Source organism: Saccoglossus kowalevskii, chromosome 18 (genome assembly GCF_978046115.1).
Source record: "Saccoglossus kowalevskii chromosome 18, keSacKowa6.1, whole genome shotgun sequence".
Taxonomy (NCBI): Eukaryota; Metazoa; Hemichordata; class Enteropneusta; family Harrimaniidae; genus Saccoglossus; species Saccoglossus kowalevskii.
Genome location: NC_140658.1, coordinates 5567933 through 5640021, shown reverse-complemented (window position 1 = coordinate 5640021; position 72089 = coordinate 5567933). Strand labels below are relative to the sequence as shown.

Here is a 72089-nt window from a genome sequence, read left to right as displayed (position 1 = left end):
GCCATCTTGGATTTTGTGAAAATAGAAATTATGCAACTACATGTTTTGTATTAGTCTGATTTCTTTCAAATTTTGTATGTGCATTTGTGTCATCAGATGCATCATTTTGCCCCAATAGCACACTGTTAGGCCTCGTGGCTGGGCACCCATGGGGTGGGGGCTTCTAACCTCATTAATATGCATAACTGTTATAACTCAAGCACTGTTGTAGTTAGGATGATGAATCCTGTGTTATTATGACAACCTTGAACAAGAGATTCGATTAAAATAACAAATGGCCATATATGGTCATGTGAGCTCATTAATATGCATAACTGTCATATCTCAAACACTGTTGCAGTTAGGAAGTGGAATCCTGTGTTATTATGACAACATTGAACAAAAGATTTGATTAAAATAACAGATGACCATATATAGTCACGTGAGCTCATTAATATGCGTAATCGTTATATCTCAAACACTGTTGCAGTTAGGAAGATGAATCCTGTGTCATTATGACAACAGTGAACAAGAAATTTGATTAAAATAACAGATCACCATATATGGTCATGTGAACTCATTAATATGCATAACCATTATATCTTAAACACTGTCGCAGTTAGGAAGATAAATCCTGTGTCATTATGACAACAGTGAACAAGAGATTTGATTAAATAACAGATAACCATATATGGTCATGTGAACACATTAATATGCATAGCAGTCATATCTAAAACACTGTCGCAGTTAGGAAGATGAATCCTGTGTTATTATGACAAGAGTGAACAAGAGATTTGATTAAAATAACAAATGACCATATATGGTCATGTGAACTCATTAATATGCATAACCATTATATCTTAAACACTGTTGCAGTTAGGAAGATGAATCCTGTGTTCTTATGACAACAGTGAACAAGAGATTTGATTAAAATAACAGATGACCATATATGGTCATGTGAACTCATTAATATGCATAGCAGTCATATCTGAAACACTGTCGCAGAGCAGGACATGTAATTAGTGTCATTATGAAGACATTGAATGAAAGATGTAACTGACATTAGAAATGGCTATATATGATTATGTAATCTCATTATTGTGCATAAGAACATGGCTCATTATATATCCTGAAAACCATATTTTGATAACCAAACCAAGTAAATACATGGTACCAACTTCATTTTGACCTCATGTTACTGATAATTCAAGCTACCTGATTGTCTAACATGTGAACTCATTAATTATGAAACAGAATCTTGTCAGCTTGGGCCCCGGTGATGCCGCTTGCGGCTTTAATTAGGGGCCCAAGCCCGAAGGGCGAGGCCCCTATTCTTATTGTCCGGTTTTTTCTTTCTTTCTTCTTTCCGCCGTAACTTTTTTCGTCAAGCCGTTTGAGAAAACCGCTGAACGGAATGGTCTGATAATGCTCTATACTGATAGTCCCTAATGTGAACTGGTGCAACATGCTGTCAGAATTTTGATTGGTCAATTAGTTTGGCAGCCATATTGGATTGAAATAAAACCGGAAGTGGCTGTTTGACCACTTTCTGAGGGTCTAGGCGTCTAGATTTTTTTATGGTATATAGTACAACTCATGTGTAATAGATATCAGCAATAAAAACTTTAGCGGTCATGTGACTTTTCCCGCCATTTTGTTTTTCCTAAAAACGGCAAAAAACACCAAAAAATCTTCTTCTTCAGAACCACCTAGCAGAATGCTCACATGTGTTGTATTTAGCTTCTATATATGAATCCGATTTATGTTTGAAAAAATGTTTACGATTGGTCATGTGGTTTGGCCACCATTTTGGATTTCTTCTAAACAGGAAGTAGTTTTTTACTCTGGCAACACTTGAGGGAATATTTTCAATTTTGCTTCATGGCATCTGTGTATCAAGCCCTTTCAGAAACCTAAAAAAAATTCAGATCAGTCACATGGTTTGGCTCCCATTTTGGATTTTAAGCAAAATTGACCAAAAGTTTGGGCATTTGTTTCTCAGAGGTGATTCAACCAATCTACTAGATGTTTTTATATTTACCATGCCTAGCCTTAGCTACATATGAGAAAAATAATATTATTTTGATCAGTCACATGGTTTGGCCGCCATCTTGGATTTTGTGAAAATAGAAATTATGCAACTACATGTTTTGTATTAGTCTGATTTCTTTCAAATTTTGTATGTGCATTTGTGTCATCAGATGCATCATTTTGCCCCAATAGCACACTGTTAGGCCACGTGGCTGGGCACCCATGGGGTGGGGGCTTCTAACCTCATTAATATGCATAACTGTTATAACTCAAACACTGTTGTAGTTAGGATGATGAATCCTGTGTTATTATGACAACCTTGAACAAGAGATTCGATTAAAATAACAAATGACCATATATGGTCATGTGAGCTCATTAATATGCATAACTGTCATATCTCAAACACTGTTGCAGTTAGGAAGTGGAATCCTGTGTTATTATGACAACATTGAACAAAAGATTTGATTAAAATAACAGATGACCATATATAGTCACGTGAGCTCATTAATATGCGTAATTGTTATATCTCAAACACTGTTGCAGTTAGGAAGATGAATCCTGTGTCATTATGACAACAGTGAACAAGAGATTTGATTAAAATAACAGATAACCATATATGGTCATGTGAACTCATTAATATGCATAACCATTATATCTTAAACACTGTCGCAGTTAGGAAGATAAATCCTGTGTCATTATGACAACAGTGAACTAGAGATTTGATTAAAATAACAGATAACCATATATGGTCATGTGAACTCATTAATATGCATAGCAGTCATATCTAAAACACTGTCGCAGTTAGGAAGATGAATCCTGTGTTATTATGACAACAGTGAACAAGAGATTTGATTAAAATAACAGATGACCATATATGGTCATGTGAACTCATTAATATGCATAACCATTATATCTTAAACACTGTTGCAGTTAGGAAGATGAATCCTGTGTTATTATGACAACAGTGAACAAGAGATTTGATTAAAATAACAGTTGACCATATATGGTCATGTAAACTTATTAATATGCATAGCAGTCATATCTGAAACACTGTCGCAGAGCAGGACATGTAACTAGTGTCATTATGAAGACATTGAATGAAAGATGTAACTGACATTTGAAATGGCTATATATGATTATGTAATCTCATTATTGTGCATGAGAACATGGCTCATTATATATCCTGAAAACCATATTCCGATAACCAAACCAGGTAAATACATGGTACCAACTTCATTTCGACCTCATGTTACTGATAATTCAAGCTACTTGATTGTCTAACATGTGACCTCATTAATTATGAAACAGAATCTTATCAGCTTGGGCCCCGGTGATGCCGCTTGCGGCTTTAATTTCTTCTTTCTTTCTTTCTTTCTTTCTTCCGTAACTTTTTTCGTCAAGCCGTTTGGGAAAACTGCTGAACGGAATGGTTTGATAATGCTCTATACTGATAGTCCCTAATGTGAACTGGTGCAACATGCTTTCAAAATTTCGATTGGTCAATTAGTTTGGCAGCCATATTGAATTGAAATAAAACCGGAAGTGGCTGTTTGACCACTTTCTGAGGGTCTAGGCGTCTAGATTTTTTTATGGTATATAGGACAACTCATGTGTAATAGATATCAGTAATAAAAACTTTAGCGGTCATGTGACTTTTCCCGCCATTTTGTTTTTCCTAAAAACGGCAAAAAACACTAAAAAATCTTCTTCTTCAGAACCACCTAGCAGAATCCTCTCATGTGTTGTATTTAGCTTCTATATATGAATCCCGTTTAGGTTTGATAAAATTATTACGATTGGTCACGTGGTTTGGCCACCATTTTAGATTTCTTCTAAACAGGAAGTAGTTTTTTACTATGGCAACACTTGAGGGATTATTTTCAATTTTGCTTCATGGCATCTGTATATCTATCTCTTTCAGAAACCTAAAAAAGATTTCAGATCAGTCACGTGGTTTGGCCGCCATCTTGGATTTTAAGCAAAATTGCCCAAAAGTTTGGGCATTTGTTTCTCAGAGGTGATTCAACCAATCTACCAGATGTTTTTATATTTACCATGCCTGGCCTTAGCTCCATATGAGAAAAATAATATTATTTTGATCAGTCACATGGTTTGGCCGCCATCTTGGATTTTATGAAAACAGATCTTGTGCAATTACATGTGTTGTATTGGTCCGATTTGGCTAAAATTGTATATGTGCATTCTACTCTTGAGATGCATTTTTTCAACCGAATGGCACGTGGCTGGGTTTTGTCACTGGGCGCCTAAGGGGTGGGGGCTTCTAACCTCATTAATATGCATAACTGATATATCTCAAGCACTGTTGGAGTTAGGAAGATGAAACCTGTGTTATTATGACAACATTAAACAATTGATTTCATTAAAATAACAGATTACCATATATGGTCATGTGAACTCATTAATATGCATAACCATTATATCTCAAACACTGTTGTAGTAAGGAAGATGATTCCTGTGTTATCATGACAACAGTGAACAAGAGATTTGATTAAAATAACAGATGACCATATATGGTCATGTGAACTCATTAATATGCATAACCATTATATCTCAAGCACTGTTGGAGTTAGGAAGATGAAACCTGTGTTATTATGACAACATTAAACAATTGATTTCATTAAAATAACAGATTACCATATATGGTCATGTGAACTCATTAATATGCATAACCATTATATCTTAAACACTGTTGCAGTTAGGAAGATGAATCCTGTGTTATTATGACAACAGTGAGCAAGAGATTTGATTAAAATAACAGATGACCATATATGGTCATGTGAACTCATTAATATGCATAGCAGTCATATCTGAAACACTGTCGTAGAGCAGGACATGTAACTAGTGTCATTATGAAGACATTGAATGAAAGATGTAACTGACATTAGAAATGGCTATATATGATTATGTAATCTCATTATTGTGCATAAGAACATGGCTCATTATATATCCTGAAAACCATATTTCGATAACCAAAGCAGGTAAATACATGGTACCAACTTCATTTCGACCTCATGTTACTGATAATAAGAGCTACCTGATTGTCTAACATGTGACCTCATTAATTATGAAACAGAATCTTATCAGCTTGGGCCCCGGTGACGCCGCTTGCGGCTTTAATCTTTCTTTCTTTCTTTCTTTCTTTCTTCCGTAACTTTTTTCGTCAAGCCGTTTGAGAAAACCGCTGAACGGAATGATCTGATAATGCTCTATACTGATAGTCCCTAATGTGAACTGGTGCAACATGCTTTCAGAATTTCGATTGGTCAATTAGTTTGGCAGCCATATTGGATTGAAATAAAACCGGAAGTGGCTGTTTGACCACTTTCTGAGGGTCTAGGCGTCTAGATTGTTTTATGGTATATAGTACAACTCATGTGTAATAAATATCAGCAATAAAAGCTTTAGCGGTCACGTGACTTTTCCCGCCATTTTGTTTTCCCTGAAAACGGCAAAAAACACTTAAAAATCTTCTTCTTCAGAACCATAAAGCAGAATGCTCTCATATATAGTCTTTGGCTTCTATATATGAAGCCCATTTATGTTTGACAAAATTATTACGATTGGTCACATGGTTTGGCCACCATTTTGGATTTCTTCTAAACAGGAAGTAGTTTTTTACTCTGGCAACACTTGAGGGAATATTTTCAATTTTGCTTCATGGCATCTGTATATCAAACTCTTTCAGAAACCTAAAAAAGATTTCAGATCAGTCACATGGTTTGGCCGCCATCTTGGATTTTAAGCAAAATTGACCAAAAGTTTGGGGATTTGTTTCTCAGAGGTGATTCAACCAATCTACTAGATGTTTATATATTTACCATGCCTGGCCTTAGCTCCATACGAGAAAAATAATATTATTTTGATCAGATACGTGGTTTGGCCGCCATCTTGGATTTTGTCAAAATAGAAATTATGCAACTACATGTTTTGTATTTGTCTGATTTCTTTCAAATTTTGTATGTGCATTTGTGTCATCAGATGCATCATTTTGCCCCAATAGCACACTGCTAGGCCACGTGGCTGGGCACCCATGGGGTGGGGGCTTCTAACCTCATTAATATGCATAACTGTTATAACTCAATCACTGTTGTAGTTAGGAAGATGAATCCTGTGTTATTATGACAACATTGAACAAGAGATTTGATTAAAATAACAGATGACCATATATGGTCATGTGAGCTCATTAATATGCGTAATCGTTAGATCTCAAACACTGTTGCAGTTAGGGTGATGAATCCTGTGTTATTATGACAAGAGTGAACAAGGATTTGATTAAAATAACAGATGACCATATATGGTCATAGGAACTCATTAATATGCATAACCATTATCTCTCAAACACTGTTGTAGTTAGGATGATGGTTCCTGGGTTTTCAGGACAACAGTGAGCAATTGATTTCATTAAAATAACAGATGACCATATATGGTCATGTGAACTCAATAATATGCATAACCATTATATCTTAAACACTGTTTCAGTTAGGAAGATGAATCCTGTTTTATTATGACAACAGTGAACAAGAGATTTGATTAAAATAACAGATGACCATATATGGTCATGTGAACTCATTAATATGCATAGCAGTCATATCTAAAACACTGTCGCAGAGCAGGACATGTAACTAGTGTCATTATGAAGACATTGAATGAAAGATGTAACTGACATTAGAAATGGCTATATATGATTATGTAATCTCATTATTGTGCATAACCATTATATCTTAAACACTGTTGCAGTTAGGAAGATGAATCCTGTGTTATTATGACAACAGTGAACAAGAAATTTGATTAAAATAACAGATGACCATATATGGTCATGTGAACTCATTAATATGCAAAGCAGTCATATCTGAAACACAGTCGCAGAGCAGGACATGTAACTCGTGTCATTATGAAGACATTGAATGAAAGATGTAACTGACATTAGAAATGGCTATATATGATTATGTAATCTCATTATTGTGCATAAGAACATGGCTCATTATATATCCTGAAAACCATATTTCGATAACCAAACCAGGTAAATACATGGTACCAACTTCATTTCGACCTCATGTTACTGATAATTCAAGCTACCTGATTGTCTAACATGTGACCTCATTAATTATGAAACAGGATCTTATCAGCTTGGGCCCCGGTGACGCCGCTTGCGGCTTTAATTAGGGGCCCAAGCCCGAAGGGCGAGGCCCCTATTCTTATTGTCCGGTTTTTTTAGGGGCCCAAGCCCAAAGGGCGAGGCCCCTATTCTTATTGTTCGGTTTTTAGGGGCCCAAGCCCAAAGGGCGAGGCCCCTATTCTTATTGTCCGGTTTTTAGGGGCCCAAGCCCGAAGGGCGAGGCCCCTATTCTTATTGTTCGGTTTTTTCTTCTTTCTTCTTCTTTCTTCCACAACTTCTTTCGTCAAGCCGTTTGAGAAAACCGCTGAACGGAATGGTCTGATAATGGTTCATACTGATAGTCCATAATGTGAACTGGTGCAACATGCTTTCAGAATTTCGATTGGTCAATTAGTTTGGCAGCCATATTGGATTGAAATAAAACCGGAAGTGGCTGTTTGACCACTTTCTGAGGGTCTAGGCATCTAGATTTTTTTATGGTATATAGTACAACTCATGTGTAATAGATATCAACAATAAAAACTTTAGCGGTCATGTGACTTTTCCCGCCATTTTGTTTTTCCTAAAAACGGCAAAAAACACTTAAAAATCTTCTTCTTCAGAACCACCAAGCAGAATGCTCTCATATGTGGTATTTAGCTTCTATATATGAATCCCATTTATGTTTGAATAAATGTTTACGATTGGTCACGTGGTTTGGCCACCATTTTGGATTTCTTCTAAACAGGAAGTAGTTTTTTACTCTGGCAACACTTGAGGGAATATTTTCAATTTTGCTTCATGGCATCTGTGTATCAAGCCCTTTCAGAAACCTAAACAAAATTTCAGATCAGTCTCATGGTTTGGCCGCCATTTTGGATTTTAAGCAAAATTGACCAAAAGTTTGGGTATTTGTTTCTCAGAGACGATTCAACCAATCTACTAGATGTTTTTATATTTACCATGCCTGGCCTTAGCTGCATACGAGAAAAATAATATTATTTTGATCAGTCACGTGGTTTGGCCGCCATCTTGGATTTTGTGAAAATAGAAATTATGCAACTACATGTTTTGTATTTGTCTGCTTTCTTTCAAATTTTGTATGTGCATTTGTGTCATCAGATGCATCATTTTGCCCCAATAGCACAATGTTAGGCCACGTGGCTGGGCACCCATGGGGTGGGGGCTTCTAACCTCATTAATATGCATAACTGTTATAACTCAAGCACTGTTGTAGTTAGGATGATGAATCCTGTGTTTTTATGACAACCTTGAACAAGAGATTCGATTAAAATAACAAATGACCATATATGGTCATGTGAGCTCATTAATATGCATAACTGTCATATCTCAAACACTGTTGCAGTTAGGAAGTGGAATCCTGTGTTATTATGACAACAGTGAACAAGAGATTTGATTAAAATAACAGATGACCATATATAGTCACGTGAGCTCATTAATATGCATAATCGTTATATCTCAAACACTGTTGTAGTTAGAAAGATGAATCCTGTGTCATTATGACAACAGTGAACAAGAGATTTGATTAAATAATAGATAACCATATATGGTCATGTGAACTCATTAATATGCATAGCAGTCATATCTAAAACACTGTCGCAGTTAGGAAGATGAATCCTGTGTTATTATGACAACAGTGAACAAGAGATTTGATTAAAATAACAGATGACCATATATGGTCATGTGAACTCATTAATATGCATAACCATTATATCGTAAACACTGTTGCAGTTAGGAAGATGAATCCTGTGTTCTTATGACAACAGTGAACAAGAGATTTGATTAAAATAACAGATGACCATATATGGTCATGTGAACTCATTAATATGCATAGCAGTCATATCTGAAACACTGTCGCAGAGCAGGACATGTAACTAGTGTCATTATGAAGACATTGAATGAAAGATGTGTCCTGTGTCATTATGACAACAGCGAACAAGAGATTTGATTAAATAATAGATAACCATATATGGTCATGTGAACTCATTAATATGCATAGCAGTCATATCTAAAACACTGTCGCAGTTAGGAAGATGAATCCTGTGTTATTATGACAACAGTGAACAAGAGATTTGATTAACAGATGACCATATATGATCATGTGAACTCATTAATATGCATAACCATTATATCTTAAACACTGTTGCAGTTAGGAAGATGAATCCTGTGTTCTTATGACAACAGTGAACAAGAGATTTGATTAAAATAACAGATGACCATATATGGTCATGTGAACTCATTAATATGCATAGCAGTCATATCTGAAACACTGTCGCAGAGCAGGACATGTAACTAGTGTCATTATGAAGACATTGAATGAAAGATGTAACTGACATTAGAAATGGCTATATATGATTATGTAATCTCATTATTGTGCATAAGAACATGGCTCATTATATATCCTGAAAACCATATTTTGATAACCAAACCAAGTAAATACATGGTACCAACTTCATTTTGACCTCATGTTACTGATAATTCAAGCTACCTGATTGTCTAACATGTGACCACATTAATTATGAAACAGAATCTTGTCAGCTTGGGCCCCGGTGACGCCGCTTGCGGCTTTAATTAGGGGCCCAAGCCTGAAGGGCGAGGCCCCTATTCTTATTGTCCGGTTTTTTCTTCTTTCTTCTTTCTTTCTTTCTTCCGTAACTTTTTTCGTCAAGCCGTTTGAGAAAACCGCTGAACGGAATGGTCTGATAATGTTCTTTACTGATAGTCCCTAATGTGAACTGGTGCAACATGCTTTCAGAATTTTGATTGGTCAATTAGTTTGGCAGCCATATTGGATTGAAATAAAACCGGAAGTGGCTGTTTGACCACTTTCTGAGGGTCTAGGCGTCTAGATTTTTTTGTGGTATATAGTACAACTCATGTGTAATAAATATCAGCAATAAAAACTTTAGCGGTCATGTGACTTTTCCCGCCATTTTGTTTTTCCTAAAAACGGCAAAAAACACTTTAAAATCTTCTTCTTCAGAACCGCCAAGTAAAATGTTCTCATATTCAGTACTTAGCTTCTACATATAGAGCAGATTTAGATTTGAGAAATTCATTATGATTGGTCACGTGGTTTGGCCGCCATTTTGGGTTTGTTCTCAACAGGATGTAGTTTTTTTACTCATGCCACACTTGAGCGTTAATCTCAAATATTGCGTCATGGCATGTCCCTATGTAACCCTTTCAGAAACCTAAAAAAAATTTCAGATCAGTCACATGGTTTGGCCGCCATCTTGGATTTTAAGCAAAATTGACCAAAAGTTTGGGCATTTGTTTCTCTGAGACGATTCAACCAATCTACTAGATGTTTTTATATTTACCATGCCTGGCCTTAGCTGCATACGAGAAAAATAATATTATTTTGATCAGTCACGTGGTTTGGCCGCCATCTTGGATTTTGTGAAAATAGAAATTATGCAACTACATGTTTTGTATTAGTCTGATTTCTTTCAAATTTTGTATGTGCATTTGTGTCGTCAGATGCATCATTTTGCCCCAATAGCACACTGCTAGGCCACGTGGCTGGGCACCCATGGGGTGGGGGCTTCTAACCTCATTAATATGTATAACTGTCATATCTCAAACACTGTTGCAGTTAGGAAGTGGAATCCTGTGTTATTATGACAACATTGAACAAAAGATTTGATTAAAATAACAGATGGCCATATATGGTCATGTGAGCTAATTAATATGCATAATCGTTATATCTCAAACACTGTTGCAGTTAGGAAGATGAATCCTGTGTTATTATGACAACAGTGAACAAGAGATTTGATTAAAATAACAGATGACCATATATGGTCATGTGAACTCATTAATATGCATAACCATTATATCTTAAACACTGTTGCAGTTAGGAAGATGAATCCTGTGTTATTATGACAACAGTGAACAAGAGATTTGATTAAAATAACAGATGACCATATATGGTCATGTAAACTCATTAATATGCATAGCAGTCATATCTGAAACACTGTCGCAGAGCAGGACATGTAACTAGTGTCATTATGAAGACATTGAATGAAAGATGTAACTGACATTAGAAATGGCTATATATGATTATGTAATCTCATTATTGTGCATAAGAACATGGCTCATTATATATCCTGAAAACCATATTTCGATAACCAAACCAGGTAAATACATGGTACCAACTTCATTTCTACCTCATGTTACTGATAATTCAAGCTACCTGATTGTCTAACATGTGACCACATTAATTATGAAACAGAATCTTGTCAGCTTGGGCCCCGGTGACGCCGCTTGCGGCTTTAATTTCTTCTTCTTTCTTCTTCTTCTTCTTCTTCTTTCTTCCACAACTTCTTTCGTCAAGCCGTTTGAGAAAACTGCTAAACTGAATAGTCTGAAAAAGCTCTATACTTATAGTCCCTAATGTAACCTAGTGCAACATGCTTTCAGAATTTTGATTGCCCAATTAGTTTGGCAGCCATATTGGATTGAAATAAAACCGGAAGTGGCTGTTTGACCACTTTCTGAGGGTCTAGGCTTCTAGATTTTTTTATGGTATATAGTACAACTCATGTGTAATAAATATCAGCAATAAAAACTTTAGCGTTTATGTGACTTTTTCCGCCATTTTGTTTTTCCTAAAAACGGCAAAAAACACTTTAAAATCTTCTTCTTCAGAACCACCAAGCAGAATGCTCTCATATGTAGTATTTAGCTTCTATATATGAATACCATTTATGTTTGAAAAAATGTTTACGATTGGTCACGTGGTTTGGCCACCATTTTGGATTTCTTCTAAACAGGAAGTGGTTTTTTACTCTGGCATCACTTGAGGGAATATTTTCAGTTTTGCTTCATGGCATCTATGCATCAAGCCCTTTCAGAAATCTAAAAAAAAATTCAGATCAGTCACATGGTTTGGCCGCCATTTTGGATTTTAAGCAAAATTGACCAAAAGTTTGGGTATTTGTTTCTCAGAGACGATTCAACCAATCTACTAGATGTTTTCATATTTACCATGCCTGGCCTTAGCTGCATACGAGAAAAATAATATTATTTTGATCAGTCACGTGGTTTGGCCGCCATCTTGGATTTTGTGAAAATAGAAATTATGCAACTACATGTTTTGTATTAGTCTGATTTCTTTCAAATTTTGTATGTGCATTTGTGTCATCAGATGGATCATTTTGCCCCAATAGCACACTGTTAGGCCACGTGGCTGGGCACCCATGGGGTCAGGGCTTCTAACCTTATTAATATGCATAACTGTTATAACTCAAGCACTGTTGTAGTTAGGATGATGAATCCTGTGTTATTATGACAACGTTGAACAAGAGATTCGATTAAAATAACAAATGACCATATATGGTCATGTGAGCTCATTAATATGCATAACTGTCATATCTCAAACACTGTTGCAGTTTGGAAGTGGAATCCTGTGTTATTATGACAACATTGAACAAAAGATTTAATTAAAATAACAGATGACCATATATAGTCATGTGAGCTCATTAATATGCGTAATCGTTATATCTCAAACACTGTTGCAGTTAGGAAGATGAATCCTGTGTCATTATGACAACAAGTGAACAAGAGATCTGATTAAAATAACAGATAACCATATATGGTCATGTGAACTCATTAATATGCATAACCATTATATCTTAAACACAGTCGCAGTTAGGAAGATAAATCCTGTGTCATTATGACAACAGTGAACAAGAGATTTGATTAAAATAACAGATAACCATATATGGTCATGTGAACTCATTAATATGCATAGCAGTCATATCTAAAACACTGTCGCAGTTAGGAAGATGAATCTTGTGTTATTATGACAACAGTGAACAAGAGATTTGTTTAAAAATAACAGATGACCATATATGGTCATGTGAACTCATTAATATACATAGCAGTCATATCTGAAACACTATCGCAGAGCAGGACATGTAAGTAGTGTCATTATGAAGACATTGAATGAAAGATGTAACTGACATTAGAAATGGCTATATATGATTATGTAATCTCATTATTGTGCATAAGAACATGGCTCATTATATATCCTGAAAACCATATTTCGATAACCAAACCAGGTAAATACATGGTACCAACTTCATTTCGACCTCATGTTACTGATAATACAATCTACCTGCAGCTGATTGTCTAACATGTGACCTCATTAATTATGAAATAGAATCTTATCAGCTTGGGCCCCGGTGACGCCGCTTGCGGCTTTAATTTCTTCTTCTTTCTTCTTCTTTCTTCCACAACTTCTTTCGTCAAGCCATTTGAGAAAACTGCTGAACTGAATAGTCTGAAAATGCTCTATACTTATAGTCCCTAATGTGAACTAGTGCAACATGCTTTCAGAATTTTGATTGGTCGATTAGTTTGGCAGCCATGTTGGATTGAATTAAAACCGGAAGTGGCTGTTTGACCACTTTCTGAGGGACTAGGCGTCTAGATTTTTTTATGGTGTATAGTACAACTCATGTGTAATAAATATCAGCAATAAAAACTTTAGCGGTCATGTGACTTTTCCCGCCATTTTGTTTTTCCTAAAAACGGCAAAAAACACTTAACAATCTTCTTCTTCAGAACCACCAAGCAGAATGCTCTCATATGTAGTATTTAGCTTCTATATATGAATCCGATTTATGTTTGAAAAAATGTTTATGATTGGTCACGTGGTTTGGCCACCATTTTGGATTTCTTCTAAACAGGAAGTAGTTTTTTACTCTGGCAACACTTGCGGGATTATTTTCAATTTTGCTTCATGGCATCTGTATATCAAACTATTTCAGAAACCTAAAAAAGATTTCAGATCAGTCACATGGTTTGGCCGCCATCTTGGATTTTAAGCAAAATTGACCAAAAGTTTGGGCATTTGTTTCTCAGAGACGATTCAACCAATCAACTAGATGTTTTTATATTTACCATGCCTGGCCTTAGCTCCATATGAGAAAAATAATATTATTTTGATCAGTCACGTGGTTTGGCCGCCATCTTGGATTTTGTGAAAATAGAAATTATGCAACTACATGTTTTGTATTAGTCTGATTTCTTTCACATTTTGTATGTGCATTTGTGTCATCAGATGCATCATTTTTCCCCAATAGCACACTGCTAGGCCACGTGGCTGGGCACCCATGGGGTGGGGGCTTCTAACCTCATTAATATGCATAACTGTTATAACTCAAACACTGTCGCAGTTAGGGTGATGAATCCTGTGTTATTATGACAACAGTGAACAAGAGATTTGATTAAAATAACAGATGACCATATATGGTCATGTGAACTCATTGATATGCATAACCATTATATCTTAAACACTGTTGCAGTTACGAAGATGAATCCTGTGTTATTATGACAACAGTGAACAAGAGATTTGATTAAAATAACAGATGACCATATATGGTCATGTAAACTCATTAATATGCATAACCATTATATCTTAAACACTGTTGCAGTTAGGAAGATAAATCCTGTGTCATTATGACAACAGTGAACAAGAGATTTGATTAAAATAACAGATAACCATATATGGTCATGTGAACTCATTAATATGCATAACCATTATATCTTAAACACTGTTGCAGTTAGGAAGATGAATCCTGTGTTATTATGACAACAGTGAACAAGAGATTTGATTAAAAATAACAGATGACCATATATGGTCATGTGAACTCATTAATATGCAAAGCAGTCATATCTAAAACACTGTCGCAGAGCAGGACATGTAACAAGTGTCATTATGAAGACATTGAATGAAAGATGTAACTGACATTAGAAATGGCTATATATGATTATGTAATCTCATTATTAAGAACATGGCTCATTATATATCCTGAAAACCATATTTCGATAACCAAACCAGGTAAATACATGGTACCAACTTCATTTTGACCTCATGTTACTGATAATTCAAGCTACCTGATTGTCTAACATGTGACCACATTAATTATGAAACAGAATCTTGTCAGCTTGGGCCCCGGTGACGCCGCTTGCGGCTTTAATCTTTAGGGGCCCAAGCCCGAAGGGCGAGGCCCCTATTCTTATTGTCCGGTTTTTTCTTCTTCTTCATCATCTTCTTTCTTCCGTAACTTTTTTCGTCAAGCCGTTTGAGAAAACCGCTGAACAGAATGGTCTGATAATGCTCTATACTGATAGTCCATAATGTGAACTGGTGCAACATGCTTTCAGAATTTCGATTGGACAATTAGTTTGGCAGCCATATTGGATTGAAATAAAACCGGAAGTGGCTGTTTGACCACTTTCTGAGGGTCTAGGCGTCTAGATTTTTTTATGGTATATAGTACAACTCATGTGTAATAAATATCAGCAATAAAAACTTTAGCGGTCATGTGACTTTTCCCGCCATTTTGTTTTTCCTAAAAACGGCAAAAAACACTTGAAAATCTTCTTCTTCAGAACCACCAAGCAGAATGCTCTCATATGTAGTATTTAGCTTCTATATATGAATCCCATTTATGTTTGAAAAAATGTTTACGATTGGTCACGTGGTTTGGCCACCATTTTGGATTTCTTCTAAACAGGAAGTAGTTTTTTACTCTGGCAACACTTGAGGGAATATTTTTAATTTTGCTTCATGGCATCTGTGTATCAAGCCCTTTCAGAAACCTAAAAAAAATTTCAGATCAGTCACATGGTTTGGCCGCCATTTTGGATTTTAAGCAAAATTGACCAAAAGTTTGGGTATTTGTTTCTCAGAGACGATTCAACCATACTACTAGATGTTTTTATATTTACCATGCCTGGCCTTAGCTGCATACGAGAAAAATAATATTATTTTGATCAGTCACGTGGTTTGGCCGCCATCTTGGATTTTGTGAAAATAGAAATTATGCAACTACATGTTTTGTATTAGTCTGATTTCTTTCAAATTTTGTATGTGCATTTGTGTCATCAGATGCATCATTTTGCCCCAATAGCACACTGTTAGGCCACGTGGCTGGGCACCCATGGGGTGGGGGCTTCTAACCTCATTAATATGCATAACTGTTATAACTCAAGCACTGTTGTAGTTAGGATGATGAATCCTGTGTTATTATGACAACCTTGAACAAGAGATTCGATTAAAATAACAAATGACCATATATAGTCACGTGAGCTCATTAATATGCGTAATCGTTATATCTCAAACACTGTTGCAGTTAGGAAGATGAATCCTGTGTCATTATGACAACAGTTAACAAGAGATTTGATTAAAATAACAGATAACCATATATGGTCATGTGAACTCATTAATATGCATAACCATTATATCTTAAACACTGTCGCAGTTAGGAAGATAAATCCTGTGTCATTATAACAACAGTGAACAAGAGATTTGATTAAAATAACAGATAACCATATATGGTCATGTGAACTCATTAATATGCATAGCAGTCATATCTAAAACACTGTCGCAGTTAGGAAGATGAATCCTGTGTTATTATGACAACAGTGAACAAGAGATTTGATTAAAATAACAGATGACCATATATGGTCATGTGAACTCATTAATATGCATAACCATTATATCTTAAACACTGTTGCAGTTAGGAAGATGAATCCTGTGTTATGACAACAGTGAACAAGAGATTTGATTAAAATAACAGATAACCATATATGGTCATGTGAACTCATTAATATGCATAACCATTATATCTTAAACACTGTTGCAGTTAGGAAGATGAATCCTGTGTTATTATGACAACAGTGAACAAGAGATTTGATTAAAAATAACAGATGACCATATATGGTCATGTGAACTCATTAATATGCAAAGCAGTCATATCTAAAACACTGTCGCAGAGCAGGACGTGTAACAAGTGTCATTATGAAGACATTGAATGAAAGATGTAACTGACATTAGAAATGGCTATATATGATTATGTAATCTCATTATTAAGAACATGGCTCATTATATATCCTGAAAACCATATTTCGATAACCAAACCAGGTAAATACATGGTACCAACTTCATTTTGATCTCATGTTACTGATAATTCAAGCTACCTGATTGTCTAACATGTGACCACATTAATTATGAAACAGAATCTTGTCAGCTTGGGCCCCGGTGACGCCGCTTGCGGCTTTAATTAGGGGCCCAAGCCCAAAGGGCGAGGCCCCTATTCTTATTGTCCGGTTTTTTCTTTCTTCTTTCTTTCTTTCTTTCTTCCGTAACTTATTTCGTCAAGCCGTTTGAGAAAACCGCTGAACGGAATGGTCTGATAATGCTCTATACTGATAGTCCCTAATGTGAACTGGTGCAACATGCTTTCAGAATTTTGATTGGTCAATTAGTTTGACAGTCATATTGGATTGAAATAAAACCGGAAGTGGCTGTTTGACCACTTTCTGAGGGTCTAGGCCTCTAGATTTTTTTATGGTATATAGTACAACTCATGTGTAATAGATATCATCAATAAAAACTTTAGCGGTCATGTGACTTTTCCCGCCATTTTGTTTTTCCTAAAAACGGCAAAAAACACTTAAAAATCTTCTTCTTTAGAACCACCAAGCAGAATGCTCTCATATGTAGTATTTAGCTTCTATATATGAATCCCATTTATGTTTGAAAAAATTATTACGATTGGTCACGTGGTTTGGCCACCATTTTGGATTTCTTCTAAACAGGAAGTAGTTTTTTACTCTGGCAACACTTGAGGGAATATTTTCAATTTTGCTTCATGGCATCTGTGTATCAAGCCCTTTCAGAAACCTAAAAAAAATTCAGATCAGTCACATGGTTTGGCCGCCATTTTGGATTTTAAGCAAAATTGACCAAAAGTTTGGGTATTTGTTTCTCAGAGACGATTCAACCAATCTACTAGATGTTTTTATATTTACCATGCCTGGCCTTAGCTGCATACGAGAAAAATAATGTTATTTTGATCAGTCACGTGGTTTGGCCGCCATCTTGGATTTTGTGAAAATAGAAATTATGCAACTACATGTTTTGTATTAGTCTGATTTCTTTCAAATTGTGTATGTGCATTTGTGTCATCAGATGCATCATTTTGCCCCAATAGCACACTGTTAGGCCACGTGGCTGGGCACCCATGGGGTGGGGGCTTCTAACCTCATTAATATGCATAACTGATATATCTCAAGCACTGTTGTAGTTAGGATGATGAATCCTGTGTTATTATGACAACCATGAACAAGAGATTCGATTAAAATAACAAATGACCATATATGGTCATGTGAGCTCATTAATATACATAACTGTCATATCTCAAACACTGTTGCAGTTAGGAAGTGGAATCCTGTGTTATTATGACAACATTGAACAAAAGATTTGATTAAAATAACAGATGACCATATATAGTCACGTGAGCTCATTAATATGCATAATCGTTATATCTAAAACACTGTTGCAGTTAGGAAGATGAATCCTGTGTTATTATGACAACAGTGAACAAGAGATTTGATTAAAATAACAGATGACCATATATGGTCATGTGACTCATTAATATGCATAACCATTATATCTTAAACACTGTTGCAGTTAGGAAGATGAATCCTATGTGTTTATATGGCAACAGTGAACAAGAGATTTGATTAATATAACAGATGACCATATATGGTCATGTGAACTCATTAATATGTATAACCATTATATCTTAAACACTGTTGCAGTAAGGAAGATGAATCCTGTGTTATTATGACAACAGTGAACAAGAGATTTGATTAAAATAACAGATGACCATATATGGTCATGTGACTCATTAATATGCGTAACCATTATATCTTAAACACTGTTGCAGTTAGGAAGATGAATCCTGTGTTATTATGACAACAGTGAACAAGAGATTTGATTAAAATAACAGATGACCATATATGGTCATGTGACTCATTAATATGCATAACCATTATATCTTAAACACTGTTGCAGTTAGGAAGATGAATCCTATGTGTTTATATGGCAACAGTGAACAAGAGATTTGATTAAAATAACAGATGACCATATATGGTCATGTGAACTCATTAATATGCATAACCATTATCTCTCAAACACTGTTGTAATTAGGATGATGATTCCTGGGTTTTCAGGACAACAGTGAACAATTGATTTCATTAAAATAACAGATTACCATATATGGTCATGTGAACTCATTAATATGCATAACCATTATATCTCAAACACTGTTGTAGTTAGGAAGATGATTCCTGTGTTATCATGACAACAGTGAACAAGAGATTTGATTAAAATAACAGATGACCATATATGGTCATGTGAACTCATTAATATGCATAGCAGTCATATCTAAAACACTGTCGCAGAGCAGGACATGTAACTAGTGTCATTATGAAGAGCTTGGGCCCCGGTGACGCCGCTTGCGGCTTTAATCTTTCTTTCTTTCTTCCGTAACTTTTTTCGTCAAGCCGTTTGAGAAAACTGCTGAACGGAATGGTCTGATAATGCTCTATACTGATAGTCCCTAATGTGAACTGGTGCAACATGCTTTCAGAATTTCGATTGGTCAATTAGTTTGGGAGCCATATTGGATTGAAATAAAACCGGAAGTGGCTGTTTGACCACTTTCTGAGGGTCTAGGCGTTTAGATTTTTTTATGGTATATAGTACAACTCATGTGTAATAAATATCAGCAATAAAAACTTTAGCGGTCATGTGACTTTTCCCGCCATTTTGTTTTTCCTAAAAACGGCATAAAACACTCAAAAATCTTCTTCTTCAGAACCACCAAGCAGAATGCTCTCATATGTAGTATTTAGCTTCTATATATGAATCCCATTTATGTTTGACAAAATGTTTACGATTGGTCACGTGGTTTGGCCACCATTTTGGATTTCTTCTAAACAGGAAGTAGTTTTTTACTCTGGCAACACTTGAGGGAATATTTTCAATTTTGCTTCATGGCATCTGTGTATCAAGCCCTTTCAGAAACCTAAAAAAAAATTCAGATCAGTCACATGGTTTGGCCGCCATTTTGGATTTTAAGTAAAATTGACCAAAAGTTTGGGTATTTGTTTCTCAGAGGCGATTCAACCAATCTACTAGATGTTTCTATATTTGCCATGCATGGCCTTAGCTGCATACGAGAAAAATAATATTATTTTGATCAGTCACGTGGTTTGGCCGCCATCTTGGATTTTGTGAAAATAGAAATTATGCAACTACATGTTTTGTATTAGTCTGATTTCTTTCAAATTTTGTATGTGCATTTGTGTCATCAGATGCATCATTTTGCCCCAATAGCACACTGTTAGGCCTCGTGGCTGGGCACCCATGGGGTGGGGGCTTCTAACCTCATTAATATGCATAACTGTTATAACTCAAGCACTGTTGTAGTTAGGATGATGAATCCTGTGTTATTATGACAACCTTGAACAAGAGATTCGATTAAAATAACAAATGACCATATATGGTCATGTGAGCTCATTAATATGCATAACTGTCATATCTCAAACACTTTTGCAGTTAGGAAGTGGAATCCTGTGTTATTATGACAACATTGAACAAAAGATTTGATTAAAATAACAGATGACCATATATAGTCACGTGAGCTCATTAATATGCATAATCGTTATATCTCAAACACTGTTGCAGTTAGGAAGATGAATCCTATGTCATTATGACAACGGTGAACAAGAGATTTGATTAAAATAACAGATGACCATATATGGTCATGTGAACTCATTAATATGCATAACCATTATATCTTAAACACTGTTGCAGTTAGGAAGATGAATCCTGTGTTATTATGACAACAGTGAACAAGAGATTTGATTAAAATAACAGATAACCATATATGGTCATGTGAACTCATTAATATGCATAACCATTATATCTTAAACACTGTTGCAGTTAGGAAGATGAATCCTGTGTTATTATGACAACAGTGAACAAGAGATTTGATTAAAAATAACAGATGACCATATATGGTCATGTGAACTCATTAATATGCAAGCAGTCATATCTAAAACACTGTCGCAGAGCAGGACATGTAACAAGTGTCATTATGAAGACATTGAATGAAAGATGTAACTGACATTAGAAATGGCTATATATGATTATGTAATCTCATTATTAAGAACATGGCTCATTATATATCCTGAAAACCATATTTCGATAACCAAACCAGGTAAATACATGGTACCAACTTCATTTTGACCTCATGTTACTGATAATTCAAGCTACCTGATTGTCTAACATGTGACCACATTAATTATGAAACAGAATCTTGTCAGCTTGGGCCCCGGTGACGCCGCTTGCGGCTTTAATTAGGGGCCCAAGCCTGTAGGGCGTGGCCCCTATTCTTATTGTTCGGTTTTTTCTTCATCTTCTTTCTTCTTTCTTCCGTAACTTTTTTCGTCAAGCCGTTTGAGAAAACCGTTGAACGGAATGGTCTGATAATGCTCTATACTGATAGTCCCTAATGTGAACTGGTGCAACATGCTTTCAGAATTTTGATTGGCCAATTAGTTTGGCAGCCATATTGGATTGAAATAAAACCGGAAGTGGCTGTTTGACCACTTTCTGAGGGTCTAGGCGTCTAGATTTTTTTATGGTATATAGTACAACTCATGTGTAATAAATATCAGCAATAAAAACTTTAGCGGTCATGTGACTTTTTCCGCCATTTTGTTTTTCCTAAAAACGGCAAAAAACACTTAAAAATCTTCTTCTTCAGAACCACCAAGTAGAATGCTCTCATATGTAGTATTTAGCTTCTATATATGAATCCCATTTATGTTTGAACATTTTTTTACGATTGGTCACGTGGTTTGGCCACCATTTTGGATTTCTTCTAAACAGGAAGTAGTTTTTTACTCTGGCAACACTTGAGGGATTATTTTCAATTTTGCTTCATGGCATCAGTGTATCAAACCCTTTCAAAAATCTAAAAAAAAATTCAGATCAGTCACATGGTTTGGCCGCCATTTTGGATTTTAAGCAAAATTGACAAAAAGTTTGGGTATTTGTTTCTCAGAGACGATTCAACCAATCTACTAGATGTTTTTATATTTACCATGCCTGCCCTTAGCTCCATATGAGAAAAATAATATTATTTTGATCAGTCACATGGTTTGGCCGCCATCTTGGTTTTTGTGAAAATAGACATTATGCAACTACATGTTTTGTATTAGTCTGATTTCTTTCAAATTTTGTATGTGCATTCTACTCTTGAGATGCATTCTTTTAACCGAATGGCACGTGGCTGGGTTTTGTCGCTGGGCGCCTGAGGGGTGGGGGCTTCTAACCTCATTAATATGCATAACTGATATATCTCAAGCACTGTTGGAGTTAGGAAGATGAAACCTGTGTTATTATGACAACATTAAACAATTGATTTCATTAAAATAACAGATTACCATATATGGTCATGTGAACTCATTAATATGCATAACCATTATATCTCAAACACTGTTGTAGTAAGGAAGATGATTCCTGTGTTATCATGACAACAGTGAACAAGAGATTTGATTAAAATAACAGATGACCATATACGGTCATGTGAACTCATTAATATGCATAACCATTATATCTTAAACACTGTTGCAGTTAGGACGATGAATTCTGTGTTATTATGACAACAGTGAACAAGAGATTTGATTAAAATAACCGATGACCATATATGGTCATGTGAACTCATTAATATGCAAAGCAGTCATATCTGAAACACTGTCGCAGAGCACGACATGTAACTAGTGTCATTATGAAGACATTGAATGAAAGATGTAACTGACATTAGAAATGGCTATATATGATTATGTAATCTCATTATTAAGAACAGGGCTCATTATATATCCTGAAAACCATATTTCGATAACCAAACCAGGTAAATACATGGTACCCAACTTCATTTTGACCTCATGTTACTGATAATTGTGACCACATTAATTATGAAACAGAATCTTGTCAGCTTGGGCCCCGGTGACGCCGCTTGCGGCTTTAATCTTTCTTTCTTCTTTCTTCCGTAACTTTTTTCGTCAAGCCATTTGAGAAAACTGCTTAACTGAATAGTCTGAAAATGCTCTATACTGATAGTCCCTAATGTGAACTAGTGCAGCATGCTTTCAGAATTTTGATTGGTTGATTAGTTTGGCAGCCATATTGGATTGAAATAAAACCGGAAGTGGTTGTTTGACCACTTTCTGAGGGTCTAGGCGTCTAGATTTTTTTATGGTATATAGTACTACTCATGTGTAATAGATATCAGCAATAAAAACTTTAGCGGTCATGTGACTTTTCCCGCCATTTTGTTTTTCCTAAAAACGGCAAAAAACACTAAAAAATCTTCTTCTTCAGAACCACCTAGCAGAATGCTCTCATATGTAGTATTTAGCTTCTATATATCAATCCCATTTATGTTTGAAAAAAATATTACGATTAGTCACGTGGTTTGGCCACCATTTTGGATTTCTTCTAAACAGGAAGTAGTTTTTTACTCTGGCAACACTTGAGGGATTATTTTCAATTTTGCTTCATGGCATCTGTATATCAAACCCTTTCAGAAACCTATAAAAGATTTCAGATCAGTCACATGGTTTGGCCGCCATCTTGGATTTTAAGCAAAATTGACCAAAAGTTTGGGCATTTGTTTCTCAGAGACGATTCAACCAATCTACTAGATGTTTTTATATTTACCATGCCTGGCCTTAGCTCCATATTAGAAAAATAATATTATTTTGATCAGTCACGTGGTTTGGCCGCCATCTTGGATTTTGTGAAAATAGAAATTATGCAACTACATGTTTTGTATTAGTCTGATTTCTTTCAAATTTTGTATGTGCATTTGTGTCATCAGATGCATCATTTTGCCCCAATAGCACACTGCTAGGCCACGTGGCTGGGCACCCATGGGGTGGGGGCTTCTAACCTCATTAATATGCATAACTGTTATAACTCAATCACTGTTGTAGTTAGGAAGATGAATCCTGTGTTATTATGACAACGTTGAACAAGAGATTTGATTAAAATAACAGATTACCATATATGGTCATGTGAACTCATTAATATGCATAACCATTATATCTTAAACACTGTTGCAGTTAGGAAGATGAATTCTGTGTTATTATGACAACAGTGAACAAGAGATTTGATTATAATAACAGATTACCATATATGGTCATGTGAACTCATTAATATGCATAACCATTATATCTCAAACACTGTTGTAGTTAGGAAGATGATTCCTGTGTTATCATGACAACAGTGAACAAGAGATTTGATTAAAATAACAGATTACCATATATGGTCATGTGAACTCATTAATATGCATAACCATTATATCTTAAACACTGTCGCAGTTAGGAAGATGAATTCTGTGTTATTATGACAACAGTGAACAAGAGATTTGATTAAAATAACAGATGACCATACATGGTCATGTGAACTCATTAATATGCATAGCAGTCATATCTGAAACACTGTCGCAGAGCAGGACATGTAACTAGTGTCATTATGAAGACATTGAATGAAAGATGTAACTGACATTAGAAATGGCTATATATGATTATGTAATCTCATTATTGTGCATAAGAACATGGTTCATTATATATCCTGAAAACCATATTTCGATAACCAAAGCAGGTAAATACATGGTACCAACTTCATTTCGACCTCATGTTACTGATAATAAGAGCAACCTGATTGTCTAACATGTGACCTCATTAATTATGAAACAGAATCTTATCAGCTTGGGCCCCGGTGACGCCGCTTGCGGCTTTAATCTTTCTTTCTTTCTTTCTTTCTTCCGTAACTTTTTTCGTCAAGCCGTTTGAGAAAACTGCTGAACGGAATGGTCTGATAATGCTCTATACTGATAGTCCCTAATGTGACCTGGTGCAACATGCTTTCAGAATTTCGATTGGTCAATTAGTTTGGCAGCCATATTGGATTGAAATAAAACCGGAAGTGGCTGTTTGACCACTTTCTGAGGGTCTAGGCGTCTAGATTTTTTTATGGTATATAGTACAACTCATGTGTAATAAATATCAGCAATAAAAGCTTTAGCGGTCATGTGACTTTTCCCGCCATTTTGTTTTTCCTAAAAACGGCAAAAAACACTTTAAAATCTTCTTCTTCAGAACCACCAAGCAGAATGCTCTCATATGTAGTATTTAGCTTCTATATATGAATCCCATTTACATTTGAAAAAATTATTACGATTGGTCACGTGGTTTGGCCACCATTTTGGATTTCTTCTAAACAGGAAGTAGTTTTTTTACTCATGCCACACTTGAGGGATTATTTTCAATATTGCTGTATGGCATCTCTATATCAATCTCTTTCAGAAACCTAAAAAAGATTTCGGATCAGTCACATGGTTTGGCCGCCATCTTGGATTTTAAGCAAAATTGACCAACAGTTTGGGCATTTGTTTCTCAGAGGTGATTCAACCAATCTAATAGATGTTTTTATATTTACCATGCCTGGCCTTAGTTCCATATGAGAAAAATAATATTATTTTGATCAGTCACATGGTTTGGCCGCCATCTTGGATTTTATGAAAACAAATCTTGTGCAATTACATGTGTTGTATTGGTCGGATTTGGCTAAAATTGTATATGTGCATTCTACTCTTGAGATGCATTCTTTTAACTGAATGGCACGTGGCTGGGTTTTGTCGCTGGGCGCCTGAGGGGTGGGGCTTCTAACCTCATTAATATGCATAACTGATATATCTCAAGCACTGTTGGAGTTAGGAAGATGAAACCTGTGTCATTATGACAACATTAAACAATTGATTTCATTAAAATAACAGATTACCATATATGGTCATGTGAACTCATTAATATGCATAACCATTATATCTCAAACACTGTTGTAGTAAGGAAGATGATTCCTGTGTTATCATGACAACAGTGAACAAGAGATTTGATTAAAATAACAGATGACCATATATGGTCATGTGAACTCATTAATATGCATAACCATTATATCTTAAACACTGTTGCAGTTAGGAAGATGAATTCTGTGTTATTATGACAACAGTGAACAAGAGATTTGGTTAAAATAACTGATGACCATATATGGTCATGTGAACTCATTAATATGCAAAGCAGTCATATCTAAAACACTGTCGCAGAGCAGGACATGTAACTAGTGTCATTATGAAGACATTGAATGAAAGATGTAACTGACATTAGAAATGGCTATATATGATTATGTAATCTCATTATTGTGCATAAGAACATGGCTCATTATATATCCTGAAAATCATATTTCGATAACCAAAGCAGGTAAATGCATGGTACCAACTTCATTTCGACCTCATGTTACTGATAATAAGAGCTACCTGATTGTCTAACATGTGACCTCATTAATTATGAAACAGAATCTTATCAGCTTGGGCCCCGGTGACGCCGCTTGCGGCTTTAATTTCTTCTTTCTTCCGTAACTTTTTTCGTCAAGCCGTTTGAGAAAACCGCTGAACGGAATGGTCTGATAATGCTCTATACTGATAGTCCCTAATGTGAACTGGTGCAACATGCTTTCAGAATTTTGATTGGCCAATTAGTTTGGCAGCCATATTGGATTGAAATAAAACCGGAAGTGGCTGTTTGACCACTTTCTGAGGGTCTAGGCGTCTAGATTTTTTTATGGTGTATAGTACAACTCATGTGTAATAAACATCAGAAATAAAAACTTTAGCAGTCATGTGACTTTTCCCGCCATTTTGTTTTTCCTAAAAACGGTAAAAAACACTTAAAAATCTTCTTCTTCAGAACCGCCAAGTAAAATGTTCTCATATACAGTACTTAGCTTCTACATAAGGAGCAGATTTAGATTTGAGAAATTCATTATGATTGGTCACGTGGTTTAGCCGCCATTTTGGGTTTGTTCTCAACAGGAAGTAGTTTTTTACTCATGCCACACTTGAGCGTTAATCTCAAATATTGCGTCATGGCATGTCCCTATCTAACCCTTTCAGAAACCTAAAAAAAATTTCAGATCAGTCACATGGTTTGGCCGCCATCTTGGATTTTAAGCAAAATTGATCAAAAGTTTGGGCATTTGTTTCTCAGAGGTGAGTCAACCAATCTACTAGATGTTTTTATATTTACCATGCCTGGCCTTAGCTCCATATGAGAAAAATAATATTATTTTGATCAGTCACGTGGTTTGGCCGCCATCTTGGATTTTGTGAAAATAGAAATTATGCAACTACATGTTTTGTATTAGTCCGATTGGAATAAAATTTTGTATGTGCATTTGTGTCATCAGATGGATCATTTTGCCCCAATAGTACACTGCTAGGCCACGTGGCTGGGAACCCATGGGGGTGGGGGCTTCTAACCTCATTAATATGCATAACTGTTATAACTCAAGCACTGTTGTAGTTAGAATGATGAATCCTGTGTTATTATGACAACGTTGAACAAGAGATTTGATTAAAATAACAAATGACCATATATGGTCATGTGAGCTCATTAATATGCATAACTGCCATATCTCAAACACTTTTGCAGTTAGGAAGATGAATCCAGTGTTATTATGACAACATTGAACAAGAGATTTGATTAAAATAACAGATGGCCATATATTAATAACCTTTATATCTCAAATAAATATATGGAACCAACTGCATTTCGACTTCATGGTACTAATCATTCAAACTAACCAATTGTGTATCATTTGACCTCATTATTTATTGCATGTATACTTGGGCCCCTGTGACGCTGCTTGCAGCTTTAATTTATCTTATTTTCAGTGTTTTCTGTTTCATTAACAAATACACTTATATTTTTGTAGTCAAGGGCAAAACACACAAATGTCAAATTTTTCATATACACCACAATTAAATATAACCATGACAACCCCATGTATACAGTATGTATGCTATAATATGAGGTTATTACGAGAATACCGAAAAGTATGGACGAAGTCAGTGTAGAGGGAGTATCGACCGACGCGCAACGGAGGTAGATGCGACGGCGTACTGTCTGAGTGCATAGCTGGATAGTACCTGGTTATCATATTACGAATATGCTGCATGAATATACTAATTATTGATATAGCTGTAAGCCGTATCTCATTTGGTGCGACAACGGGGAATTTCGTCTTAACAAGAATAATGCAATGAATATTTATTTCAGTGCCTAAAGATATTCGCAGCCACGGTCTATATCACAGAAGTGGGTCACCTGCGCATGCGTCAGAAGGCTATAGCGTGTTTACAAACAAGCGTCTACCCATGGGCCTTTGCGTTTTCAACGTGTGATCGTCGCTTGAGTCTCAATTCCCTCGCGTGCGCAGGGAACCCCCCGGCACGAAATATTGTGTAAATACCTCAGAAGACATATGCACTGAAAGCTGTGACAGATGATTGGAGGTTGAATCATGCAAAGCGTGAACGAATTGTCCTGTTATATTCGGATTCAAATAAGCATGAACCACTAATTTGACGTGATGTGATACTTATAATGAAGCAATCTGTTTTAATTCCTGCTGTGAAAGACTTTTGAAATATCAATATTTATTGTACTTTATATTGTAATTATATTAATTGAATACTTATATTCATGTAAACAGAGGAGATTGGATTTATATCAGTTGGTCGGTTATGCATTAAAATGATTTTTCGGGAATTTCTTGCTTATCGCGTACTATCATTTTTTTCATTGACTTAGTCCTTGGTCTGAATATTTTTAAAACCTTTATCTTTTCGCAGTCAACTAACCACAATGCCAACACTTACCACACTGCCAACAGACCATACTGTCCCCTTTCCACAATGCCAACATACCACACCGTCGACTTACCACACTGCCACCATACGACACTGTCAACTTACCACACTGCCAATATATGACACTGCCAACATACCATACTTTTAACTTACCACACTGTCGACTTACCATACTCTCAACTTACCACACTGTCGACTTACTACACTGCCAATGTACAACATCGTCGACTTACAACACTGCCGACATACCCAACTATCAACTTACCACACCGTGAACTTACCACACTACCAACTTACCACACTGGCAACTTACTACACTGTCAACTTACTACACTGCCAACGTACCACATCATCGACGTACCACACTATCAACTTACCACACCGTCGACTTACTACACTACTAACTTACCAAACTGTAAACTTATCACACTACCAACTTACTACACTGCCAACGTACCACATCGTCGACTTACTACACTATCAACTTACCACACTGTCGACTTACTACACTACTAACTTACCAAACTGTCAACTTACCACACTACCAACTTACCACACTGGCAACTTACTACATTGTCAACGTACCACATCGTTGACTTACCACACTGCCACCACACGACACTGTCAACTTACCACATTTTCAACTTACCACACTGCCAATATATGACACTGCTAACGTACACCACTTTCAACTTACCACACTGTCGACTTACCACACTGTCAACTTACCAAACTGTCAACTTACTACACTGCCAATGTAACACATCGTCGACTTACCACACTACCTACATACCACACTATCCACTTACCACTGCGTCGACTTACCACACTACCAACCTACCACACTGCCAACGTACCACATCGTCGACTTACCACACTACCAACTTACCACATCATCAACTTACCACACTGGCAACGTACTACACTGCCAACGTACCACATCGTCGACTTACCACACTACCAACTTACCACATCATCAACTTACCAAACTTTCAAGCTACAACACTACAACACATCGTTGACTTACCATACTGCAGACTTGCCACACTGTCAACTTACCACACTGCCAACTTACTACGCTGCCAACGTACCACATCGTCGACTTACCACACTACCAACTTACCACATCATCAACTTACCAAACTTTCAAGCTACAACACTACAACACATCGTTGACTTACCATACTGCAGACTTGCCACACTGTCAACTTACCACACTGCCAACTTACTACACTGCCAACGTACCACATCGTCGACTTAACACACTACCAACTTACCACACTGGCAACGTACTACACGGTCAACTTACCAAACTTTCATCCTAAAACACTACAACACAATATAGCACATCGTTGACTTACCATACTGCAGACTTGCCACACTGGCAACGTATCTCACGGTCAACTTACCAAACTGTCAACTTACCACAGTACCAACATACAATGCCGTTGCTTACCAAACTGTCAACTTACTACACTGCCAACATACCACTCCGTCGACTTACCACACTACCGACATACCACACTATCAATATTGCACATCGTTGAATCACCACACGATCAACTTACCAAACTGTCAACCAACAACACTGTCAATATAGCACATCGTTGACTTATCACACTGCAGACTTACCACCCTGGCAACGTATATCACGGTCAACTTACCAAACTGTCAACTTACCATAGTACCAACATACAACGCCGTCGCTTACCAAACTGTCAACTTACTACACTGCCAACATACCACTCCGTCGACTTGCCACACTGCCGACATACTACACTGCCAACATACCACTCCGTCGACTTACCACGCTGCCGACATACTACACTGCCAACATACCACTCCGTCGACTTACCACGCTGCCGACATACTACACTGCCAACTTACCACTCCGTCGACTTACCACACTACCAAATAAGTATACTACTTAACATTACGTGCATTGGATTATAAAATCTGTAACAATATTGCAATTCATATCAATAACAACAATTTTTTCAGTATGTTCTCGTGACACATTATTCAACCCACGTTCGAATATATGTACATGTTGGCAAACTGGTTAATATTGAGTATCATTGGTTATCATAACATCGGTACTTTTTTCAGAAATTAAAGAGAAATTAACGTACATGCGACAAATCCATCTCCCATTATAATAGCCACTTTTTATTTAAATTGTAACTATGTAAATTATAATATATTGCACATTCTTAACAATAAGTACCACATAAATATGACCGTGCATTATTATTGTACCGACGGACTTATATATAGATTTCCATAGAAGCGAATATTTGTTTTATGAGCATTTTTATCGCAGATGCATGAAAAGACAAATACAGATTAGAAAAAAAATCCCTTAAAAATCTCTTTCACCATAGATTACTAAGGCGTAATTTCAACTCGATAACTATATGCAGAATAGTTGAGGTACCAAACTACCCATCAATCCATTTGACATTGTTTCATATCGTGTCGCTCTATTTTTCTGCTAGAATAGTTTTTTTTCATTTACCCTGCCTGCCTGTCGCTTTGGTGCCTGAAAGTAATGGTTAGAAACAAAATGAGAGACAACAACTTTCTGTCAACATTAAACATACAAGTGTAACACATGAAAATAACAATGGGTTTTCATATAGCATGGAACTTTTTTAAGTCGAGAGAATTGGACTTCTCAATGTTTTTTTGCTTGCGTTAAAACCTACAAATATGGACTCACTTACTAATGATACGAGATTTGCTAAGTGATACAAGACTACTAAACACACATTGGATAGACGTTAGAAACGCTGTAAAGCACGAAGTGAGATTAGATAGTGTAACTCATTCACCAATACCAGTGTAACTCATTCACCTATACTAGTGTAACTCATTCACCTATACTAGTGTAACTCATTCACCTATACTAGTGTAACTCATTCACCTATACTAGTGTAACTCATTCACCTATACTAGTGTAACGAATTCACCTATACTAGTGTAACTCATTCACCTATACTAGTGTTACTCATTCACCTATACTAGTGTAACGAATTCACCTATACTAGTGTAACGAATTCACCTATACTAGTGTAACTCATTCACCTATACTAGTGTTACTCATTCACCTATACTAGTGTAACTCATTCACCTATACTAGTGTAACTCATTCACCTATACTAGTGTAACTAATTCACCTATACTAGTGTAACTCATTCACCTATACTAGTGTAACTCATTCACCTATACTAGTGTAACTCATTCACCTATACTAGTGTAACTCATTCACCTATACTAGTGTAACTCATTCACCTATACTAGTGTAACCCATTCACCTATACTAGTGTAACTCATTCACCTATACTAGTGTAACTCATTCACCTATACTAGTGTAACTCATTCACCTATACTAGCGTAACTCATTCACCTATACTAGTGTAACTAATTCACCTATACTAGTGTAACTAATTCACCTATACTAGTGTAACTCATTCACCTGTACTAGTGTAACTAATTCACCTATACTAGTGTAACTCATTCACCTATACTAGTGTAACTCATTCACCTATACTAGTGTAACTAATTCACCTATACTAGTGTAACTCATTCACCTATACTAGTGTAACTCATTCACCTATACTAGTGTAACTCATTCACCTGTACTAGTGTAACTCATTCACCTTTACTAGTGTAACTCATTCACCTATACTAGTGTAACTCATTCATCTATACTAGTGTAACTAATTCACCTATACTAGTGTAACTCATTCACCTGTACTAGTGTAACTCATTCACCTGTACTAGTGTAACTCATTCACCTATACTAGTGTAACTCATTCACCTTTACTAGTGTAACTAATTCACCTATACTAGTGTAACTCATTCATCTATACTAGTGTAACTAATTCACCTATACTAGTGTAACTCATTCACCTTTACTAGTGTAACTAATTCACCTATACTAGTGTAACTCATTCACCTGTACTAGTGTAACTAATTCACCTATACTAGTGTAACTAATTCACCTGTACTAGTGTAACTCATTCACCTATACTAGTGTAACTAATTCATCTATACTCGTGTAACTCATTCACCAATACCAGTGTAACTCATTCACCTGTACTAGTGTAACTAATTCACCTATACTAGTGTAACTCATTCACCTGTACTAGTGTAACTCATTCACCTATACTAGTGTAACTAATTCATCTATACTCGTGTAACTCATTCACCAATACCAGTGTAACTCATTCACCTGTACTAGTGTAACTCATTCACATATACTAGTGTAACTCATTCACCTATACTAGTGTAACTCATTCACCTATACTAGTGTAACTCATTCACCTATACTAGTGTAACTAATTCACCAATACTAGTGTAACTCATTCACCTATACTAGTGTAACTCATTCACCTATACTAGTGTAACTCATTCACCTATACCAGTGTAACTCATTCACCTATACTAGTGTAACTCATTCACCTATACTAGTGTAACTCATTCACCTATACTAGTGTAACTAATTCACCTATACTAGTGTAACTCATTCACCTATACTAGTGTAACCCATTCACCTATACTAGTGTAACTAATTCACCTATACTAGTGTAACTCATTCACCTGTACTAGTGTAACTCATTCATCTTTACTAGTGTATCTCATTCACCTATACTAGTGTAACTCATTCATCTATACTAGTGTAACTAATTCACCTATACTAGTGTAACTCATTCACCTGTACTAGCGTAACTCATTCACCTATACTAGTGTAACTCATTGACCTTTACTAGTGTAACTCATTCACCTATACTAGTGTAACTAATTCACCTATACTAGTGTAACTCATTCACCTTTACTAGTGTAACTCATTCACCTATACTAGTGTAACTAATTCACCTTTACTAGTGTAACTCATTCACCTATACTAGTGTAACTCATTCACCTGTACTAGTGTAACTCATTCACCTATACTAGTGTAACTCATTCACCTATACTAGTGTAACTAATTCACCTATACTAGTGTAACTAATTCACCTATACTAGTGTAACTCATTCACCTATACTAGTGTAACTAATTCACCTATACTAGTGTAACTAATTCACCTATACTAGTGTAACTCATTCACCTATACTAGTGTAACTCATTCACCTATACTAGTGTAACTCATTCACCTATACTAGTGTAACTCATTCACATATACTAGTGTAACTCATTCACCTATACTAGTGTAACTAATTCACCTATACTAGTGTAACTCATTCACCTATACTAGTGTAACTCATTCACCTATACTAGTGTAACTCATTCACCTATACTAGTGTAACTCATTCACCTATACTAGTGTAACTAATTCACCTATACTAGTGTAACTCATTCACCTATACTAGTGTAACTCATTCACCTATACTAGTGTAACTCATTCACCTTTACTAGTGTAACTAATTCACCTATACTAGTGTAACTCATTCACCTGTACTAGTGTAACTCATTCACCTATACTAGTGTAACTCATTCACCTATACTAGTGTAACTCATTCACCTATACTAGTGTAACTAATTCACCTATACTAGTGTAACTCATTCACCTATACTAGTGTAACTCATTCACCTATACTAGTGTAACTCATTCACCTATACTAGTGTAACTCATTCACCTCTCCTAGTGTAACTCATTCACCTATACTAGTGTAACTAATTCACCTATACTAGTGTAACTCATTCACCTGTACTAGTGTAACTAATTCACCTATACTAGTGTAACTCATTCATCTATACTAGTGTAACTAATTCACCTATACTAGTGTAACTAATTCACCTATACTAGTGTAACTCATTCACCTGTACTAGTGTAACTAATTCAGCTATACTAGTGTAACTCATTCACCTTTACTAGTGTAACTCATTCACCTATACTAGTGTAACTAATTCACCTTTACTAGTGTAACTCATTCACCTATACTAGTGTAACTCATTCACCTGTACTAGTGTAACTCATTCACCTATACTAGTGTAACTCATTCACCTATACTAGTGTAACTAATTCACCTATACTAGTGTAACTCATTCACCTGTACTAGTGTAACTCATTCACCTATACTAGTGTAACTAATTCACCTATACTAGTGTAACTCATTCACCTATACTAGTGTAACTCATTCACCTATACTAGTGTAACTCATTCACCTATACTAGTGTAACTCATTCACCTATACTAGTGTAACTTATTCACCTACACTAGTGTAACTCATTCACCTATACTAGTGTAACTCATTCACCTATACTAGTGTAACTCATTCACATATACTAGTGTAACTCATTCACCTATACTAGTGTAACGAATTCACCTATACTAGTGTAACTCATTCACCTATACTAGTGTTACTCATTCACCTATACTAGTGTAACTCATTCACCTATACTAGTGTAACGAATTCACCTATACTAGTGTAACTCATTCACCTATACTAGTGTTACTCATTCACCTATACTAGTGTAACTCATTCACCTATACTATTGTAACTCATTCACCTATACTAGTGTAACTCATTCACATATACTAGTGTAACTCATTCACCTATACTAGTGTAACTCATTCACCTATACTAGTGTAACTCATTCACCTTTACTAGTGTAACTCATTCACCTATACTAGTGTAACTCATTCACCTATACTAGTGTTACTCATTCATCTATACTAGTGTAACTCATTCACCTGTACTAGTGTAACTAATTCACCTGTACTAGTGTAACTAATTCACCTATACTAGTGTAACTCATTCACCTGTACTAGTGTAACTAATTCATCTATACTAGTGTAACTCATTCACCTATACTAGTGTAACTCATTCACCTATACTAGTGTAACTCATCCACCTATACTAGTGTAACTCATTCACCTATACTAGTGTAACTAATTCACCTATACTAGTGTAACTAATTCACCTATACTAGTGTAACTCATTCACCTATACTAGTGTAACTCATTCACCTATACTAGTGTAACTCATTCACCTATACTAGTGTAACTCATTCACCTATACTAGTGTAACTCATTCACCTATACTAGTGTAACTCATTCACCTATACTAGTGTAACTAATTCACCTACACTAGTGTAACTAATTCACCTACACTAGTGTAACTCATTCACCTATACTAGTGTAACTCATTCACCTATACTAGTGTAACTAATTCACCTATACTAGTGTAACTAATTCACCTATACTAGTGTAACTAATTCACCTATACTAGTGTAACTCATTCACCTGTACTAGTGTAACTAATTCACCTATACTAGTGTAACTAATTCACCTATACTAGTGTAACTCATTCACCTGTACTAGTGTAACTAATTCACCTATACTAGTGTAACTCATTCATCTATACCAGTGTAACTCATTCATCTATACTAGTGTAACTCATTTACCTATACTAGTGTAACTCATTCACCTATACTAGTGTAACTAATTCACCTATACTAGTGTAACTCATTCATCTATACCAGTGTAACTCATTCATCTATACTAGTGTAACTCATTCACCTATACTAGTGTAACTCATTCACCTATACTAGTGTAACTCATTCACCTATACTAGTGTAACTAATTCATCTATACTAGTGTAACTGATTCACCTATACTAGTGTTAACTATTGTTTATACTTACATTGTACATTTACAGAGAAACTGCAAGATGCACAATTTCCCGTAACGTCAGTGGCTGTGCACGTCACTATTGTCACTCCTGCCGGGAAACGTGATCTACTGTCGGGCGTGCAGCTGATGTGTAAGCCAGAACTGGAATCATCACTTGCAACGGGATCTGGCCATGATACCCTGGTCATGGGAGATCTTGCATCAATAATTATGTCATCAGGACATTGAATAGAAGGCGCCGTGTTGTCTGAAGCTGAGGAAGTACTCTGTTATTAGTAAATTACATCATAAGAACTTTGTTTTAGAACTTGGTCTCCAATCAGAGAGATCTTGGGATAAATAATATAGACAACAGAAATAATTCCCGATTCCCGAATTGATAGCATTTTAACCGTGAGTTTATTATTTCTGCGCAGGCGCATATTACGTGACCCGAGGTCAACAAACTGCAAGATAGGACAGATTTCGAATGTTCCAAAAACAGTACACCCTTCTTTCGTGTTTCCAACTTGCTGCCTAAACAACCCTCAAATAAATGTGTCATTATTTTTCAACTAACTCTTCTATCAGACTCTGAAAATGTGCACATTATTTTGCCTCATCAAGAAAAATGAACATGCAAATTATCTTTGGCTATAGCGTAATATTTTTGGGAATATTTTGCGAGTTGAACAACAATGTCATGGTCAGATTTATTTATTTATTTATTTATTTATTTATTTATTTATTTATTTATTTATTTATTTATTTATTTATTTATTTATTTATTTATTTATTTATTTATTTATTTATTATTAAACATCCAGGTACCATCTATTTGTCAGTTTATTTTCTCTGCAAGTCAAATTCTTTTCAAGTAGTAATCCACGTTTCCCAGCTGTCTTATATAGTCTTTCTAGCTGCAGTTTTTGTACTAGCCCACATTCACTTCGCTATACTTTATAAACTGTTTGCCTGTTTATTGTTCCTTTTTTATATTGTTGTACTATCCGTGTCCGTTGCCAACCTAGCAACGCATGCGCAAAAACATCACAGCGCGCCCGTCGGTAGTTCAGAAATCAAGAATTAGATTAGAATGAATGAGTTCTTTGTTTCTGGTTAATGTATGTATGCTTTTGTCCGATCATTCCAGCATGCAACAAAGATCCATTTTCTTGTTATTTGTGTCAGAATATAGCCGGATCCAAACAACTGGGCAAGATGATTTATATGAATAAAACAATGGATATTATATTTTGTTGGCGCGCATTGAGTGGGCAACCACTTAAAGGCCCAATTCAATTGCACCGGGCAAGTTTAATGAATCTTATTAATCACTTGCATAGCCTGTGTTTACAGAAATTCGTAGTTTATTTACAAGCTAATAGCACTAATACTCATAAGCATCAAAATATATAACGGGTCAGTCAGACTTGCTTCTATAGAGCAAAGACCTGAGCTGCATAGGCATTCCGTAATGACAAGCTAATATGAAACGTGTTACAAAGTGATGTGGCATTGACCATTTCTTTGAATTACGTTTATTTCAACAATAGTGTTCACCTGAAATGCAGAATGACGTATCATATCCATTTGCCGCCCTCGTATCGTTGAACTACGTACGATGCCACAGCGATGACCACGATGCACGTATGCTTAAAATGCTGTCAATCTCACATAGTCACATACATCTACTTTGGCACGACATAATCGACCTGTAAATTCGAGAAAACGCATCTTTTCCTGGAGCTGTTTACGACAGCGTGACGTTCAAGGAAATAATCCCTATTGTTTAGAAGCGAATTTATAGTATACCTTAGCCTTTAAAAACAGTGACCCGCTGTTATAACGACAAAAGAAGAGAGTCGTATGGGCGTGTATTTTCATTTACTACGCGCCAACAAAATATACACTACATTGTCCATAGTAACACATTCGTACAAGTTTGTAAGAATTATTTGAATATTCCACCAATAACAATTGTTAAAACAATCTCTGTAACGATCAAGCGGTCTCGTTAATCTTTATTTTTTGAGTTATGTTTAACCTATATGTGGATACGAATTATTATTGCCAAAAATGTTAATGTATTGCGAATTTTGTGTGCGAATATAGCGTTCGAATAGAACACGTAACGACATCGACGCGTCCGTCGTTGCCGCTCGCCGGGGTTGTCGCATATTTCGTAAATTGACATTATTGCACAGATTCTCAATTAAAAACATTGTTATGATATTGTGCATCGTTTATGTGTGTATGATCGGTATTTATACTGTCAACTCGCGTGGCAATATAGTAATTGTTTTGTCGATTTTATGGTGCACCTCGCCCATCTAGGTGTATGTTCTGTGAAGCACGTTTTACCACCGGAATTTGAATATGAAATTTGAAACACGCACCACACAACGGGTAAATTCCAACCCCTCATAAGTATTAGTTGGGCGTGGTTTTGTCAAAGTCGGCGTGATTTCTAAAATATTGGCATGATCATTCTTGCAACTCGATGTTCGTAACACGAACAATTCAGCACTCCTGGTTTTACACATGCCCGGTATGCATGCTGACCATTATAATACATCATCTTACCTTGTTGATGGGTCCATGCTGATAGATCGATACCCTCAATGTAATTACACGTAACTAATCCACCACTAACATCTGGGATTAAAAAGACGTCACGCTGAACTTGATCTATGTCTGTATTATCACAGATTACACGGGCAAGTGAAGCTTTCTTTATCTCAGCTAGCTGTACACGAGAAAAGTAGTCACGTTTCTCATACCAAAATCTGTAACATATTTGAATAATATTTGTGAAAGTCACCGCAAATACATCACATGGCATTCAAAAAGTGTGAACAATCTGGGTTTGCTTAATTTAATTGTCAAATATCACAAGATATAATAATAAATATATACACAGATCAAAACTTGCTACCCTTAACCTGTAATGCTTAGATGTAAATTTAAGTGCTACAGGAATAGATACGTTTTATACTATACCTATCACCATCTCTTGTATTCTTGAATTGTTTAGACAATATACAGTTGAAGGTGGGACCCACCACACTGCCCTCTACCGGGTCCTCTGCCAAGGCTCCAATGTAAAGATCTATATTATTTACATGACCATAAAGACTTTCTAGTTTCGAAAGCACATCTTCGTTGGATATGAAACGCTTCAGTTGCTGAAATGTTCGGAATCTACGACCATGTTTGCACATTTCAACCCATTCTGTATAGCCAGGTAAGGCATGGTCACGACCTCTTTGAATATTAATGGACATCAGATCCAATGCAATTGTGTTGGAAAGTGCAAATAAGCGTTCAGTCATCTCATCTGTCATCATTTCGCCAGGATGGAGGTCCTTGGCAGCTGTGGCAAAAGATCCTCTGATAATTGGGTCTATACCACCTTGTTCAACGATTCTCCAAGGTTGAAAAAAAGCTAGATGAAGTAGAAGATGACCATCTGGGATTTCTGTGAAATTTGCATCGATTCTGGTAAGAATTGGTTTCACTGTACCATGACCAAATCTAAATGCTGCCGTGGAAAACACATTAGTTACAGCAGCATTTGTGCGTGCATCATACCCTTTGTATGGACCTATAGTACCCATACCAACGTTACCGAGAATTTTTGGCAAATAGTGATCATATGTAATATGCTGTAATGTAGCACCCACGATTTTACGTGCTTCCTGATATAGTTGTTCATCGTCCCAGTGTGGATTGATCTGTGATAAGATATTACTGATGCGATTGTGTTCACGCAGAAAGAGGGTGTGCATAGAAGCAAGACCAATCTGTTCATTGGTTCGAACATCACCAGCGAGAAAGCATGGCACTTCATTCATGCTATCGTCACTCAGACATGCCATTGGAGAATTAGGGTCAAAAGGCAGCAGTGGTCGTCCAGTTGCTGCCTCATTATCTCCAACTCTCAGGCCCCCTTTACCATCAAAAGCTCTCAAATTGTCAGCCTTGTCCTGTTCGCTTCCATAAACTTGTGATGCATCAATATAGGATGTGATTGCGTTTGTCTGTTCTCTTGGGTGTTCAAGACTGCCTGTTCCGCACACTGCACTGGATCGGATAAATTCAATACATTCTGCATCGTGGATGCGTGGATCATCATCAGGGACAGGAATAGGGAAACACGGTGGATCATTGACACATATGTCACTACATGGAGTACCGTCTCTAAATGTAACAGAACTTGGACTCTGTGGTGTCAGATCCAGGTCATGATCTAGAAATTGTCCATACAGTGTGACCAAGTCAGTTAACTTAGGATCGTCAGTAATAGTGTTAGTTGAACCAATTTTGTTTGAGACATCTCGCGGACTCGGTTTAGGAAACCCAATGTACAGCCTACCAATATTCCATCCAACTGGCTCATTCAAATCATTTTCATAAATCGGATCCAGCATACGAGCAAATGCTGTTAAGGTTGCGCCTTGTGTTGGGATTTTAAAATTATTGCAGGTGCCATTGATGGTACGGTATTTGGAATGGAAACACATGTCCTGACATGTCACTGGGGACTTCTGACAACCTGACATGTTTAGCAGCATTTCAACTACATCCGGGGTTACTTCTGGACCTGAGAATTGATAATAACATTTGAATTGTTACATATGCCATGTATTCTACGTTATGTTTATTCCAATGAGTGGTGAACATGCATACTGTGTTGTTTTTAAATTAAGAAGTGATATACTATGTTGTTTCAAACCAATGAGTGGTAACCATGCATACTATATTGTTTTTGAATCAATGAGAGGTGGACATTCATACTATGTTGTTTTTGAATCAATGAGTGGTAAACATGCATACTATGTTGTTTTTGAATCAATGAGTGGTAAACATGCATACTATGCTGTTTTGTAATCAATGAGTGGTGAACAGGCATACTATGTTGTTTTTGAATCAATGAGTGGTAACCATGCATACTATGTTGTTTTTGAATCAATGAGTGGTAAACGTTCATACTATGTTGTTTTTGAATCAATGAGTGGTAAACATGCATACTATGTTGTTTTGTAATCAATGAGTGGTGAACATGCATACTATGTCATTTTGAATCAACGAGTGGTGCACATGCATACTGTGTTGTTTCTGAATCAATGAGTGATGAACATACATACTATGTTGTTTTTGAATCAATGAGTGGTGAACATGCTCATTATGTTGTTTTTGAATCAATGAGTGGTGAATATGCATACTATTTGTTTGAATCAATGAGTGCCGAACATGCATACTATGTTGTTTTGAATCAATGAGTGGTAAACATGCACACTATGTTGTTTCGTAATCAATGGTATGATGTTGTCGAATCAATGAGTGGTGAACATGCATACTATGTTGTTTTCAAATCAATGAGTGGTGGACATGCATACTATGTTGTTTTTGAATCAATGTGTGGTAAACATGCTACTATTTTGTTCTTGAATCAATGAGTGGTGAACATGCATGCTATGTTGTTTTTGAATCAATGAGCGGTGAACATGCGTACTATATTGTTTTTGAATCAATGAGTGGTTAACATGCATACTATGTTGTTTTTGAATCAATGAGTGGTGAACATGCATACTATGTTCTTTTTAATCCAATGAATGGTGAACATGCATGCTATGTTGTTTTTGAATAAATGAGTGGTGAACATGCATACTATGTTGTTTTGAATCAATGAGTGGTGAACATTCATACTATGTTGTTTTTAATCAATGAGTGGTGAACATGCATACTATGTTGTTTTTGAATCAATGAGTGGTGAACATGCATACTGTGTTGTTTTTAAATCAATGAGTGGCGAACATGCATATTATATTTTTTTACATCAATGAGTGGCGAACATGAATGTTTAGTTGTATTTGAATCAATGAGTGGTGAACATGCATACTATGTTTTTTAAACCAATGAGTGGTGAGCAGACATACAATGTTGTTTTTGAATCAATGAGTGGTTAACATGTATACTATGTTGTTTTTGAATCAATGACTGGTGAACATGCTTACTGTGTTGTTTTTTGAATCAAAGAGTGGTGAACATGCTCATTGTGTTGTTTTTAAATCAATGAGTGGTGAACAGACATACTATGTTGTTTTAAATAAATGAGTGGTGAACATGCATACTGTGTTGTTTTTAAATCAATGAGTGGTGAACATGCATACTATGTTTTTTAAACCAATGAGTGGTGAGCAGGCATACAGTGTTGTTTTTGAATCAATGAGTGGTTAACATGTATACTATGTTGTTTTTGAATCAATGAGTAGTGAACATGCATACTATGTTGTTTTGAGGAACATGTATTGGGTGTTATTTTTAATTCTATGAGTGACGAATGTGTATTCCATGTTTTTTAATTCAATGAATGGTGAACATGCATTTTATATTTCGTAAATGAATAGTAAGAAACGTATTTATGTTTGAATTTGTTGTTTTACCCTGCATATGGTCTTTTATAATCTCAAGTGATGTTTCAAAGACTTCCTCACAGGTGGTTGCTTTTACTGTTGCCACTGATGGAAATCTGAATAACCTCAATAATTGGGCAGGACTTTTGGGTTTTGGGTTTTTCTTAATAGCTTCAACGCTTTTATGTATAGCAAGATCAACATCATTAACAGCCTCTTGAAAGCATGACAGTAATACAGGATCGTCAGCGATGCCACCATAAACAGCAGCTGTAAATTGAATATAATACTTGTTTGCGTTTTTTTCTTTACAAGAATGAAGATTAATCATTCAGTCAGCTTACATTAACTTTTGTAAATTAGGTAAATTCTGTTTGAAGCCTGTGTACATATGTTCTCTCTTTTCACACTCATAACAAATCATTCTGACATTAATAGACCCTTATTCGTAGAATGACCGCCATGATCTCGTTGAAAGCAAGAGACTCGAGGGATTAGCTTTGTTCTTCAAATAGTGCAGCATTTGTTAAAGCCTCCGCCTCTAACATATTTGGGGGAGGGTTCAGTAGTGTGGTTCTCGTACTCTCGTGAGATCTTGGCGGCCATTTGTACAGATAAAGCTCAGGAAAATAGAATTTGATCTCACCAAGAGTACACAAGATCCATGACACACACAGGAAGGTGCCTACGGACTGACACATTATGTCTGAAAAAATAAATATTGGTCGTTTATTATTTAACTACGTCAATCTCTTTGATATAGAATTGAACATCTGAAACACAATGAATACGCCATGTGTCATGCATACAAATGTTATAATTTACAAAAGTAACAATATATAGTTTCAGCAAGACCATTCTGGTTTACCACATATCAATAATAACATGAGTGTTTAGTTTCTGTGTTCCGAGATATGTGAATGTCGTGTCTCGCTTATAATATTATATCTGTCGTTGTTAAATACACGATATATCACGTTTTGTTGTGTTTAAAAGTAGACCCACTTTGCAAGTATGTAAAACATCACTCAGTAAAGCAGCAACCAAGCAACTCAAAACGAGTCGATTACTATCCAGCAATCTGCGTATTGTTCATGATAGAATATTCTATTGGCATACACACTGATACCGAATGCTAGACTAAAAAATGTGAAAATGAATACCTCTTTTATATCAGTTAGTAATCTAACTTTGTGTCTCGGGGAATTGTGTATGTGTGATAGGTATTTTTGATGGTTAACAACCTTTCACTTAGGTAACCGGGATTCGGTCGTTTCCACGCTAGGCTGACAAAAGACACACACAAGCTTCGTTCATGTTCCCAAAACGATTCTCTGCCAAGTCCCTGGTTTTTCACCCGAGACAGCATTAAATCCATCTTTATTTCTTGTCACCCCCTTAACCAATTACAATCAGTATAAGAGACTCCAAGGCCTTGCCTTCCAACAAACAACCAATCACATGAAAGTTTTACACATCATAATCAATTAATTACTCGTCAAGCTGTCTAGAGAAAACATTTCTATACATTGTCAACACTAACTAATATTGATGGGGTAATAATCTCGCACTAACATTCCACCAAGATACTACCTTTTTTAAACTCGCAAACAACATTGGTTTAGAATTACAGCTACTGTCTTGTATCTTAAAAACTGCAGAGTCATAAGATGTTTTTGGTTGATTTCGACCAGCTCGCCATCTGGTCTTGTCATTAACCTTTATCAGTATATGTCATGACAACCACTGTCAAACTGACTGAAATATAAATCATGATACAACCCCCTGTTTTACATTCTGCATGTTCTCCGAACATACCGTTCCAATACCAAGGATGTCATCACCTTTATATTTCACACGTCAAATACATCAACAATTGTTAAGCAAGTAAAATACACTCTAATATAACAAAATACATAGTTTCAAATGAGTAAATACAATGATTACATATGGTAATTATAATTTCAAATAAAAAGCTATAAATTTAAACACTACTGTTATGATTCTAAAATACAATAGTTATATATATTTAAATAAAAAGATTATGAGGTTAAATACATTGGTTATATTTTCGAATATCCTACTCTATCAAGGAGAGGTGCCAGCACTTCACTTGCTATCCCAATTATTCAGTATTGGGTTCCCTATCTACTGCATACTAATAATATCCCTGGGAATCTCGGTATATACTTCAGATAGACCTACCAATAATCTATAATGATTCCCTACCCCTTCCACAGCCATGCACTTACTATCTTTCCACTTTGGTATCTTAACGGCTTTGGGCAAAGGAATTACACGTTCTACACCATGAAATTTGTATTTTAAATCACCCCATTCGATATTCAACACGGACGAAATTATACCACGTTCAACTGTTAAATTCTCGATCACGGGTCGCTTTGCAAAGGCCAAATGGCTCGGAGACACGTACAGGGTCATAACATTTACCAAGACATACAGCTTGTCATTGGATATCTCTAAAATTAACTTAGTACGGGGCAATTTAGGTGCACGATTCATTATAGAGCGATTACGATAACACTTGCACAATCGAATAACCGCCAATATTAATAAGAATCCTGAACACATTAAAATCAGAATTAACGTTTCATTTCGAAGTTGGATCATGGAACTCTTCAAATCTCGCAAGGGGTGGTCCGTAATTAACTCGTCTACTGGCAAATATAACGTTTTAGCCCGGGCCCTGGGAAGGGTTGCAATCAATATGCTCAAAGTTCTCACCTTACAAACTGTATATACTGACAAAATCAGTGACCCTGTGCTTATAATAGCCAGAATGGTTTCAATTATAGTAATAGTTTTGACTTCCAAAAACGGTAAGGCAGGGGTTTCATCCGTAATGTCGCTAAATAATTTGTCTACTTTTGAATAATAAATTGGTTTATTTTTTCTTAATAAATCTGCCGTTCTGTTTAAATCTACCACCAAACGTGCATCAGAACGTACAATTTCCTCGAAATTCCCTCTGTTAATGGTGATGTTAGGGAGTTGTACTCGCCACGGGTTTTCATACATCGATTCCCCCGTAATTTCTGTCAAATCATCTGGGTCATAAAAGGGTATTAAGAATGGCAAATTTACCGGATGCAGAAACGTGGGGGCCTCGTCTTCTGTGCAACTGGTTAACAATGGCGATACATAGAGATTGTCGGATTTTATAGCGCATCCACAGGGCAATTTAATTATACACATTGTACAACCTTCAATAGGCTCAGGGCTTTTATCCCCGCATGCTATTAACCATTTAGTATCATTGCTATTTACCAAAATATTCCCCTGTCCGATTTCGAGAATCTTAGGGTCGTATACTGGGTTGAGTATTAAATCTATTTTACATGTGTTACGAATTTCCTCTTTATTATCATAGAACAAGGCCTTCGTACACGACGACTTACGCATATTTATCATGGTAATCACAGAGGGACAATCTTTTACTGTCAGACCAGTACAAGACGAAATTTGGTCTGCACTCATTTCAACGTAGTAAGTTTCATCTTCATTAACCCCAAAATACTCTGCAACTGACGTTACCTTCGTGCGCCCGTTCTTTGCTGTATTATTGTCGAAATGCTGAGGTTTATCACCTAAATCATAAGGGAGGGGCATAGGCATGACTATCACTTTATACACTTCGAATATGTCGTTTTTTATAGTAATGGGAATTCCAACCTTTATGTACACATTATTGTCTGTACGCCGAAATGTCACTCTCGCATTATGGTAATAATAATTCAAATTCGTGTATGCTATATCAAAATTAGGATATTTCTTTCGTAGTTTCTTTCGCACTGCCCTTAAAGCATCCCCTAACACTCTCGGTCCTACCAACTGCAAAGGTAACCTTCCTTGTAATAACACGTCAATCGAACTCACCCTACGTTGTGTCTCCCTTTCAAGTAACTGTAACGCTTGTAGGCGTTGGATAGCATATCGAAACATTAAATGTGTGGATCGCCGTTCATAATTTAATTCTTTTTCTAACGCCTCTTGATTTAGTTCCATTCTGTTCAAGCGCTTTCTCCATTGCGATAAATCAGATACGATCGAATAAATGGCCTCATGATTTTCCTTAATCCCATTCAGAGCATTCCCTATTCTTTTATTCGTTGTGAAAACATATGAGTTTAAATCATCTTCGTACGCAACAATTTGATCTGTCATAACCTCGGTGGAACTTTCCAATGCTGCTACATGCCGTCTCAAAATATTTACGTCGTTCGACGTGGCCGTTCCGAATAAAGATTTCGATACCTTCCCTACAAAGTCTAATAATCCCCTCTTCTGCCGTTCATTTCCCAACTTCCTTTTCTCTATCTTTGGAAATAACACTCGAATCGCTCGTTCATCTCTCGAAATATGATACATATAGAACTTATTCTGTTGTTCGACTAACTTCAAAGTTTCCCCGTATTCCTCACAAAACTTCGGAATGAGGTGAACTGTTTCGTTCGAACATAATGACTCATTCACACTCATCATAGGAATATCTAAATAAGGTATTGCGAACGTATGATGCCAGTACGTTAGGCTGTTATCGATGTTTGCTACCCGTTCAAACAATACTCCATAATTGGGGCGCAGAACATAATCTCTCATCTGCACAGACGGTTTCCATCGTACGACCAGTAATACACTAATAAATATCAACGCTATTCTCATCTTGACATCAATTTCTCGGGAGACGCACTATAAATTAGTAATGAAATGAAAAGAAAGGGGTATGACACATGATAAATGAAAAATTCGTGGCCAATTCTCAATTTGCGTGGTCGAATGGTAGAATTAAGTACCCACCTAAAGCGTTTCCTATGTTCTCATCAAATTGTCCATGGCGTCACCACCCGGCGTCTTCATGAAAGTGTGACCCCCAACACCAAACCCGTACGTAGCTATAGTGCGGACATAACACTTCCATGTAATTTAAACTTAGGCTTTATCATGGATTCTTTCCACGCTCCTTGAGAAATGGTCTCGTTTGAATGAATTCGTTAAGTATTGTCGTTAGTAATGAATGATGTGCGTCCCAGGGCCTAAATAACACTCGTCTTGTCACACACTAATCTCTTTTTAATATACTTCTAAACCATTAATCAACTTTTCCCGCCTTCTTTTATTCGCTCTTGTCGATCCCATAAGGGGTATCGGATGGTCTTCTAAAAATAATCTCGCCTGTTCGTTTAAATTCTCATAACATTCCCAAGAATTTTGATCTTTTGGGTACCCCACCCATTTAATAAGATACTCTTTTCTACCGTTCCTCAGCCTACCCTTAATAATCTTTTCGATACCAAAATATCCGCTATTCTTACTATTCATCTCTGTGTCTCTGGGCCCTACCGAATCATCTTCTCCTTCCGGTATATCATCTAAATTAGGAACATTTTTTCCAGGAATTTCCGTTTGAGTGGACGGGGGTTCACTTTGCATTTCCGTACCCCTCTCATCAGCATTCACGATTTCAAACTCAGGGGCTTCCTCAAATATATCTCCTTCATTTTGTTCTTCGCGTAAAGCTCCGCGTTTCAGTCTGTTTACATGAACTATATTTTTAAATATTTTCCCATCGCATACGCGTTGCAATCGAAAGTTCACGGGAGATACTTTTTCGAACGTGCGATATGGGCCGTGCCACCGATGTTCTAGTTTTTTACTCAATCCCGATGTTGCTTTAGGCGTGTACAAATAAACAATATCCCCAACTTGGAACGTACTTTCTTTCGCTCTTCTGTCAAAATAATATTTCATTTTTTCTTGATTAGCCTCAATGCATTTTAAAGCAGTCTCATGGGCAACCTTTAATTTTTCCTTCAGTAATTCCGCATAATCTCGGGGTACTTTATTCTCTTGTTCTGGTTCTAATAACACTGTGTCTATTGGCAACGTCGCCCGTCTCCCATATGTTAAGTAAAACGGTGTTTCTTGAATCGTTTCCTGTTTAGTTACTCTATACGCAAATAACGCGGCCGGTATAAATACATCCCAATCTTCCTGTCTAGAGTCGCAAAACATACTTAATATTTGAATTAATGTTTGATTAAAACGTTCCGTATTCGCGTTACATTGTGGATTATATGGCGTCGTGTTTGCTTTTCTGATTCCAAACATTTGGCAGGTCGCTTTGATTACTTCCGACAAGAAATTTTGACCCCTGTCTGACAAGAGACATCTTGGTGCTCCGTACCTGCATATAATTTCATCAAATAGAATCCTAGCTGTTGTTCGAGCATTCATGTTTTCCGTCGCGAACGCTTCGGCCCATTTCGTAAAATAATCAGTAAACACAATAATATACCGATTTCCCGCCCGAGTTTTATGCATGGGCCCAATAAAATCAACTCCGACCCTATGCCAAGGGGCTTCTATTTTTAACGGTATCAAGGGGGCCTTGGAGCGTAGTTTAGGAGATTTCCTAGTGGCGCAATCTACACACGTAGACACCCAACTATGGATTTCAGAAGCCATTTTTGGCCAATAATAACGCTGCCTGATTGAAGCATAAGTTCTTGCAAACCCAAAATGACCTGCCGTTACTTCATTGTGAAATTGTTCTAAAACGCGATTTCTTAATTTATGCGGAATGACTAACTGTTTTACGCAATCCTGTTCTTTACTAAATTTACCCTTGGGGAACCAGAGGTGATATAATTTTCCATTCTCCATAACATATTCGTCTCTAGTATATGCTAATATTCGTGCCTTGCGCGGTTCAGGCGGTAGGGTCCCGTTTATTAAATAATCTATTATTTGGCTTATCTCTGGGTCGGCTCGTTGCATTTCGCTAACATTACACCAGCCTGTTTCTGCAGGCGTTCCACCGACTACACTTTCTTCACAATATACGTCTACTGTTCCTTCATTATTAATTTCCGGTTGGACTTTATCAGTCACTAAGGATACTATTCCAATCAAATCATCGTCCTCCTCTAATTCTGTGATCGTTTGGGGCCCCTCATAGGTACGTCTAGACAATGCATCCGCGTTTTGGTGAACCTTACCGGGCCTATGTACAACTTCAAAATCATACTGTTGTAGGGCAATGACCCACCTTCCGATTCGGCCCTTAGGTCTTACTAACCCAAATATATACTTTAAACTTGAGTGATCTGTTATTACCTTGAACTTTGCGTGCCTTAAATACGGGTCGAAGTATTTAATTCCTACCACTACGGCCAAAGCCTCTAATTGTGTTATAGGATAATTACGCTCTGCCGGGGTCAACGCCCGCCCGCCATACGCAATAACTCTCTCACGTCCGTCTTGTATTTGCGATAAAATAAAACCGATGGCTTGGCCAGAGGCGTCGCAACTTAATATAAATGGCTTCTCAAAATCGGGGTATGCCAATATAGGCGGATTTGTTAGCGCTTCTTTCAGCTGTTCGAATGCCTGTTGACATTCTTCCGTCCATTCAAACGCAATATTTTTGCTAGTCATTGTATTCAAAGGCCTGGCTATTTTCGCATATTGGAACACTAACTTTTTATAATAATTACAAATACCTAAGAATCCTCTCAAACTTCTTACATCACGTGGAACGGGGAAATCCCTTATGGCTGCACATTTTTCTGGATCTGCTCTGATACCGTCCTTACTTATCACATGACCTAAATAATTAACCTCTCTACACGCAAAATTACATTTTGATAACTTCAGTTTTAAGTTAGCCTTTCTTAACCTTTGGAATATTTGATTCAGGTCCCCCAAATGTTTCTCAAAAGTATCGGAAAATACGATTATATCATCTAGATAAACTAAACAACTCTTCCAATTCAATCCCCTAAGCACAATATTCATGAGCCGTTGAAATGAATGTCCACTCCCAGCGACCCCCATCGGACATCGGTTAAATTGATAATTCCCAGCATGGGTCGTAAATGTAGTGAGTTCACGACTATCTGGATGTAGGTCTAATTGGAAATATCCACTTTTTAGATCAAGCGTCGAAAAATATTTGGGTTTGGCTATTCCTAAAGAGTCAAAACTATCTACTATTAAGGGTAACGGGTATGGCTCTAATTTTGTGATTGCATTCAACTTCCTATAGTCGACACAGAATCGATAAGCACCCCCAGGTTTCGTAACCAAGACAACCGGAAAACTCCATTCCGAAACAGAAGGTGAAATTATATCTTCAGATAACATATCATTAATTTGTTTTTCAATCTCCGATCTTTTTTGAGGAGTGACCCTGTATGGCCGACAACTAATTGGGTCGGGGTCGCCTACTAATCTTATTCTATGTTGGATTAATTTTGTGTGACCCATGTGTCCTGCAATTTCGGCAAATATATCTCCATTCATATTTAGGAATTTCCTTAACCTCTCTTTTTGTTCAGAGTTTAAATCTGCCCTCGCCATGTCAATATTGAAAGGGTTTACTGTTTCACTAGGGTGATCATCGTACTTGAACTCATTCAAACTTAAGTGCTCCCCCTCTGAGCCGACGTTAATTATGCCAGTATCCGGGGTCAAACATTGTATCATTCCAACTTTAATGCCTCGAGGAATTTGAATTTCTGTGTCTAACGGATTCATTACTCTAATTGGCACTTTATTCTTATGTATTTCAAAAATGCCTTTTGCAGTCAATAACCCGTACTTAGATAAATTATTCACGCACTTATTTTCTGCAATTATTCCGTTTGGATAATGATATCGAGTTTTACAAGTCATAATTTGCTGTGTCTTGGGAGGAATTGTAATACTATTTTGTGTCCATATTGGCGACTTCGGTCTCAAATGAAACTTTCGGGATGAGAAATCAATAACTGCTTTATGTTCCGCTAGAAAGTCTGCTCCAATTATCACATTACTTTTTGTATAGTCGACAATGTGGAAAGGAATAGTCACTTTCTGACCCGCTATTTCTGCCCTAACATAGATTCGACCCCTGAGCGGAACTATTTGACCGTTCACAGTACGTGCTGAACTTCGAAGGGGGGGATATATTTTACGATTTCTCAAGTTTGGAAAGTTTCGTATGAAACTTCTTGAAATAACTGAAATCTCAGCTCCCGTGTCTACCAATGCCCATACATAATCATTATCTAATTTTACTTTAATTACATTATTTCTATAGATATCGGTTGATACTGAACACAAAAGAGGGCTGTCTACCATTCTTTTCTTATGGCTAGTCAGTCTATTCTCCGCCCTTACTAAAATAGACTTTTTGGGTTTAAATTACCCCCTTGTTTTTCGTTATCACAATTTTTAGCAATATGGCCTTTCGCCCCACAACTATAACAAATTATATCTTTCGAATTCCCTTTTTGTGCTTCCCTTCGACACTCCCTTGCTCTATGACCTCTTTTGCCACAATTATAACAATTTCCACTGAAATAATTTCCACGGCTGTAACAGCCGGCTGCTGAATGACCCTGCTTATTACAAATGCCACATACCGGAATTGTATTGAATTGTCTACCTTGGTAAGTTAGGTTTGAACCAACCTGACTCTCTGGTCCCTGGAACTGCTGCGGGCTGTATACGTACTGCGGTCGATGTTGTTGTAATAATTGTTCAGTTTTCTGTGCTAACCTTTCCACGCTGAATTCAATCGCTGATAGATCTGCGCCATTCTTTTTTTTCTCGCCTTCCTGCATCTGACAAGCTATCTCACTCAGTCTGGCTCTTCGTCTCGCTTCATCAATGGTTTGAGGTTGATGGACAATCACCTGACTCTTGATGTCATTCCGTAACCCGGCGCGAAAATAACGTAATTGTTCTTCGGGTGTTTTACGAAGTCGGGCACAACGCGACTTGATATTTGCCGCGTAATCTTCTACGGATTCGTCGGCCCCTTGCTTTCGCTCAGACAGTTCTTGTTCTAGTATCCAGTCTAAATCGGCGTTTTCAAAATACGCAATAAAGGCCGCCGTTAAAGCTTCATAATCATCTCTTACTTGGGCTGGCAATTCATTTACCCACATCTCGGCTGGGCCAGTCATCAACATTCTGAATCCTGCCGCTTTTCTATCATTCGGCAGTTGGTTAAAGTCTGCGTACGCATTAAATCTCTGTAACCAGGATGTTGCGTTCTCTGATTGTTTACCTTTAAACGGAGCTGGCCCGATTCCCATGTTGACAGGCGTTGGACGATTTTGAAGATCTTCCACCACTTCTTGAATTCCTTCTACCGCTTGTTGTGTCATTCTTTGGTCTCCAGCAATGGCTTGTGTCATTTGTCCAAGATGTTCCGTTAAAACTTCACGAATTCCTTCCATCATGTATGTCTTTTGTCTTGTAATCATACAGTGTTCCCAGGATGATTTTTGTGTTGAACACAATGCCCAAGGGTTATCCACCACGTGTGATAGGTATTTTTGATGGTTAACAACCTTTCACTTAGGTAACCGGGATTCGGTCGTTTCCACGCTAGGCTGACAAAAGACACACACAAGCTTCGTTCATGTTCCCAAAACGATTCTCTGCCAAGTCCCTGGTTTTTCACCCGAGACAGCATTAAATCCATCTTTATTTCTTGTCACCCCCTTAACCAATTACAATCAGTATAAGAGACTCCAAGGCCTTGCCTTCCAACAAACAACCAATCACATGAAAGTTTTACACATCATAATCAATTAATTACTCGTCAAGCTGTCTAGAGAAAACATTTCTATACATTGTCAACACTAACTAATATTGATGGGGTAATAATCTCGCACTAACATTCCACCAAGATACTACCTTTTTTAAACTCGCAAACAACATTGGTTTAGAATTACAGCTACTGTCTTGTATCTTAAAAACTGCAGAGTCATAAGATGTTTTTGGTTGATTTCGACCAGCTCGCCATCTGGTCTTGTCATTAACCTTTATCAGTATATGTCATGACAACCACTGTCAAACTGACTGAAATATAAATCATGATATATGCATGATTAATTAGGCCACATGTCAGGTCAAATTGTTTCGTTTGAGAGTTGTATGTATTTTGTGTGTACATGATGAATACAGATTAACGATTATCTGTATTTGGTTTTAACAAAACCCTTCAATGAATAATGTGTTATGCAAATGCTTTATAACGTTATATATATAATGAACAATTAAAGTACAGGTCAAGTTTTGTTCAACAGTTGTGAATATTTTACTTTTATGATCCTTGTTACACGGAACACAGTTTATTAAATATTACGCATATGTGAATACGTTCATGTAATATACGATTGAAAATGAATATATTCTGTAAAAGTAACTTAAGGTCGTTTCGTTTCTACGAATACAACAATTATGCACTACCAATGTAAATATATGACTAGCAAGAATCGAATGCAGAACATTAAAACATCAAAGGATATTTCATATGTTGCAGTAGTAAATCTCTACCTGGACCAATGACAATTGGGTTATGTAGTACATTGGCGACATTTGATTATTGTTTCTTAAAAAAAGTGCAATAGATGTGAAATAATTGTAAATTTGAAAAAAAATATGAAGACCCCAACTGAATTTATTTAACTTTACTAAAAGCAAAAATATTGGCATATTTATATTTTCGCGATCATCTAGGCGTCCATCTTCGATTTACAAAAAAACGCAATTTATGCTAAGTTGGCATCATTGAGATTCTGGTAAAGAACATACTAAAGTTGAGTAAACTGCTCAAAGGCTTTCATTTTGGCTTCAGGGACCTGCCACCGACAGTGTTATTTCCCACTTTTTGCTTTGAATAAAATTCTATTTCTCTGTTTCAGTCATCGGTATATACTGTTTCAATATAAATCCTTGCCCGAGGCCAAAAGAAAAGAAGTGACGATTTTGAGGTTGTACGCTACTAAAGTCCTTGGGGGAACAGCAACATCGTGATGAAAGACATTTTAAGGAAGTTGGTCGTAATTAAGGAAAGTTATTGTAATTAGAACACACTTGTGATGATGATACAAAAATCACATGCTCCACGCTTCTGATTTCATTTGGTCGCAATTAACCACTGATTGTTAATTCTGTAATTGTCGTTTTAAAGTAGTGACCCCAGTTTAGAAAAAAAACACAACAAAAACATACTCCACCTGTTATTAATAATAGTCGGTGTTTATCAATTCTGTATGTGTAAAATGAAATTAATCGCATATAAAATTGGACATACTAGGATTGCATTTAGCAACAGAGCAAAGTAGAGACTTCTAAGACAAATCACCAGGGACGTTAGTGGTCGATCGATATATTTCCCAGGTACTACCAATTGTTAGTCATTCAGTTGAAGGTTAAGAAAATTAACTATTGACCTAGAGTCGGTGGTGATGTTTTGGGATATTGTTGATTGTATGATACACGTCAACACCATAAACTAGAGTTAATCTAGTTAGTTCTTAAACGTTAATAAATAAATAATGTCATATGTATAATATAGACATTGTTAATTATGATATGGGCATTCAGAAGCACTGAGTTGTTAGTATGTGTAGGTTTGTATGTTCCCTATTTAACATATCTAGTGACCACGATTTATGCATTTTCTTCAGCTCATGAAAATATCAACACACACACACACAACAATGTATTTTATTCTGCCAACATGACAGAGAACTGTAATTGGTTATGGTAGTATTTTACTCTTTTATTATGCATATACAATTTGAATTTAAATGAATTAATTACATATAGACAAATTATCCAACATTTTTGACAGACATTTTTATCTCAATAAATTAAAGAGTATGAAATAGAGTCAGTAGTTTTAAAGGGTTAGCATACGTTTAATGTGCTTTTTTTCAATATTTTTTTTTTTGAATTTTAAATTATTGATGGTTATGACAGTATCTATGACTGTGCTTTTATTCTAAACAAAACTCCTCTTTATAAGGCTTATTTCCACGTTTTTTTCTATTTCAAAACATTGCCACGTGTGATTGTTTATAAACACAACCAACACAAGCACAAGATTTGCATGAAAGTAATTCTAATTGACACTTGATGAAAGATCCGATCCGATATCAATACTACAAAGTTTACGTAATTACGGTACTCATTTCGACCAGCCTTCCGCTTTTACATCGACAGCTTGTCCGACCGGAAACCGACCGCATTTTAATCGCTCTTGTTTCGCTTGCTCGCTCATTGAAAACACTGACCGCTCGCCTAAACACTGATCACACATGAGTAATCGAAATGGTGGTTTTCAAAATATAATAGTTGCATGACACTTGTATCGTCAAAACAACTCCACTGGAACCTCTTAAGCTAGTTACGTGTTTTTGCTGCTTGTTCTAAATGTAATATTTTATTTTAATGAGAGAGTTACGTGAAAAAAGCATAGTTAACTTCTTCCGACATTGCAGAGAAACGAGGAAAATGTTAATGATTAATTCCAAAAATAACGATACCAAAACCACGTCGGTCCAATTGCTTATTTTTATATACAGACATGTTGTTTTTACTCAGGTATTAACGTCCAAACATTTGAAGTAGGGTTACATAAAAACAAATTATAGTTGCCAAAAAACGAAAAAAATTGTACTTGAAACACTCCTCTATAATATTTACATAACAAATATATTCAATCGTGTTGCAAATTAATTATTAATTGCGTCATTAAGGTTTTTTCCATTTTCGCTCATTCTTGTGATCACGTGACTTGGTATTTGCATAAATTAAAAAAAATGGCATATTTTCAAAGTTTGAAACAAGATCTTTATTATGGTATATAACATGTATGGATAAAATGTATGTTTCATTCTGTGCACTATAGCCAAACAATTGAACCAGCAAACGTATGCTAAGCCAAACACATATGGCGGGTGTAAACATGCAGTTAAACCATACAATAACACGTAATTTGAAAATATGTTACCACATAATAATACAACCAATCTATGGGAAACGTGTGCGTATTGGTTAGAATTGTATTATTCGAAGGTATGCATGTATGGATTAAATATATGATTCAGTAGCCAGACGTCCCACTGTTCTCTATATAACAAGTGCAAAAAATAAGTACTTCCCCAAAGTCGGTCAAACTAAACAATTTTACATTCTGGAAATTTTAAATATTATCGTGTAGCTTCTTATCAATTGTCTCAACTGCCACAAATCTTCACGTCACTATTGTTTAATAGAAGGACAAGGAAAGAAATGTATTGGAGAATATCAGTCGAGCTCAATATTCAATTGAACATTCCCGTCTGATAGGTATGCGTCTGTTTTCTTAAGAGCCAAACAAAGAAACAAGTCCATGATGCTGTTAAAATGTACATTTCATGACGTTTATTCATTACTATATATTTACCGTCAATTCTCTAGCGTCCTCGGTCTGTTTCTATGCTTCGCTTCCGAAAATAGTCTCCAATACACATGCTATACGATTCGTCGGCGCTCCGAAATTCGACGTGGCGCGTTGATTGGTCGACATTTTAAGTTTGTTATTCACCTATTTGCATAAGTATGGAAGTATCAAAGTTTCAATCGGCGCCATCGCTAATTTATAACCCTGGCTCTTATTAACGACACAATTAAAGGGGCACCTTTCAGTTAAGCCTAATCTCACAACAAATTTACTTTCTGGATTAAAATAACAATGGATAACAAAAGATAGATTAACATTGTAAACAACATAAACGATAGTGTCCCATGATCCATGGGATTGAGCGGTTCCCCTTTAAGTGAACAAAGATTTTTATTAACACTGAAAACATACTCCCATCCACTTAAAGGGGCTTTACAGTACCCAATTACACATGTTTGAGGCATAGAAAGGTGAGACTATCATGTTATTCTTTGTTATTTGCGGGGGTTATTTGATTTGACAACGTAGATAAAGATTGGGTGCAGGATCAAAATGTCACCCTTTATGAAGGAATTGCTCCGTACTTCATGGTCCATAACGGGCTTTAAAGAGTGATTATCATTCTAGGATTTCAACCTGGTATTTTATGACTGTTACAGTCTCAATATTAGGCCTACAGTATGTCTCAAATCATAGACACAATAACGGTAAGTCGCATAATAGTAGAACTAACCACCAAAGCCAAATTGCCCACTGAGGGGGGGGGGGGTCACCCTATATTAAAACCTTACATCATATGCATTCTTGTTAACAGTGCTTTGGGAAAGCATACCCCCTATTACGGACGCAATGTAAATTTAGTACCCCCTAGAGCAGAAATATTGAAGAAAAACACCCACTATTGCAGACATATATTGAGAACATCCTATCCCCTGTTGCGAGCATTCTCTGCTATTTTTTGCACTCTAGATGAGTGTGATCAACACAAACAAGCTACTTATGGTTGCTGTGTATGCAACTGGTGTCATTCGTTGTTTTATGGGTCCGCCAATTCGGGGCCTGGGGCGGTGTATGGGAGTGTTTGTTGCAAGAGGGAGACTACAGCGGGCGCAGCAATCCCTTGTGTTTATTCATGTGGGCGTATTGCAGACATTAGCATTCATCTCCCGCGCGGGCCCGCTTTAGAAGGTGAAAAACACTGTCCTGTCCCGCTAAATTTGAAACGCACATGGGGTAGTAACGTCATATAGAGTGATCCCTCTTGGGAATACCTACATCGGTTGAGTAACTCCAGCCTAATGTCGTTCGATACATGTATTGATGACTTAGTATCGTGGTTGTTTCGGTTCAAATTGAATATATTTATGCAGGATATATATACAATAGTAGTCATCGGAATAAATTCTGAGTTCGTTTCGATAAAAACGGGTAAATTTGAATGGAGTCGCTATTTCGAAGTGTGCCTATTTGCTGCGATCGCGTCAAAATTATATTGCAACATTTTATCATTTTTTTTGCAAAAAAGTACCGAACACCAAACTCATACCCGACAAGAAAACATCCGATCACCGATAAAGTTGTCAGTAAATTATATTTTATTCAAACAAAGAAAATATTACGGTTCCAAGGTTATCAATCTACCGACCAAATTATTCAAGTAGGGTGACCTTCGGTACTGACTGCATGTCTTACACGATTGCGTGTAAAAGTAAAAGTCACGTACGACAACCGATGCGCCTCACAATATGGCATTTCATAGAACCATTTTTTTTACAATTCAATCACATTTTTACAATTCATTTTCATTTTATAATCATTTTTTAATAACCATTTTCGGTTCTGAAATAGATTTTCAAACCCACTTTCGTTTTTGAGAATTGTTTTTATTTAAAAAATAGATTTTCAAAAAAAAAATGGATTTAAACAATTGTACTGGAGTCTATTTTCGGTAGCGAAGCAGAGAAACAGGCGGAGGATGCTTGGACAAATAATTCAAGATAATTCACTAGTTTCTGAAATATAAGAAAGTAGGAGACGTGGGTCTTGTAAAAAGAGACATAATCTTCACGTTTATATTTTCAGTAAATTTGGTGTAGCAGACATATTACCATATTTACTAACAAATTCAAAGTGAAAATTCAAGAAAATTCACTACAGTTTCTGAAATATAAACAAAAATTTGGTGTAGTAGATTTTATATTCGCCGGTTTGTGTTGAAAACAGAACATTCATGCATAACGTTGCATATACACTGTTTGTTTATATAACACATTTAACTATAATCAACAAAGCGACACTAAAACCCAATAATTAGTTAAGCATTATACAATAACCAATCTGGATACGACCAGCACATGTTTTAATTCTTAGTATTGAGTATTGTCTTGAAGTACCAGAACAACAGGGTGCTATAACTATGAAATTGTGAGAGTGTAAGAAAGTATCTTTTTCATGACACGTGCATTTAACTGCACGCTGGATGTCCAGTTTTAAATATAATCAAGACGATATTCCAAGTAAATTGATGTTTATCGATTGATACGATGAAGGGCGCTACATATTGATACCTGGTGAGTAAATATTACATAGAATGTGGTGGTGAACATGTAGGAAGTCGCTGAATTATATATCGTTGAAATGGACATGGAATTAACAGAATGAAGTGACGCTAAAAAAGGTTATGACGCTGTGAAATATATGGAGAGAATACAAAACGAACCTACCTACACGTTGCAAGAGTCTTCACAAATGTAATGGGTGTGTATTCACGAACATATATGAACACATTGGGTTTTGCAGGGGGTGTCACACCATTCAGGGGGAACCGCATTTCTACATAACGCATGACCGTATGTCCCAGTTGTTGTTCTAGTTTCAGTGCACCTACATTTAGAGAGAAGTATTCATCGATACGTCGATATTTCGATATTTGTGACAAGACACTGACGTGAATGTGTGGCGTTGGGATGTACAGCATTTAACCACGTAGTTAGATATTTTATTCAAATCCATACTATGTAAATAAACCCCAAACGCAGGATTTTAAAATGCGAGAACTGTGAACACGATACAACTAAAACCAAATGGGTTTGTAGAGAACTCCCATGCTCAAAATGTGTTAACATTTAAAATGATCTTGTGATGTTACTGATGTAGATATATATATATATATATATATATATATATATATATATATATATATATATATATATATATATATATATATATATATATATATATATATCATCTGCGCAGATGTGACACAGTGTGAACACGAACGCGTGTGTAGATTGCAACCACCGATGTTGTTGTTTAGTGTAAGGGCTATTTTAAACAACATGCTTATATGTTTTAGATTTGGATTACGCTGTCTGTCTATTCAGCTGATACATTGTCATTGTGTATTGTATTGTATTGTATGGGTTGGCATTATTGTGAGATTTCAATATAAGCGTTTTCGACCTCACATCCAGCACATATACGACATGTATGGCACATATCTCGTGGCTAGACGCAAGGTACACCTGTTTTCTACTTTAAATTAAATATTACATTAAAAAAATCAAGTCCTGTAATAACGTATGAGTAGTGAAAGCTGATTTTGTTCAAAAACAAGTCACAAATGTCGTTTAAACAATTAATGTCATCACAGCACGAGCACATTTGATACAGGTCAAGTATCAAAACAATCGTGTTGGTAGCTTTACAAACAAATGCTTAAAATGAAGAATTAATGATATCATCCCGAGATTAACAAATCTGATAGCGATCCATCCGTGATCGAGCTATTAGTTTCCTAGAAAAAGTAGAAAATATAATTTTGACTGAAAAATTACAAAAATATATGCTGCAAACTGTCCATGATAGAGTATTAAGTATAAATAAATAAAAATAAATATAGCTTCAAGCATCAAAGATTGCAACGGACAGAAACAACTATGTAAATATACAGACACGGTGGGATATTGGTAAAGATTTACGTGATACCAAACGAATTCTACCAAACATTTTGGCATATCACGGTGACCTGTGCGATGTATTTACTGCTGCCACAAATGAAATGTCTATCCTGTTGTTGTCACTCTTCTTCCAAAAGAGGAATGCTGTTGGCCGGTCTGTTATGTAGCGATTAAAAAATCTTCAGTACCACGCTTGCATTGCGTCTCTGCAGAGTCATTGAGAGAATTGTTCACCCAGACCAAACTTGCAGTTTGCCAACCATACATATTCATGACAACATAAATGTTATTCATGGCAGTATTGACTATACCAACCAACAAATAAAAAATGCATTTGATTGGATACATAACGGATATCTCTTTAATAGACTTTATTTCTTACATTCGTCTCACATATGTCCAGTTTCAGGTCCGCATTAATTGCACAAAACACTAAAATCAATCTTCAAAAACAGGAAGGGTTATGAGTAGGTAGCTGACGTAATAACACTTACTCTACTCGCTAGGGGTTGACAATTTTGGCTGTTTATCTTGGGAATAACGTATCTTTTACTGATCAAAACTGGAATGAACTTGTGGCAAACGTTATTAAAAAGATGTCATTCCAACGAGTAAAAGCTCGTTTGAGCAATTTAGATACACCTCTACACATACTTTATGACCGTTCATCAAATGCGAATTTGATGAAATGAAACACGAGGATAAGTGAGTTCACTTTACCTCACGATATTATAATGAAATTATTTTGCAATTGCGTATCTGTTGATCGATTTAATTAGCTGATTACTAACGAATGGCTGTGTTATGTCTGGCACCGTTTAGGCCATGTGAAGTTCAGGACGGAACTCGACTTAGTGATTTGGAACTAATTACGAGATAACCGTCGCTATTCGGACTACTATTTCTGACAATTAGTATTCGTAGTTATTAATATAGTGAATGATTAATCAAATGATATGACGTGTTCAGTACTTAGTGTGATTGGCTTTATGATTGAAGGTTACGAGTCTTTTAACTGTTTTGTAATTGGTTAAGGTTTTGAAAATGAATAAAGTTGTTTTAGTTGGTCTTGGCGAGTACACCAGAAAAGAGGCAGTCCGGTCTTGAGACGCAGTGCAGTCCTGGAGAGTCTTGGGGTGAGTCTTGAGACGCAGTCTTGGGTCAGCCTTGCGATAGTCTTGGGGACTTTTCCCCAGGGCGCTGTGTCTTATAGAGTGCTCGACTGACCGACTAAGACCAGAGTTGAAACGTATTTCGTTGCGTGTGTCTTATTTGACTGTAAAGTATAAGTGACTTTCCCGATCCCGTACCTCAATGGGACGCGATAGAGAGACGAGACGCTATTCCCCCCTGGCAAGTGTGGAGAACCCCAGAGAGAAGATTTTCACCCTGATAATATTAATAAACAGTGATTAGTAGAGGGATGTAGATATAAAACAAATAAATATCACCAGTATTATATACTGTGTGTAATAGGATCACCTTCGACCAGCCAGAGATCAACGCAGAAAACACAACAACCCAGTCTCCCGGCCGGTCAGCGAACTATTGACCTTTTTATAGTGTACTTATTTCATTTTGGAAACAACAAAGGATGCGGATGAAGTGATTTTAAAGTGAACGAACATATCATACATTGATTTTGGTAGTAATAATAATGCGTACGGTGGCCTTACGATTATTTTAATGACTGTAGGTCAAGGCCTAGTGAACTATATTCAATTTTAATTAACATACATTTAATATGTGACAATTATTTGGGTTTAATTGTGAATATGATACCAGTTTATGAATATACTGTTGTGCAGGCTACACTTGTCTGTCATAAGTATCTGTACGTGCAAAATTGCAAGTGCCTAGGATGAATAGATTTTACCATGGGATATTACATCGGTGTTAGGGTGGATGGCTGGTGAAACGATGTAAAATTATTTCATTTGCATTTAGGCAAGTTTCTATTGTGAATAAATTGCACAATTTGATTGGCGATAGTGTGGCCATCCGTTTTTAATTAAACCACGTTATGTTACACCCGCATACTAGATTATCAGTTTATAGCTTATAAAATTATGTTTTTGTTGTGATTTATTTACTCAGCTCGGTCTTCCTCCATATCTGTTACTGTTGGCGTGCAACCAAATCGCATGTACATATTGTTGACGTGCTTGTATTTCAAATTATTTGTCGTCGAGTGTATAATTAACCCGCTTCACTGACCACCTTTCGCACGTAACTCTATAACGAATTGTCAGAAAAAACAAAAACAAAAAATGTGCCACGCCCCCTCCACTTGCTCCATTTCTCCAGTAAACGTGACACACATAGATGTGTTTGAAGTTGAAGAATTAATATCTAGAAAATAGTGTAATTACAAATTTGACAATTTAGGCTGACTTTAGAATAGTTTTACCAAGTGTAAATAATAATTTATTATTATGACAGATTTTTTATATTAAATATTGAGATTAGTTTAACAACAAATGATTTTCAAAGAAAATGTGCCAGGCCCCCTCCACATGCCCCATTTTTTTACAGTCAAAGACTTCATAGAAAATAGTGTCATTACAAATTTGACAATTTAGGCTAACTTTGGAATAGTTTTACCAAGTGTAAATAATAATTTATTATTATGACAGATTTTTTATATTAAATATTGAGATTAGTAATGCATCTTGTGTTTTGTTTCAGATCTTTTGTGCTGAACTTACCATGGACAGTTTGCATGTGACGAGTGATACCTGGCTTGATTTTATATACAACATGGAGATGTGATGCACATAGTGTGCATTTGTATTCCTTGTGTGTGCCAAATAAAATTCAGCAGAATCCAACAAATTCACTTCAGTGTGTTCAGTGTATTTCAATTTCAAATGCTAGTGAAGCTGCTTCAAGTTTCTTATCAAGTTTGTTAAGATCATCCTTTTTAGTAACTTGAAGTAACTTTGCTGAATGATTTGCTTCATTAATTTCAACCTTGGTATCAAATTGGTCGACCAATTTTGATTCATATTGCTTCACATCATGTTTTTATCTTCAGATAACTTTGCAAACTTTTGTATAAATTCCAGTTGTTGGGCGATCTTTTGAGCTTCGTTGAAGATCTCGTCAATTAGTTTACCCACGTTTCTCAATTTAGCATGAGAACGCGTTGTTGAATCCGAAAAACGACGGGATTGAATGTTTCGATAATGTACATACGTACGTGTTTTATTTCATTTATTTGGCAGATCAAATCCCTCTGCTGCGAGCCATGTTTTTTTTATGATATGTAAAATGACGGTAGTATTTTAGCAAAGGCTAATCGATAAAAGTTTCAGTCCGTGAATTGACTGATAGCGCCGGGGTCAACATAATGTCAAGTCCTGTTATCAGTGACTGGTGTTACAAATATGCGGCAAAGTAGATCGACTTTCATTCATGGTGAATTTCAACTCTGCCACGAGTAATTCACACTGTCACGAAAGGAACAGTATACAACGAGATAAACAAGATTCCGTGTTTTTGCTTCATTGCTCGATGTTTTATATGTTCAGGCGCCATACACGCACTTCAAAATTCACGTAAGGCTTTCAACTTGAAACTCTATTAGATATCCCTGTTTATGAGTGTTCATGTTTTAGATAACATAATTATACAAATACACCAACATCTGTTGTTTATCATCTACGTGGGAGGTCTATTTCACGTTGGGAACACTTATGACTAGCGAGTTATAAATAACCCTACGCCTTACACATAATCTTGTGATTTAGTCCAGATTGGCATTCACGGAGAGTGTTTCGAAGTAATACACATCGCTCGTATCAAACACCGATAATATTCGGGAAGACTATTTTTACTCGTATGGTAGTCATGTCACAGAATTTAAAAGATTTCTCGTACGTGGATCTACAATCATCGAAAAAATTGATTTCAAGCCATGTGTGATCAATACATACCGTATTACTCGTTGCATAGATGTCAATGAGATGGCCCGTTCACGAAAAGTCGAACTTGGTCTACCACTGTTGAATCTTTGGCAAGAAGGCAAGGAAAATAAAAATCGCTATGTAAACTCATTCCATGTGATGATTATTTATGTCAAAAGTTATTCTGTGAAACGGTCAGGTAAATATATATTTTAACTCATAGTAGCATAGTCCGCCATTTTTGAAAAAAAAAACTGTACGTCGATCAACCGACTTTGCATACTTCGCATTTTAGCGGGTTTATGACCGCAGTTTTACAGGATGACTCATACTTTTAAATTTTCAACACATAACTTATACCCTTTTTATATAACTATTTTTTTTAAATATTATTCTCTCTCTCTTTTGAGTGATGGAATAACAAACAGTGCACAGACTGCTTGACTCATTGAAAGGAAGTAAGAAATGTAAAAATAAACAACATATGTATATATAGAATGAATTATTTTTTATTGTTCGCTGTTTACTATTATTGACTTTTCTCTTTTCTGTGTTTTTAATCGAATCGTTTATGTACTCGTATTTGTTTTCGTGGCGTTAAAAATAAATTAAACCACGCCGGACATGTACATGTATGTACGTATTTTTCGAGGTGTTAAGAAATATTTAATCACACTAAACATTTTACACGCTATGCAACTATTTTTTTTTACTCACATCGTATGTTTTTTTTGTGGTGTTAAAAAAATACAACCACACCATAAATGTATACTCCATGTCAATATTTCATTCTTGTTGACTCCTTTTGTGCAATAAACTCCGTTAGTTTTCAAAATGCCGTGTATTTATTAGTGTGTGTGTGAGCGCCCTCTACGATACAATCTGAAAAATCTTTCGTGACGTCCATGCTCACCCAATTAAAAAATAATTAAAATAAATTAAAAAAAATCCAATTAAAAAATAATAAAAAAAAATAAAAAAAAATTGATGGTAATTTATGCAAATGTATTCACTATGACCTCGCCACGACCTCGTATTCAAATCAATTTTATGTATGCAAATGTATTCACAATATCCCATTGTGACGTCATCCTCATGCAAATTAACCGCTTTACGGCCATGGACGCTCATTTATGCACGAATTCCCATTGTGACGCCATCATTTATGCTTATCTATGCACGATCCCCATTGTGACGTCATCGAATCCAGATATGAACAGCGCCCTCATGGTCGTACCTATAGTGCATCCTATGTATGTATTGTGCTATGTATGTCAGGTTGTCCACTATCCCTGGTGTTGCTAATTCCCGTCGGCTAAACAATGACCTTTTCTATGTATGTGAAATTACTGATATTTATATCATCGATATATATGTTGAAATACATATAAGATAAATAGATAAACCTTCCATCTCATTTGACAAAATATGATCTATTTTATTTATGTTAGTTATTACTGATAAATGAAATGTACGACACGTTAGAGGTTGCAGGAAGTAATTAAACGAACTTATAATAGCGCCAGTACCCAGTGTATGGTTTAAAGACGCTGAACAGAATGTGAATGCGAGAATGTTTAAATTAAGGAGTGTTTGGTAGACTGTTCTCAAAAATAATATATTGATCTACATGTTAAGGCAATATCGGTTGGAGCATCAAATGTTATTTCATTTTTACCCCCAGAATTTACTAATTGAGTCAAGATGTGCGACTGAGTTTAGACTCAGGTGAGTGGGATCCCAGTTTCACAATCATTGAGTTGACATTTATTTTTTGGAACATCCAAGCTGTTTTATATAGCATTTCCAATCGTTGTTATATACGGTGGATATAGATGGTTGCTTGCATATTTAATGAAATTGACATTGTGAAACGAATTAGCTTGCAAAGTGGGGATATGTAAGATGCAAAATAATGTATCATGGATAATTTTTAATAAAATATTCAGAGCATTTTCATAAAACGTTTTTAGAAGTGATGTTCGAATGCGGTCAACTTGACATGTTCTCATGGTAAAACTGAATTTTGCAAATCATACGAATGAACATGAATATATGACTACCGACTTAACTGTGGTGTTAGTTAACCTGTATTATACTGTTCTCAGGTCTTATTTGTGTAAGCCCCATGAAGTATCCCAAAATGGAAACTTTGCTGAAGATGCATTCAGAAAAAACTTCGTTGATGTTTGAGGTATGTAGAACTTATATGGTATATGTGTGTATGGTTGTTTAATACATGTTGTTTGTAATGTCCAAGATTTGGCTTTTCATTTCCAACTAGTCACTGTTCATTTTATTTCACGCTGATATGTAGACCAGTGGTGGGATAGTAAATGAATCTCGACGAAAATCTCGATTTTCAATCCGATTGCGCCCGGACAAAAATACAAAGGATATGTCGGTCCACCCAGTTATTAGATTCACAGTCGATAATAATTTAGAATATTGGCGAACTGATTAATACAGGCTATCATCATGTCTGCTTCACAAGGGCGTGCGTTGAATGTCATGATAAAAAAGAAACATTTTCCCGTTTTCCCCTACATAATAGTTTCCCTTTTATTCCCTTTTATTAACCGTTTAAACTCAAACAACAACAATTATAAATAACAATCAATAAATTGTTTCGTGTCATTCTTGTTCCCGCGCTAATATTCACAATCTTTATCAATCTGCAAAAAAGAGAGGGAAAGATCAATCACAGAACACAGTCCTTAAGTCTAGCAATGGTAAGTGCTGGGCTTGTCTATTGAAGTTGACTATTACTTATGTACGAATAAATGCATACAAATATACACATAGCTTCAGCTTCAAGGAGAATATATTTTAAAGCTATTTCTGTTACATCATCAAATTATATGATAACGTGAAAATAAATAACTACTCAGTTGTGATAGTTATATATAAATTTAAGCGAAGGACCTGATTAATCAATATGTATTGCTTTACATGCCTTTGTTCAACACATAGTTACAGCCATTCTGAGTATTTTTCGAACAGTCAGTTAGAAAGATCTTGCAACTTGGCAAAATACTGGGTTTTGCCGAATCTAGACGTGACGACACCATTACATTGACACATGCAAAGTTTCGGTCATTTAATTATCATACTAGATGAGGGTGGAATGCATTTTTTTCAAAATGAAAGTGTTTTAATATTTCTTGAATTACGTACAATGTAGATGAACAAGAAATGAAGAATAGTTATTGAATATGTACACCAAGTTTGCAAATCATAATTGTGATCACCTTATGAAGTAGTTAATCATACACAGTGCACCATCTGTCAAGTGGCGTCGTCATAAACAAAAGTGTTTTGCAAAGTTGCGAGCTTGGCTGTAAATACAATTTTGACTTATAGCGTGTAGTGATTTTGTGGTATTTTACGGGATATTTTCAGCCTACCATATTAGGACATGCGAATTCCAAATATGGAATGACTACGCGTGTAAGCATCCTCTAATAATAAAACAAATATGGCTTCCAGCAGAGTTTAACTGGACTCCACAGACGTTGGACGTTAGCTGATTCTGTTCTAAAGATTTTGGATTTCGGCATTCCCATGATGTATCCAAGGAAGGAAAAGATATATAATAACATATTATACCTCACATCCCTATCAGCCAATCAGCTTCGCGCATTTGGCTGTCAATACATCTGTGTATTACCTTCTCAACGACGTAACATTAGTATTCTAATGATTGACCTGAAACTCTTTTATCATTGAGGTTTTGCGGCGTTTTCTCCAGAAATTAATTTTACTTTGTGAACATGACGAACACCTGTAACATTATCTGTTCAACAATGTATCTTGCGACCGTAGTCGCTGCACCATGTAGGTAGCTAGCGCTGATACCGGTATTCCACGAGTTGTTGACGTCGGTTTCCGACGTATAGTGCTTCTATTTATTTCATCATTTATTTTATTTGTGTATACATCTGGGTTTCATTAAATTGTTCATTTAATCGGAAATGTGTTATATTTCGTTTTATTTAGGTCCGAGTTGCCCGAATGAAGTTTCTTTTTATTGTTTAAATGCGCTCGTCATGTGTAAATATTGCAGCTTCCGAAATATGAAACAGTCTCCCGCAGCAAATTGATACCCACCGAAATCTTAAATGTGACTACGATTTTGGAAGGTATATAAATACATACGATCCACTAGAAGTGTGATAAAACAGCTACTTGTGAATGGAGAAAATTCGGGATGTTATCATTTACAACTTGGCCGCGAGAGATATTACAATGCATCCTTTTACAAAATGTTTTTTGGTATAATAATACTAATATTGAATATCTCTGAGGGTCGACAAATCTGCATATCTACCTTGGCCCGGGTCATTATTGACATCAAAGATGTTATTTATCTCGCCACTGAAAAACAATAAATATTCACACTACACACCAAACTTTACTAGTCGAGGGGATTCAACGAAGAAAAGAACACAACAATACAGCCGCAAAAATTAAAGGCAGACTGTCTTTGAAACTCCCGGTAGATTGGTGTCAAGGGTGTATACTTGTGTGGTCGGGAATCAACCACGCTGATGCTTTAGAAACGCTATTTATTTTAATTTTAGACTATAAAAAGTCAAAGGTCAGAGAAACGAACAACTACTCTAGTGACACAGTCCTGGACTACAAACTCAAAATCACTTCTAGGTCCATGCTTATAGTCATTCCAGCACAGAAATGCTATATTCTTTACAATTATTCCCAGAATTGAACCACTGCTAGTATCAGGAAAGTTCGGACTTTAACCAAATTCTATTTTTTTGGGGTGCACATGTTTTTCTACTTAGAATTGTATTCAGATGCCCCATTCATTACCGAGCTTTGTTTTCCTTCAATGTTTTTTCGATTGTACATCTGTATGTGAAGGGAAGTGGTGTACTAAGGACAATATACTAATTCCCTTTCGAAAATATACTCAAACACATTTTATAACTGATGGTCTATCATTTGTTTGTGTGATTATTTGTGGTGGTGGCATGTGGTACAATAAAAAAAGTAGATTGTAAACTATGGAGAAAATGATATTGGAAAATGGTATTCCATCATAATTTCGAATTTCGTTTTGTCAATTAAGGTAGAGATGCAGGTTTGTGGGCACTTGGGAGTGAACATTTTTGCTTTTTATTATCCAAACAGTCTTGGCTATAGACTGTTAAAATTTTGTAGAATTGTGAATAGTGGAACATACTCAAAACACGATTTTAAAATATAGATAACAGGTACAAACATTCTCTCTTTTGAATGCTTAGCAAAATTTAGCAAGGCTGTACATAAATAATCAAAAAGAAACATGGTGAAAAAAGTTATGACGGGATCTCCATATTATGCACTATATTTAACTTTTTACAAAAAGATAATAAGTTTAAATTTGGAACAGTTACAGCCATTTTAATTATGAGCATTAGCAAACTTCTTACTGTCAGTGAGTGAATTGTTATGCAAATTAGCAATTTTCTCAGCTTCTTTTTAGTGCACATCCCAGAACTTAAAAAAAATAGCTCCTAGACGCTTTGACCTTTTGTTTTGAATTTTTCACAAATGATCGACAATGTGCTTATCTCAAAACGCCGTCGGGGCTTTGTTTTTGGTTGAACAGTGTTACAACAATCGTACAGACAACTAGCCTGGGTGTTAATTTATGCATAAACTTGAAGTAGTGAAATTTTAGCTGCTGCCCTGCAAAATTGACAACAGGTATGCGTATTCATGCATGTGTGTATGTGAATTATGGTAATGAAAATAATTAAAAGGAAGCCGTTATCAATAAAACGTAACCAAAATTGACAGAAATATGCCCAAATCTGAGAGAGGTTCACCAGATGTATCTATAAATTGTATATCAAGCAATCGAATTTGTGGTCGAAGGAAAAAGTCAAAAATATTACTTTTTATCAAAAATATTCATCCAGATTAGGGAATTGAAATTATCTGCATGAAATAAACAAATCTGAGAGAAATCCACCCATGGTACATCATACACTACAACAATAAGAAACGACGACGGCAAATCTTTACTATGACTAATAAAAAAGGTGGAAGGCGTCCTCTATTTTCGTGATTGTCACCAGTATACAAGGATATAAGAAGAAGCGGAACTAGTGCGCCCATATGAAGCCACGGGACTATGATAAACGATACGCCAAGCCTGTGTAAGAGGGGCGAATATTGGTTGGATGTATACTATAAAATTAGACAAGAGATGAAGCTTCAAATTTCAAATTTAATTTATAATAAATTTCATTTTAAAGAATATTAGTTGTACTTTCAAATTTCACCAACGCTCCAACTTTCATTAACGATGTTTTATTAAAAGAAATCAAGAAAACAAAAAAAGATTGACCGCGTTTATGAATTCTGAGCTATGTTTACAGTTTTAGGGGCACAATTGGATGTGCGGCGTGTTTAGAATTTGCCATGCAGTTATCCAAAGACCACGAACCAGAGCGGGGTAACGATTTAGTTGGGTATCGTTGGAGCCTTCATCCATGTCCTTTTATACATGAGACACCATCAGATTACCTTGCCCATACATGCTAGATGAACAGTTTATTGTTTGTTTTTTTTCGCATAAACAAACACAACTGCTATATTTTTCACGTTATGTAAGTATCCGCAGAGAATTACATATTTTCGGCGATAAAACATAATTCGTATACATCAATGTATCATTTCATTAAAACAATTAAACATTGAAAGATGGTGTCCTATCCAGACTTACAGCATATGTCGTGAGATTCAAACCACATGCATCACAATCACTGATTGATAATGGCGTGACTGAAAGCTCAAAATACTCACAGATTTTCGGTAGTGACGACACCCAAATCGAGGCTATTTAACCGTTCGTTCTTTCGTGGAGTACACGGAACGCCAGTCCAAGCATACAGAACCACAGTTGGGCAATGTACAATAATAAATTGTATGTCTAATCTTATATGCTGGTACAGCTGGCATTTCGTGTGTGAAAATAGATCCTACATTTTTATAAATACATAAAATATCTGTTGGGAGAATATCTGTTGCTCTTTCAAATGTCGTCGAATAAATCAAGACAACTAAACAGACTGATTCAATTTACGAATTCTGAGTGGTGTGTGGGGTACAGTTAGTGGAGTGGCCTATTTAGA

The 72089-nt window shown here is 36.1% G+C and overlaps 2 protein-coding genes across 2 annotated transcripts; both read right to left on the bottom strand.

The window, feature by feature from the left end:
• Nucleotides 1-30936: 30936 nt before the first annotated feature.
• On the bottom strand, nucleotides 30937-59884 carry LOC100375698 (peroxidasin-like). The gene is made up of 7 exons (XM_085493188.1): nucleotides 59801-59884; nucleotides 43473-43532; nucleotides 42857-43096; nucleotides 39411-41013; nucleotides 38994-39196; nucleotides 36439-36681; nucleotides 30937-31330 (listed from the first exon to the last, which is right to left on the bottom strand). The coding sequence occupies exons 2-7, from the start codon at nucleotides 43525-43527 to the stop codon at nucleotides 31299-31301; spliced, it is 2376 nt and encodes a 791-aa protein (XP_085349314.1). The 5' UTR covers nucleotides 43528-43532; nucleotides 59801-59884; the 3' UTR covers nucleotides 30937-31298.
• Nucleotides 44139-53063, bottom strand: LOC146731507 (uncharacterized). The gene is made up of 2 exons (XM_085493187.1): nucleotides 52303-53063; nucleotides 44139-47536 (listed from the first exon to the last, which is right to left on the bottom strand). Exons 1-2 carry the CDS (start codon nucleotides 53032-53034, stop codon nucleotides 44975-44977), a joined length of 3294 nt encoding a protein of 1097 aa, XP_085349313.1. The 5' UTR covers nucleotides 53035-53063; the 3' UTR covers nucleotides 44139-44974.
• Nucleotides 59885-72089: the final 12205 nt, after the last annotated feature.

Coding starts and splice junctions, on each gene's coding strand:
- LOC100375698 (XM_085493188.1), bottom strand. CDS start 43,527: ATGTGTCAGTCCGTAGGCACCTTCCTGTGTGTGTCATGGATCTTGTGT. Junction 43,097..43,472: donor ATGGATCTTGTGTACTCTTG/GTGAGATCAAAT, acceptor TTCAATTTACAG/CTGCTGTTTATGGTGGCATC. Junction 31,331..36,438: donor TTTCTCTGTAAATGTACAAT/GTAAGTATAAAC, acceptor CATTACTTTCAG/GCACCAAAGCGACAGGCAGG.
- LOC146731507 (XM_085493187.1), bottom strand. CDS start 53,034: ATGACACAAGCCATTGCTGGAGACCAAAGAATGACACAACAAGCGGTA. Junction 47,537..52,302: donor TCCAGGGACCAGAGAGTCAG/GTTGGTTCAAAC, acceptor ACTAATTTATAG/TGCGTCTCCCGAGAAATTGA.